This window comes from Carassius carassius, chromosome 36, assembly GCF_963082965.1.
Source record: "Carassius carassius chromosome 36, fCarCar2.1, whole genome shotgun sequence".
NCBI lineage: Eukaryota > Metazoa > Chordata > Actinopteri > Cypriniformes > Cyprinidae > Carassius > Carassius carassius.
In genome coordinates this window covers 17260801-17332889 of record NC_081790.1, presented here as the reverse complement: position 1 = coordinate 17332889, position 72089 = coordinate 17260801, and the positions used below count along the sequence as shown (strand labels likewise).

Below are 72089 nucleotides of genomic sequence, written 5' to 3'. Positions count from 1 at the left end.
CTCTCGTAAGAGAACGTACTCGGTTACTAAACGTAACCTCGGTTCTCTCTAGAAGAACTACTGCTACTGCTACTGCTGCAAATGCGCTTTACAAAAATACAAAATTAAGGATAATTTTTTGCTTCAGTATTTCGTGAAAAGAGACTTTTCCCGTAGCGTCTTAGCTAAGACGCAGTACTCGTTCGCTCTTCTAGAGAGAACCGAGGTTACGTTTAGTAACCGAGTACGTTTTTCTGTTTTACATAAATTTTTCATAGTATTGATTTTTAAGAAACAATAACTGAAAATAAAAACAAAACGAACATTTTGGCCAATAAGTAAGCTGAATATTATAGGGGTGTTTACAGTACAGTGACTGAAATATACTGCAGTTTTAAACAGGGTTGCAATGGCCACATCAGAAAAGTTTGTTTATAGATTTCTGTGTGCAAACATACAAAGCAAGTCCATTAAATGCAGTTTGTCCTGCAGGACATGGTGCATTATAACTTACTAAAGCACTTCTCTGATCTATGTCAATTAGCCTTATGGATGCTTAAATGTGAGCTGACCTCATCTCCATTTCTTTTGTTGATTAAACAATGCTTAAGCAAGCTCTGCATTAACAGCCCAATGGGTTTTATACATTAGTGGGGCACACAAAACTGTATTAGTATTAATGTTGCCAGTAATGAGCTCTATATTATGCAGCTAATCTGCTGACAGACCAACAAGACTTCATTTAAACTTTATTAATATCAAAGTGTTCGATAATGTTGATCTAGATTTGCATACTTTCACCTTGTTCATCAGATGAGAATATAAGGGGCATTAGTGTAAAGCTTAAAGCGATCTGTGCACATGGATGTCCATATTTAACAACACAGATTGGTTTAATATTAACTTAAACTGTGCCATGGACATATTTAACCACAGGAGACATTTGTGTTTCTCATTTAACAGACCCATTTCTGATTCTCACAGAAAAAAAAAGAAGAAGCTCAATGTGAGTAATTATTTTGGTTGAAACGGACCTGTTGTTGTACACTTGTGTCTCACCAAACAGAATCCTTAATGAAACGTTGAACTCAATTTAACAGGCTGTTCTTGTGGTTAATCTTGAACATTGTGTATTCCTAAATGCTGCCACGCTCTTGAATTAATTATGTTGTTCCTGGGAATTAACTCTCGGTGTGTTTTGCTAGAGGAGCAGTGCCATGCAGTGCTGAGGTAGTTTATCCATTGATTTGTATCAAAAAGCCCCGTTAGAGACACATTTAGGGGCAAAAAGACATCTGACACAGCAACATATTTTGAACTCTGCATCATCGGTTTCACTTCCTACTTGCGTAACTTTGTGTATTTTTTTGTGTATTGCTTGCAACAAATTTTGACCTTTTGTGACACCAGACTATTGTTTATTTTCTTATAGTCTTTGTTAAGACTTGTAGGAGAAAGCTTTTTGCTGCTATTGAACTGAATGCATATGTGACAAATAAAACATTGTTGATTTATCATATAACATGTTCTAGTAATCTGTATGGGACTATTGCTCTGAATATTTCTGATTTCTTAACATGACCTCCTAATTTAATTTACTATACAAAGCCTGGAGGGAAGATATGGCCTAGTGCAGTGGTTCATGTTTGGTTTTGTTTCGGGACCCCAGTTTTGTATTGGATTTATGAGACTCAACACAAGAAAAAATAAAATAAATCAATCTCATAGCAATCTCATAAAGTGATTTTACTTACCTTTTTTATTTTTACTCTAATGTGGATACAGTATTTTGTATGTAACATTTAATTTATTATAAATAACTATGTATATAATAATGTTGCACCACAAACACACATCGTTCTTGGCACAAATCATGTTAATCCTTGTTCCAAGTGAAACTGTCTGCTTCTTGAAGTATGAATAGCTTCTACCAAGTGGAAGATAAATTTGTGCCAAAATACTGTGGATTTTGCTAAGCAAAGCAGCATTTGACGAAATAATTTATTCTTCACTCTTCCAAAACTGTATAGGCCTACTTATTTTACCATTCTATACACCAGGGTTCCCAAAACCGGGGTCAGTGAGTTGATGAAAAGCCAACAATTAATTATGCTGAACATAAAATACAAATAAATAAATGGGGATGCATGATAATCATGAGAGTGAAGCATGCAACACGTAATTACCAAATATTCCTTTTGTGATTTTTATAATACAATTATAATTTAAAACAGAAATATATTTATTTCTTAATTAAAACTACTGCTACTATTAAAAAAATATTTAATGCATAATGCATAATTATTATTATTATCTACATCAGGTAATCTTGATCATGCAAAATGTATAGGTGGAAGTACATTTGCAAATTGATAATACTGAAAATTTTCATTCATTCATTCTAAGGGCTTTTTGTTATTTTTGACCCTATGACTCACCATCCACTGGTCTCGTGATATAATTAGTCTTCTGTTGCGTTCAGCGGCTGATTTGACTGGATTGGGTAGGAAGTAAATACAGTGCAGATTTTATGCTAAAATACTTTTAAATCAGCGGTATGCTTTTAATGCTGCCATTTCTTTTTACATTCTGGAGCCTAGATTTATGCGCTTGAATTGTAACTAGCATTCACATTAAAAAAAGAGCCTGCACGTTTTGTAATATTTCTATGGACAACTGGCTGTGGCTGAACACATGAACAAGCTGGACCAGCCTGATAACAGACTCACAGCTGCTGCAGAAAACCTGCTTTGACAGTTATTGAGAGATTATGAATCTAGCCAAAAATCTGTTTACTTGTTGGACGTGTTCAAAAAAGATACATTCTGTTGTCATTTTTGTACAAAGCCATTGAGAGATCACAGGAAAAAGAATAGGACAAAACACAAAAGAGCATCTCTAAATCAGTAGGTTGTCTCAAATGACATAAGATACTCCATATTTCAATCCTAGATGACGGTTTAATCTCAGCCAAAGAGACTTTAAAAGGAGAATAAGAGGAGAATTTAAGACAGAACTTAAGAATAAATTAGAGAATGTTCTACCGCTAAGAACACTTCTAATAGCTTCATTGACGTGGCACAATCAGATCGCCCAGCAAGGGCTTCTAGCCACCTCTTTTATCAGCCCAGCATGATGGGAAAGTGGAGAGAGGTTCTGTCTGCAGGCCCTCGCTGGAGATATGACCACATGCCAAAGACTTGTCCCCACACACAGAGGAAATAGATTACTGAGGGACAAACACATAAACCATTGAGAGATGGGTGCTCGGAAGGGAACAGGATGCAGTAGTAAAAAGGAGAGACAGATAAAAAATGTGCCGCTGCTGGTGTGTTGTCTGTCTCAGGGTGGGCTGTAGTTTGCACCAACAAAATGGATCTGAAAACATATATAAATGTACCACTTTTTTTACATGTACATGTCACTTGTGATACAAGTTTTTTGGGCATATATCTTGCAAATACTGTACCAATATTGTACAGTGTTATTATCTAAAATGATCTTATACTTTCATAAAAGATAAAGCCATTGATACTTCAGTAAAGGACCTGGACCTTTTCCTTTGCACAAAAGGTTCTTTATAGTGGAAACAATTATGTTAATTTAATCAAATGTTCCTCACAAAGACATTTGTTTTAAGAACTTTTCTTTTATTGGGATCGCTGAAAAAAACTTTAGTTTAAGAATGTATGATAATAAATATATTGGTGTTAGGGATTCAGATTGTATTATGAATTTATATATAACTGGCTAGATTTCTTTCAAATTGAAGTCCATTGCTGATTTCAAATGACATGACAAAAATTGTAGTTTGTAACATAATTCATTACACACATTTACACACACTTTCATACCATATTGATATAAAAATATAAAGAGAAAGGAAATATATTATATTCGTTGTTATTAACAACATGAAGTTCAATAAAAGCATGGAAGTTTGGGAATGCCTGCATTACATGTAAATCAAAAATTACATGAACTTGAGCATGTGCTGTGTTTGAAAGACAAAAGCCTTTTAAAGACATAAAAAGGCTTACGTGACTGAAGTGAAAATCCAAATAAAAATGAATGTGTTAATGAGTAGTGCATACAGTATTAAAACACTTCTGAAACCTGAAATTTTAAATCCAGTGGACAAATGGTGTATCTGTGTGAACGTCCACAAAATACTTTCTCAGTGTATAATAGCGGTGGCTATTTTAGAAAGGAACATTTAAAAGGAATTAGGGAGAATTAATGAATTATGAAGAATTTATTGCTATTGTGTGATTAATATACTATCATGTAATCAATAAAAAAATAACTAGTTTGATTGCAATTTTAGTTTGGAGTCCAGTTGTAACTGTGAGTCAGTCTGTTTAAGGATATATTCTTAGAAGACAGTCTGACATCTATATGGCAGAAATACGTGAACGTCATGCCAAAATTATTTCAATAGTTTTCTTCAAAGCCTCCTATATGGTGGAAATCAATAAGCGGTCATTCCAGAGATTACAGATTGGGCTCCATCTTCAGACTCAGGCATATTTATAGTATGTATTTGACGGCCCGCAGTGATTTGTTGCTGATTGCTGAGTTGTTTTTTTACAGTCTTTGTATGCTCAACAAGCCTCTGCCAGACTCGCAAAAAGTCATTCATCATGAGTCAGTGGCTAGAGGTCTCCATCGGAGCGGAACACGTGACTCATTTTCATCACACACAGGAGATGACTTTCCATCTACACTTTATGGATTTATCTCCCTTTGGCTGAGAGAGATCCTTAGGAGATGAACCACAATACTTTAATCACAGGGGCTTTATAAATGTAAATCTAAATTAATGTAGTATTAAGCTTATTTACTTACCTAATACACGTTCATGGCTGATTCATCTGTGCATGTTTTGTCCTTGGTGGTCTTTTTTTTTTTTTGTAGCTTGGATCTCAATCTGTGAAATTAATTCATCCTAAGAACTCCTTATTAATTTGAGCCATGTACCATTCATCTTCTGTCTCCTTCATTTGCAGGCTAATATTTTAGGTCTGAAACAAGGATTGGAAATGGCCTTCACTTTAAACAGTTCCTTTCAATAAATTATACAGCACTTATTTTTTGGGTGCTAAGTATTGTTTTGAAATGTATTACTCTTTTCATTAATTAGATTTGGAATTTTAAGCAATGTTGCGACACAAAATGGCATTCTGAAGTACCATTACATTCAGTCTCAACATTGTGAGCTCTGTAGGAAATTAATAACATGCACTGGTTGTATAAATTTCAAAACATAGACTGAAATAATTCTTGCATAACAGGACATCATCTGATATAACATCATGAATTCATAATAACTGAGGTAAAACCCAAGAGTTACCACAGTCATTTCAAACTGTTTGGTTTGATGGAACTAAATAGGGACCAGCTGTCAAGAAATGAATGTTTTACAGGGTCATATTGTGAGAAATCAAATTTTCCTTTTCAGCTTTGATTGTTTTACTAATCTGTCACAATGTGATACAAGCTTTGCAAAGAGGCTGTTACTGAAGGATGGGGCAGTTAAACGCTTTAGGACAGCAACCCTGTGCTGTGTGTCTTAGCTGTTGCTTATTTCACATGTAAAGGGGTCGTTTCTTAAAAGGGCACAGCTGAAAAAAAAGAAGAAGAAGAAAAAAAGAGCCCTTTTACTTTTTAAAGGTCAGAGAAAATGTGGTAAATGGTCATTAAAAATTGTTATTAAAAATAATGTAACAAACAAGTCAGCTTCAAAGGAAAAAGTTGTACAAATAAAAGTAAAATAAGATTGAATAATATTAACAATGATAATAATAATTATAAAGCATTTAAAAATATATTTTAAAAAATATCACAGTAAAGTAAATTGCATTTTATATTGCATTCCTGCCATTTTGTCCTCTTTTATATACAATATATTTTTCAAATCCCTGTATTATTAAAATCTATGTTTTGACTTCAGTTCATGTATCAGCAGTTCATGTGTCACGCTGACTTTTAATGATTTTTACGTTTCTCTTTTCTGCCACTGCGCAATATTTTGGCCCTGAACAAAGTTACTATACAAAACTTTTCGGTTCTGCTGTCTCCGAGCTATTTTAGCCAGCAAAATATTTAGCTTTTTACTCTATTTGATAATTGGCTTGAAATCATGAAATAAATAAATAAATAAATCGAAATATTTCCACACTTCTGTTGATTATATAAAAGTCTGTTCATGTGTGAATGCTGACAGAAAGATACTGAGCCAGCAGGCAAACCCAGAACAACTTGGGGGTGGCATAACCCTGCTGTCTATAAAACCAATCTTCAGCGATTAGGATTTTTACACCTCTTATGTAAAGTAAATCATCCCGAGTGGGAAGAAAAAAGGGCGGATGGAGCCAAGCTGGCAGCGGGGAGAGCTGATTCAGTACATTGCAGGATCATGGCATTTCTCGAAGAAAATCACCACGTTTGATGAAGAGCTTCATTGCTCTTGGGGCCATGGCTCCAAACCCCATAACACAAGCCTACATATCATTGCTGATATTCAAACAAGGTTATAACAGTCCTATAAGATCTGATCTAGCCTAATGTTTACACAGGAGACTCCGAGGCTTATTGAGATTAGAGTGGAGATTCGTCTTTGTGTATGTCGAAACATTGTTTTTTTTTAAACACCACTGTTATACCTAAGCTCTCTTATTCAAATAAAACATTTTAAAAATAGCATTCTATGTAGGTGATGGGTAAAGTGTAAGTGCATGACAATTAAACTGGCCATGATATTTAAAAAAGTTCTTTTGAAGATTTCTTTTCATGACCGCCGAAGAGAAAATGCCATGGCTATCGTGTTACACAACGGCTCCATCTGTTGAATTGAGCTGAACTCAAGTCCGTTTCAGTGAGTCGTGCTTCAGAGGTGGATGTAGATAACGCAGTGGGCAGAGGGTTTAGTGTCCTCGCTCTAATTGGTTTACTGGGCTTAAAAGTAAAGCTGAGCAAACAGAAACATGAACAGTCTGGTCTAAAATGTTCTATATGCTTCTAACCAAGGATTACATAAAAAATAACTAAAAACTAAAAGAGCAAAGCTACTGTATGTCAGTATGTTTATATCCACTCATGATGCCGTATACTGTATGTGTGTGTATATATAAGACATTTGTGACATTGTTACAAAACGTCTCAGGTTACAAATGTAACCTTTGTTCCCTTAGAACAGGGTACGAGACAATACATCATCGACGTTATGGGGAACGCCTCAGGCGTGACAGGTGTCTGAAATCAAATATCAACTCACAGCAATCATGCTGACCGGCAACAGCCGTGAATCATCAGCTTGAATGATGAGCGTGCAACCTGGATATAAAAAGGGCGCCTTGAAACCATGACAATATCCTTTCGTCTGAAGACCCCGAGGCATGACTGGGAGACGTATTGTCTCGTTCCCTGTTCTCAGGTAACAAAGGTTACATTTGTAACCTGAGACGTTCCCTTTCGAAGGGAACTTCAACAATACGTCATCGACGTTATGGGGAACGAAATACCCATGCCGCCATGCTAAAGGGAGTGCATGCCCAATGGCAGTGACAACTGTCAGAACCAGCAATTCAATGAACGCTAGAACCACTCACCCTCAGGACACACTGGGCTGTCAGTGACAGCACTCCCTACGGTCATAGCCCAAGCTATATGATACCACAGAAAACCTCCATAAACATAGTTTAGTGAAAGGTCTACCTGGGCCTGCTCAAGGGCCTAGGACCACAACTTCAACTTCTTAGAAGGGGTCCTTTCTAGGGAATGTGGCTAGGGAAACCGAGGGAACCCCAGCCAGTCACTATTCAGGGGAACGTGCCACCTGAAATGCCACCAGGCAGGCCTGACCTGGTGTCACTACATAAGACACTACAGTCTGGCCACTTCCTGTCTGTCCGAAGACAGAGCCTCTGGACACTTGCCTTTAGGAAGGCATCCAACCCGAGGAACTGCGGAGCAGGCAGTGAACCACTCGGCCCGGATCTCAGAGACGGGATATCCTGGAGAGTATGACTCAGCATAGTGCTTTACAACCCTTGCCAGCGAGGGGAGTTTCTCTACTCGATCCACGGATCTACCCAGTGTTTGTGTTTCAAAACACTGAGGAGGCCTGTGAGGGCCTAAGGAATGATCTAACTGGGAGGCCTCATGAGAGGCCTACGACTGACTGACCAGACTCAGGAGACCACATACTCATATTGACCCTCAGTGAGGGGAGCATAAGATCTACCTGGTAGGCAACCAGGCTGTAGCAGGATAAAGAGGGTCCAGAAGGGAACCCGTAGCAGAGAATAAAAACTTGAGTCGAGCCAGGGCGCAAGCTCACCTTCGGTAGCTGCCTGATAAGGACTGCTAAACTGAAAGTAAGCGGCCACTAGCTTACAAAACCCAGCACCACTGTGAAACTACTCTCAGGGAGACCTGGAGAGGCCTACTACCTGACAACCACAGTATGTGGGAGCTTACCTTCAGAGAGGCCTGGTGAAGCCTACTACCTGATAACCACAATATGTGGGAGTTCACCTACAGAGAGGCCTAGAGAGGCCTACTACATGTTACCAGATAACCACCTTAAGTGGAAACTCAAAGTAATTTGGAACTCAACTCCAGGGAGGCCTGGTGAGGCCTACTACCTGACAACCACAAAACATGGAAGCTCACTTACAGAGAGGCCTGGAGGGGCCTACTACCTGAAAAATCATGCTATTTAGTGGAAACGCACAGTATGTGGGAGCTAAACCTCCAGGGAGGCCTGGTGAGGCCTACTAGCTGACAACCACAGTATGTGGGAGCTCAACTTCAGGGAGGCCTAGTGAGGCCTACTACCTGATAAACACAGTGCATGGGAGTTCACTTACAGAGAGGCCTAGAGAGGCCTACTACCTGTTACCAGATAACCACCTTAAGTGGAAACTCAAAGTAATTTGGAACTCAACTCCAGGGAGGCCTGGTGAGGCCTACTACCTGACAACCACAAAACATGGAAGCTCACTTACAGAGAGGCCTGGAGGGGCCTACTACCTGAAAAACCATGCTATTTAGTGGAAACACACAGTATGTGGGAGCTAAACCTCCAGGGAGGCCTGGTGAGGCCTACTAGCTGACAACCACAGTATGTGGGAGCTCAACTTCAGGGAGGCCTAGTGGGGCCTACTACCTGACTACCACAAAACATGGGAGCTCACTTACAGAGAGGCCTAGAGAGGCCTACTACCTGTTACCAGATAACCACCTTAAGTGGAAACTCAAAGTAATTTGGAACTCAACTCCAGGGAGGCCTGGTGAGGCCTACTACCTGACAACCACAAAACATGGAAGCTCACTTACAGAGAGGCCTGGAGGGGCCTACTACCTGAAAAACCATGCTATTTAGTGGAAACGCACAGTATGTGGGAGCTAAACCTCCAGGGAGGCCTGGTGAGGCCTACTAGCTGACAACCACAGTATGTGGGAGCTCAACTTCAGGGAGGCCTAATGAGGCCTACTACCTGATAAACACAGTGCATGGGAGTTCACTTACAGAGAGGCCTAAAGAGGCCTACTACCTGTTACCAGAAAACCACCCTAAGTGGAAACTCAAAGTATGAAAACCATGACATAAAGGAGCTTACTTTCAGGGAGGCCTGGAGAGGCCTACTACCTAAAAACCATAGCTGATAGTGAGCCAGACTGGCAGTCCAGTTGACTGTCTTTGGGGCTTTGCCTTCAGGGAGGCCTTATGAGGCCTACTACCTGATAGTTCAAAAAAAGCGGGAATTCAACTCCAGGGAGGCCTGTGGGGCCTGCCACCTAGTAACCACAGTGTGTGGGATTTAACCCTCAGGGAGGCCCAGTAAAGCCTACTACCTGACCATCACAAAATGTAGGAGCCCACCTTCAGGGAGGCCTGAAGAGGCCTACAACCTTAAACAGTCTAATCAGCTGGATGTGACTGTTGCTGGGGACTCGCCTAACAGGAAGGCCTGGTCAAGCCTACTAGCTGGTAGCGAGTCTATTCTGCTACTTTAACGAACACTGCTGGAACCATACTATTAAAAAACTTTTCCTATAGTTTTGTCCTAGTGTATGTCCCACCTCCGAGGAGGCCTGTTAAGGCCTTCTACTCGGCAGTGAGCCTTCTGCCCGAACTACCAGGGCCAACCACCGAAGGTGAGCTGGCCTAGGAGCCCTATTTGTGGGCCATCTGGTCAAGGAGGCCTGCTGGGGCCTACTTCCTAACTGTGCAGCCTTCGCGGCAGAAAGCTGTTACTGGAGCATCCTGGTACCTAATCACATTGCCAAAGGCAGTGTGTTGTGAATTCTTTATGGTTTTTCTCTTATTGTCCGTAATTTATTCTGCTAATGTGTTAAGTTACGGAAGATGCGCTATACGTAGTTTGAAGCAGATACAATTCTAACGTAAGTGAGGTATTCTCTGCTACGCAAGCGCAGCAGCCGGAGTTTTTGTAGCTGGAGTTTCATAGCGTGTGCAGACTTTCCACTCGTGTGCAACATCCTTGAGTGCAAGTTAAAGTTACTGACAAAGTAAGTTCATAATACGATTCTATGTTTAATGCGGAATGTTTGTGTGCGCGGCAACTATTTCTGGCACTAAGCCAATATTGCCGCTTTTTTGTGATCTGTATAATTATCAGCGCACTCGCGCTAGCACGGACGCTAATACCACTAATATTTGCAATATGAATATGTTTAATTCTTCCCCTTATGTGTATAATCCTATATTTTACAGTTTGTTATCTGTTGTTATAATAATGCAGCATAATGTGATTTATGTTATTATATTTATTTCCATAGTTTATATCCTTTCTTTCTTAGTATTGTAAGTGGATATATGAGAGTTGTTGATAATGTTTCATTAGTAATTTACTGTTGAATCATAACAGTATGTAGACAAGTCATTTATTTGTTTATTTGTTTATTACAGAAACTACCTCAGTTGTATACTGTCATGTGTACAAGGTTGAAACTTGCACAAAATAAAAGTGGAAACGAAATCTGATGACTCCTCCCTGATCAGAGTACTGAAGTGGTTAACACCATTAAAAACTAGCAATCAGTGGGGCAATCCCCAACACAGTGTACTCAGCAAAAAGCAATACCCTTATAGCAGGGGAGTACAACATATGTCATTCTGCCTTGTGGAGGCCCCATTAGGGGCCTACCTACTAAATGCATAGGCGTCAGCCCATGGCAATGCTCTGTCTTCAAGGGAGAGGAGTTCAAAAACCGGAATGAAATGTAGTTTAGAACTCCCTGCTCAACCGGAGCCATCGTGGTGTGAGGTAGATAAATACAGAGCTGAGAATGGACTACTCAAAACTACCCTGAGTTAGCGGGGGAGTAACAACCATATGCCCCTGCAATGTTAGACAGGGAGCGGGCCTGCAAGTGGCTCTAAAAGGTGACAGGGATTTGTCCTGCGCCCAGCCTAGGGGAGCGGGGGGCTAAATTTCAAGCCAACCCACTTCAACCCATCAGTCGAGCGATTAGATCAATGGGCTGAGTGGAGCCAGCTCTAGAGGCCCAAACATCTCTGTTCGGCAGGGTCTCACAAACTGTCACTTTGCAGAGCGAAAGATGGCCTAACCCTGCCAGACTGATCCTACCTCAGCTACCACCCTGCATTACTCTATCACCCCTGTATTTAGAGAAAGGGGCGGGCCTTGGCCAACAACTCCCATTTAAGGGAGGATGAAATCTAGGGGAGGAAGCCTAACACATAATGAATGCGGCAGCTATACTTAGCAAAACGCCTCCAATATCCCTAGCATAGCCTAGGCCAGCTACAGAGGTGGCCCGGGTGAGGGCTGACCTACAAGCATAGATCTACCTGAGGGCTCGGAGGAGCCACAGCCTACTTGATTGAGAGGCTGTGAAACACTCAACCTACTGAAACCTTACAGAGCTCAGGGGAGCGAGTATATAAAATGTTATGACAGGAAGGCCATCACATACTCAGCACGGAAGCCAAATCTTCTTTGAGCTTTTCCCTAATTCGTTCTAGCCACCAACTGGGGGAGGCTTCAGGGCCCTAAAGTCCAATACTTTAATTGCTCCTCTAAGAATGACCCCCTAGGTCTATACAGAGAACAAGGTCTGCGGCGTGCGGAGTGAAGACTCGCCACAGAGTTCTCAATGAACCTGGGGTCCACCACTTTTACATGCCTAAAAGAGGCGCTCACATCAACCAGTTGCTACGGCGGGCCATCAGAACATAGTTCTCATCATAAGGCTCATCCCCAGGGCTGGTTTAACGTAAACGCCTGGGGAGTCAAGAAGCGGGAGAGGGCTGGTAGAAAAGGCCCTCCAGGGAGATAAAACCCTACTCCCACTGAGCGTTGCTGCGCTTGTGCTGAATGACCTCCCTTAAGTCCCTCTTCTTGCGGGAGGATCGCCTCCTCTGCGTCCTACTCCTCCATGGAGGGGGCGCACGAGAGGCGACACTAGACCTCTGGTCCTGTTTACGGTCCTCAGACCAAGACGGACCAGGTCCTCCCGCCTGCCTGGGGTGGGGCCCGGATCTCAGCGGTATACAGGTCTTAAATGCGGCTGAGCGCCTTCACCTTCCTAAACTTTCCAACCACCGCCTCAACGGAGATGCCAAAAAGTTTAGCAGGCAAAACTGGTGAATCAAGGAGAAGGGATTTTTCTTTCTCCCCGATATCAGCCAAGTTGAGCCACAGATGCCTCTCCGTGGCCACCATCGCCGCCATCGATCGCGCCGCAAACAATCTCTCCCTGAGCGCGCCGCCATGGCAACTGAAGTTTGTCAGTGGCGCGCTCCATAACTTCCACCAACTCTGTGTACACGGGGCAGGATGGCAGACGAGGTTGAGGATCTAAATCATCCTCCTCAGCCATCTCTTGCCCAGCCCGAAGAGTACTCGCTGCAGTATCAGTAAGAGAATCATCTCCGTCATCCACCTGCAGCTCACTCTCGTCAGCCGATGACGGGTCGGAGAGGTTAACGCCCCTCTCGAGACTGTCAGCGAGCTCCATCTGGGAGCCCCATGAAGAGCGTCGCCCGATCCGCGAGGACCAGATGCTGAACTCTCTTCCCTCGAGAAGAGAGCCCGACGAGAGCGGAGCGTTCTCATAGGAAAACGCTCACAATTTGCACAGGACGCTCCCTCAAGAGCATCCTGTGCGTGCTCTTCACCCAAACAGTACACACACATCTCGTGAGTGTCACCCGGCGACAAATATCTTGGGCACAGGTCAACACATTTCACAAAATTTTAAGGACTTGCCTTAGATGTGCGTTTCATTTTCGCTGTAAGCAGACGTTTAAATCAGACAAAACAGTCCCTGAAGATGAAAAGGATATTGTCATTGTTTCAAGGCGCCCTTTTTATATCCAGGTCGCACGCTCATCATTCAAGCTGATGATTCACGGCTGTCGACGGTCAGCATGATTGCTGTGAGCTGATATTTGATTTCAGACACCTGTCACGCCTGAGGCGTTCCCCATAATGTCAATGACGTATTGTCGAAGTTCCCTTCGAAAGGGAACCAACACTGAAGACATTTATAATGTTACAGAACATTTCCAGTAGCGCTTTACAAACATTGCTCCGCATGTACGTACATACTATGTACTTCAGAATCAGAAACAGAATAGCCCATGTATGTAATATATCAAGTACATACTATGAATTACCTTATATTTTCCAGTACTTTTTTAGATGAGTACAATGTATATATATATATAAATATATATATATATATATATATATATATATACAGTACAGACGAAAAATGTGGACACACCTTCTCATTCAAAGAGTGTTCTTTATTTTCATGACTATGAAAATTGTAGATTCACACTGAAGGCATCAAAACTATGAATTAACACATGTGGAATTATATATGGAATTATATAAATAACAAAAAAGTGTGAAACAACTGAAAATATGTCATATTCTAGGTTCTTCAAAGTAGCCACCTTTTGCTTTGATTTGAGTAGCCACCTTTTGCTTTGATTACTGCTTTGCACACTCTTGGCATTCTCTTGATGAGCTTCAAGAGGTAGTCACCTGAAATGGTCTTCCAACAGTCTTGAAGGAGTTCCCCGAGAGATGCTTAGCACTTGTTGGCCCTTTTGCCTTCTGTCTGCGGTCCAGCTCACCCCTAAACCATCTCGATTGGGTTCAGGTCCGGTGACTGTGGAGGCCAGGTCATCTAGCGCAGCACCCCATCACTCTCCTTCTTGGTCAAATAGCCCCTTGATGCCTTCAGTGTGACTCTACAATTTTCATAGTCATGAAAATAAAGAAAACTCTTTGAATGAGAAGGTGTGTCCAAACTTTTGGTCTGTACTATATATATATATATATATATATATATATATATATATACATGTATATATATATATATAAAACACCGGTTCTATTCACAAAGAATCCTGAAAAAATCTGCATATTAAAATGATTTGTGAAGGAAGACTGGAGTAATGATGCTTTTGATATAATGATATATTTTTTGAATATATTAAATGGAAAACAGTCATTTTAAATTGTAATATCATTTGAAAAATATGTTTTGCTATATTTGGTCCATTAGTAAATGCATTAGTTAAAATCAATAAGTACTACTGTATGTTACAGTTAATAAAAATACATAAATTCACAATTAATGTCAGCTCAGGTCCATTAAATTATATTTAAACAAAACAGACATGACTTTTTTGCTTTTAATAATGAATTAGCAAATTCTGGAATTATCTTAGAAGTATTTTTCATTGTTTGTTCATGTTAACTAATGTTAACAAAAACAGTCCAAACGTTAGAAAAAAATAATAATACCCTTTTGGAATGAGTTATCTTTTAGTTTGAGGTATTGTTACATGAATACACCAGACTTGCTGATCTTCCACATTGATGAAATCCCCTCCTAACGTAATCCGTCAGGCTCAGACTCTTCATTTGAGACCACTTATTTATTTTAAAAGGACTTAATCATCATGATTCCCAAAGATTTCCCATGAAAGCGCTGTCTGAATTTGAATGAGGATGTTCCGTCTTCAAAATAAATTAACCCAAACAGCACACTACACTCTTATCTGTCCTTAGCAACAGTAATGGAAAGTGTATTTATGGGTTGGACAAAGCTAAAAAGCTTATTGAGAATATAAACAAAGTAATTAGGAATTGTGTTTTCCATACAGTCGGCCGTGGTTCCTCCTGGCCGCGAGCCATGATGTGGTTTGTCTCATGCTGCTTCTGCTTGCTGCAGCTCAGAGGGGAGATGTTTCGGTGGGAAGCCGTGGTCTTGCTGGCGCAGTGTATACAGATCTGTCAGCACTTAGGAAACATTCAGTTTTTTCCTCAGCTTGAGGACTAAGCCTCTGTTTTATTTATTGTTCAGCCTTTATATTTCTCTAAATGTTATTTTTGGGAGTGTAAAAAAAAACAAGCACACTATATCTATATATTACTTGTGTGTCCCATATGGGGGAGATGTTGTATATTTTTGAAAATATATTTAAAAAATATAAACATATATTAAAAGCATTTAAAGATTTATTTAAAATGTAAAAAAAAAAATACATTCACATTTCACATCTGAAGAATACATATAACACATGTGAACAACACATCTGAAAAATTATTTTGAAAGAATTGATGATCATTATAAATCTAGTTTTGATCTCTAGGCTATTCCATCCTCATTTGCATTTAGACTAAATCTATGCTTCTGTAGTGGGATTTTTTGCCATTTTTTCCCCCGTATATAAATATTATATATAAATATAAATATTATCCATTATAAAAAAAGAAAGAAAAAAAAACATGAATTAACACAAAATTAATTTTTATTAACATCAATATTATTTCATGGATTTGAGCTAGTATGAGCTAATAAAGTAAAAATTTCATAACATCTTGTTAAAGATGTGTATTGATTTCCAAATAATATATCTGAATAAGTTCATTATTAATTATTATTATTTAATTGTTAATAATTATAAGATTTTAATTTTTTTTTATAGTTTTTGGACATTTGGACACTTGTACTTTATTATAATAATGATGATGATAAAGATCAGGACAATATTTCAAACATAAACTCTATATATTATTGTTGTTATTATTAAACTTTGCTATATATATTTAATATATACGGTATATTGAATAATTTTAATTAAATCCTGATATTTATAAATACAGAAGGCTATGTAAGTAGTGATGTCATGTAGAGCTTTGAGAGCTCGTAAAAACACTTCAGACTTCACTGTTCAGCATCCAGGACTAATTAAGGGATAATTCTTATTCTCCATGCATATTCATTAGCCCTCATGTTTCATTCATTCAATTAGTCATCTTACATGCATTTTGAATGCAACCATTGATAAGCGTTGTTAATCCTCCCCAGCACACTGTGTGCATCCGATCTTCCCAATTATCTTTAGATTTTTACTCAGTTAAGTACATGAATCAGTTAATTTTTTATAAAAGCAACCAACGTGTTAAAGCTGCAGCCTGAACAAATCACACTATTGTCGTCACCAGTTCTTCCAGGTAATAGCGTGGACGAATTAAGCTTCTTAATCCAACTAAAACCCAGCACTTATCGTTTTCCAGTGAGTCCATTTTGGATTATCAATGGACCCGGATGAATCAGACGTGGTTTAGTCTGACCTTGTTTACTCGCCCATAGCAGTCACTATTGATTTTCTGATGATAACACCGGTACCACAATTCAGCGCTGTAGGAACAGGTGATGTTGGCAAAGAGAGAGTTCACAGAGTTTAAAGGAAAGTGAGAGAAGAATGGTGTGATCAGTCTAACATCCTCAGGAGCTTAACCCTTAATTGTCTCGGCTTGATCTCTGTCCCTGTTCCAAAGTCACTTCTAAACCCCTTCAGCTACACAGCTACAAGCCGTGCCTGTCTGGTAATGCAGACGGTTAGAATCAATGGATTTCTGTCATTTGTTTCACCGTAAATTAGTCATGCCAGACACAGTACCATTATGGTGTTTGGACCAAGCTGTGCTGAGTGAATTTAGCAGAGACGTAATGAAATATTTTTAGACAGTTTAATTTACAAAGATGGATTATTTTTTTCTAAGAATCTTTGAGCTTATTTTGAAGTAGGAAAGTCATATACATCTGGAATGCCATGAGAGGGGATAAACATTAATCCCCATTATGCTGAATAATACCGGTTTTTCAGAGAAAACAATCCTCATATAAAACTCTGAAAGCTTTAAAAACTGCATTGATTTTTCTCTCCACAACAATAATGACATGTTTTTATTCCTCAGATCATGAGGTGTTCAATGTACAGATGAACAGCTGCTATTCCGCTCAAACAAACAGAAAACAATGGTTTGTTTGGGGGATGAATCAGAATGCAGCCACACAGAACTGTTCAATCACAAGCTGGTCTCATGATCTCCAGACTTCACTGCATTCATCTTCTAGTGATATAACAAGATAATATTTGAGCAAAATAAACAGGGCCATTAAAACAGTGGTTGAAGTATGTCCAGCTAATCTCCTGTTTTGGAGAGAACACGTGGATGCGAGATGGCACAAAGTTAGCCTGTCTATTTTTGTAACGTCTGATTTATTTACAAAAGCCCAAATTTAATTTTATCTTATTCCTGGAATGTGATTTGGTTGTTTTTCATTGTATAGCTCCAGCATTCCTTACTTTATCATTGCAGGAAAATTACAAAAAGAATGTCCTCCCAGATAGCGTAGTAGATTAGTAAAGTACAACCGTTAGTAGCAAAGTATTAAAACTGTTTTTTATGAGCTGAACTATGCAATCTCTAGTAAAAAATAAATACAATTTGAAATACATTTCATGCTAAGTATACTGCAAATACATTTACATATTTATGTACTTAATAAAAATACTCTGCAATTTTACTTTTAGTATACTAAACTACTTTAGTCTGCTAAATTGGAACAAATAGTTTTGTACTTACTGCACTTTAACTGTGTTGAAGTAGTGCTGATGTCTAAAAAAGGATACACTGAAGTATATTTGATTGTGCTGAAGTGGAACTATTGCAAGTATATTTCAGCTACACTTTAAATAGCTTACTTTTAAAGACAGATATTATGCAAAAATCATACAGTCCTCATCAACAGGGATATAAAAGAAATGTGCACAAGTAGTACTCCAAATAAAGTTTAATTATAATTGTGATAGCAGTAAAAATGTATGTCAGTAAATATGTTAATAGATTTGAAATATACTAAGTATGAAAAAAACATATTTTAAACAAATTACTCTTTTACTAGGGATAACATTGGACTTTTCTGAGCTTTGCATGGAGAATTTAGAAATCTATTCCAAAAATATTTTGCACTAAACTGCATTTTTTTTTAAAAAGGTAGTATTTTATTATTCTATTCTATTCTATTGTATTGGACCTGAAAAATTTTACAAATATTTTTAAATGTATACTGTAAGCCATGGATGAGTAGAAGTGTGTTATTTTGGGTCATACGGTATTGACTGTAAAACAATAGAGTTTGGCCAAAAGCGATGTTAAATTATGCTTGACTGCTTTAGGCTGCCTTTATTTTAGGTATGAAAAATAGTGCGCTATGACTCTTTTGATTCCTGCGTGAGAGCTTTAAGGTCCATTATTTTAACTATTTTCCATGTCTTTTGGCCAGATCTATCCATTCAGGGAGAGGTTATTTTTCATTTTAAATGATTGTGCTGTTAGCAGCTTTCATGCAACCCAGTTCAGATATTGACAGATTACTGTCTTTTTTGGACATCAGGCTGTGACGAAACTCAACTATGCATTTACTGGAGAAGCTCAAGCTCCAACATACATCCAGTGTCATTCATTCCAGTCTAGTGACAACAGAGACCTGCTGAGCACTACAAACTGAGAACGCTAAATCACTGTAAAATCACATCTTTTCAGGGCCTCAGACTGGGAAATGTTGCTGTTTTTCCAGAAAGTCTCACAGGAGCTGAGAAAATGTGCAAAACTCATTTAAACTTGGAAGCATGGCGAATCTTCTACGGTCCCTGCGGGTCATATTTTGATGTTGCTTCTATTTCGGCAACAAGTCTCATTTCGGGACACGTTTATCAAAATTACCTGGGAATTTGAGGATTAAATATGAATGACGTGCATGAATAATGTGGATTCCTTCGCTGTACTTTAAAATGTAACTTGAGAATTTAACAAAGTCTTTAACAAAATTCAGCCATGGCAAGCTGCAAAATAAAATATTTTTAGCTAATGAAATTGAATGCACTTCACAATAATAACCAAAAGGCTACATAGTAAACAATAATAAACAGCAGCCAGAGTCTGACTGCCATCCGGATTTTTGTGGCTCTGTTTTTGAGCACAAGGGAGGACAGCACTACAAATGCGGGCTAAGGGTTAGGTCAGATGTTAACAAAAAGTAAATAGTAGTTATTATTATTTATGAGGGAGATGGTTATTTAAAATGGATCGAGTGTTTGGACGTCATTAATGCAGCACAAATTTCCAGCTATTATAGCATGAGGAAAAACACAACAGATGCAACCAATATAAAACGATGTCTTATTAGTTTCCTTATTGCTAAACACAAAGAAGAAAATGGCACACCTTGATGAACAATCAACTACAAATCATGCACAAGCATCAGTAACATGGCACTGAATCAAAAAAACTGCACATAGAATGTCAATGAGCATCTTACAAGTTTAATTTGCATGGACGAATATAAATCTAATATGAAATAAAAGCATGTCTTTCTTTACTTTCTTTTTTTTCTCACCTTTCTCAGTCATGCTCCTGCTTACTCTGGATTACATCAAACTGAATGTGATTTCTTGTGATTTTCAAGGTAAGTTGCTTGGGATAAAAGTGTCTGCTAATTATGTATAATGCAATGCATATCTGAGTAAATGGATCCTATTGACTCGTCTGTGTTAATTTTATCTTTAGAGGACCTTTTTCTCTACTGCGGATGATCAGTACTGAGTGTAAAGATTTAGTATTCATGTCTGTGATAGTTTTCCCTTTAATCAAGGCAATATGACCCTCGTGTAATTTCTTGCATCTACATCTATCCCATTTTGTTCCACATTATAATGGAGTACATTTCCCAAAGCAGGCAGAGGAAACTGAAATGCAGGGAAAAGCAAAAAACATTAACACCAGTATGTAACCTATGAATATTTTCCCACAGAAATCAAATTTTGCAGTTTATAATAATTTACTTATTTTTATGCATTACTTTTAGATAAAGCTTATTACATAACCCACAAAGGGTCCAGTTATATGATAGTCATTTGATTGTATTTTCACTAAGTATCTAATATCAATGTAATACAAAAGTAGCCGCTTCCTGCAATGGGTGAATCATGCAGATGTCTGTTACTTTGTGTTTCAGCGCATATGGAGCACAAAAGCAAAGGTAGAAGATGCTATCATCATAACATCCCGGATATTAATATTAAGATAAGTCTCATGCACTGATGGCTCGTGTCCCATGATAACTCCTGGCATAATTCGATATTTCCAAACCGATATCTTAAAATAAGTATTCCACAGGCGTCAAGAGCAATAACATACAATTTAATAACATTATGAAGGTATTCTCATTAACTGCTAACTCAAGTGAAAATGTTAAGAAAGCCTATAGACAGATCATACTGGAAAAAAAAGATTTGGTAAATTAAAGATTTAATATTAAATCTACACTACCATTCAAAAGTTTGAAATCAGTATAAGAACTTTTAATATTTATGGAAAAAGTTCACAAGGGAGAAATTATCTGATACAAAAAATACAATGAAAATAGTGAAATATTATTACAATTTAAAATGAACTCTTTTCTATTTGAATATAATTCAAATATAATTTATTATTGTGATGATAAAGTTGAATTTTCAGCAGTCTTAAGTGCCACATGATCCTTCAGAAATTATTCTAATATTTTGATTTTATGCAATTTAATGCATCCTTGCTGTTTTTTTTTTTTTTTTTTTTTTTAATGTACAGACCCTAAACATTTAAACTGCAGTGAATATCTACTGAATTACAGATTTTAAAACTTTCAATAGCCACTTCTAAAAAAGACATGGGAATAAGAGATGAGGACAAACAATAGCATCTTGCAGTAAAATACCATAGAGGCATATGCACTGTAGATCCTCTAGTAAATGAATGATTCTCTAGGGAATCATTAATATACATCTGAATGTATTTTATATTTATACAATAATTTTACAATTGCTTTATATTAGGGAGGATTTTGAAATAGCAAGGCAGCAAAATTTCAATGTTCCCACACGTGTAAGCAAATACATTTTTATATACAGAGTTATATAACTGTCTAGCTTCATTATCTCCATCACAGCTTTTTAAGTAGTGTTAAAAAGAAATTCAGTGTGAAGGATTAAAATTTGCTTTTTTTGTGTTAAATATTATAACAATATTTGTCATTTAATTTGAGCATACATTTTAACCTATAACCAGAAAGTTAAGCATTCATAAGAAAACTTTTATAGTTTTTTTTTTGCTTTATTAAACAAACCTTTGTATTTATCTATATACCTAACCACAGAATTTGAGCATACTATTATTTAATTGTCCCACTAAAACCCTCACAGCTCTGCCTTGCAGCTAAATGTCTGGCCACGATCCAGACAGATGAATTACGATGACTTTTTCTTGCTTCCATAACAGGAGTCGCTCAGAAAATCTTGGATTCCATAATGGTCTGTGCCCTTCATACAAGACTAGAGGATTAATGTTTTTTGAAATACTAATGGATACCATAATATTGTAACCATCGTTCTCAGCTGTCTCATTCGTACATGATTAAATAACCCTTAAGAACATACTAATTATTTCAGCACTTTGTCCTAAGTAAACCTGTATGACAGGGATGTGTAGATGAAAACTGGTGATAAAAACTTTAAGGTTTAAGTAATTTGTAGGAGGAGTCCTAATCATAAAATACCCATGAATACTTTTGTAACATCATCATATGAAAAAACGTGCCTCACGAAAAAGGGGCATTAACCTTCTAGAGCCACTCACCAGACCTTTAATTTCCAAACTGCCACAAAACAAAACAACTAAATATAACATTGCCTGATTCACTTTTGTTTAAGATTAAATTGAATGCACTCTTAGCACCACTCACTAAACTTGCATGTGTCACAATCTCCCTCTAATAAGTCTTTAATATTACAAATTAGAGACTGGAAACCAGGGAGACATCCAACAAGTGGAGCCGACAGAGGAGAGACGCAAAGACAGGAAATTAAATATTAGAGATGATTACTAAACACAGGTGCATAGATTGAGACAATTTACATGAGACATTTATGGCTCCAGGGGGCCGACCAACGGGGGTGGAGCAGGTTATGGAGGAGTTTTTCGGTTTGCGAGGATTGGGTACTGGAGGGCACATTCTAGGAGCAGGCACTGAAGGACACATTCTAGGAACAGGCACTGGAGAATCGGAAGCCAGTCAATAAGGTCCTCCTCCTCATTTTGGCCCATTTGGCATGCCTTACTCAGCTCACTCTCAGCTGCGGTGCAGGGGGCGGAGCTCCTCCATGCTTACACCATCCGTGGCTTTCTCCCTCGTAGCAGGCATTGTTGCCGGCCCACACACCTGGACTGATGTCACAGCCTCTGGCTACACGATGCTCCTCTGCTCTGTCGCTCACTCTAATGAGGGCTCGTCGGTCGTGGTGGGCTCTAGCTCTCGCGCATCGGAGAGATTATGGGCTGGGCTCTGGGTCGGGAGTGGTACTGGCGACTAGCTCTTGGGAACCGGCGGGGCACGGAGATCCATTTCTCACCAGTGTCCACTCCACAAAGTCGGTGAAATTCACTCAGGGACCACCATCAGACAACGTTGATGGTCAAACTGGCATCGTAGAATGTACAGAATGGGTCATCATCTGGGTAGCTGGTGAGGCTTGCGTGATTTTTCCCCCTGCTCCAGCAGGAGGAGGAGGTATTCCGGGCAAAGTAGGGGATCCATGGGACACACTATGGAAACAAAAAACGGAGAGAAAAAAAACATAGAAACAAAACGGGGGGGAGACACACGATAACCTGTATTAGGGTTGGGTCTTCTTTTCACAGCCTCCCTCTAGGAGGGAACGGGGAATGAGGAAATGCTGAAGATAACATGAATAAGTCTTTAATAATCCAAAGTAGAGACTGGAAACCAGGAAGACATCCAATAAATGGACCTGACAGAGGAGAGATGCAGAGAAATGAACTTAAATACTAGAGATAATTACTAAACACAGGTGCATAGAATGAGACAATCAACATGGGACACGGAACACATGGAGTGAAAACACAACATAATGAGTCCAGGGGCATGACAGCCACAGCCACAGCCACAATCAATGAGTCTAGGTTTGAACTTTTAGTTTACAAAAATACAAATAAATAGTCAGCTGGTATTACTTCATTTCTCTAGAAATGTAACACTGAGTTTAAATTAGTATTTGCATCATGACAACTCTTGGAGTGATTTGCATGGTAATGTACATAATGTTTATCTGTTTGATCTTGGCGGAATAGATCTGCTATGCTACTGCGACATACCAAATACGAGACTTGCAACTGCAAATACATCCAAAACTTGCTGCTGTGAGCATGTAATGAAAATTGCTGCTGCCCATATAACAATACAACAAATAACCCGAAGAACATGCATCATCACTCCATAGCCTATCTATACAAGTGGAGCTGGGGAAGGTGGAGGGTTTCTGAAGTGCAATGCTTCTGCTACAGAAAACACTGTGTTACAATCGGAACCCAGAGAAACACAGGAGACGAGAGATCCAAACGCAGTGTGGTTTTAATGGGTAATCCCAATCAGAATCCAACAAGCAGGGGTCAAAACCAGAAATCAACCCAAAACAAACAACAGGGATAGGAACAGGAACAGGAAACTCGGAAGGCGAGGAAACTGGGTGACGGAATGAAAGGACTCCATAATGACAAACAGAAAAAGACTGGTTAATATAGGCATGGTAATGACTATCAAGTGAAGATACCTGAGTGCAATAAACAGAAGTGCAACTACTGTGATGAAGGGACAAGGCATTGTGGGAATTGTAGTGCCTACTGTGAGGTGCATATGGGGAAGTGAGACCACTAGTGGAAACAGAGACCAGACAGCGTGACATTACCCCCTCCTCCACGGAGCAGCTACCAGATGCTCCAACTGAACACAAGAAGAGACCAAGGAACAGAGAGACCAGGAGGGAGGTGGAGCGGCGGAGGAACAGGGGGAGGGACGGAGGGCCAGGTAAAATGGGGAAACAGAGACAAGAAGTGCAAAAAACAAAAACAAGGAGCCCAGGAGGGAGGTGGACCGGCGGAGGATCAAGGGGAGGGACGGAGGGCCAGGTCCATAGAGGGAAACAGAGAGAAAACCAAAAACAAGGAGTCCAGGAGGGAGGTGGACCGACAGAGGATCAGGGGGAGGGACGGAGGGCCAGGTCCATAGAGGGAAACAAAGAGAAGAAGAACAAAAAACAAAAACAAAACAACAACAAAACACAAGTCCAGGAAGGAACATAACGTTCAGTGGCCCAGGGCCGAACCGACAGGGCAGGAATCCAGAGAGGAGCAAGGTGGAATTGGAGCCATGCGGTCGAGACAGAAGCCCACTAGGGCGGCGCAGAAGACCACCGCATCCATGTGGTCGAGACAGAAGCCCACACGGGCGGCGCAGAAGACCACCACATCCGTGCGGTCAAGACAGAAGCCCACCAGGGCGGCGCAGAAGACAACCACAATCGTGCGGTCGAGACAGAAGCCCACCAGGGCGGCGCAGAAGACCACCACAGTGGGATTGATGACACAGGAGAGCAAGTCTGGTTAGGCAAGTCTGAAACAGAGAACATGTATTCGCGACCTAGGACGGTAACACAAAACAAAATGTTGCGCTTTTCTAAGCGTGTAAAATGGATAACTATATTGTGTGGCGGAATATCATGGCAAGTGCTTGTAAGCACTTCGACTTGGCGGAGTAATATCTTCACTCGTGAAAAATCCTCTCACCGGCCCCCGCTCCCTCTAGTGAAGATATTACTGGGCCAAGACGAAGTGCTTACAAGCACTTGCCATTGTATTCCGCCACACAACATAGTTATCCATTTTACACGCTTAGAAAAGCGCAACGTTTTGTTTTGTGTTACCTTCCTAGGTCGAGTTACACTACGCGAGTAACTGTATTTAAATAGGGAAAACGTGGAGGTGTTTGGTAGCTTCTCTGCTTGGCCCATATTGAATGAATGGGCTCAGCTAAGTGCTTTCAAAGTGTCACCACGCGCCAAAGCGATTGAGTGCACGCACTGAGACGAGAGAGGTATGTATCAACTCGTCTTAGGTAAGGGAAAAACATAGTTTAATATGAAAACACGGTGGAGTATCCCTTTAAGGGTGGTCTCCGTGGCCACGACAGGATCAGTGAAGTGCTCAGAGAGTTCAGCAGAGACGTGGAGAGGCTCTGGTATTTCAGCAGAGAAGTGGGGAGGCTCTGGTAGTTGCGCAGAGGTGTGGAGAGGCTCTAGTAATTCCGTGGTGTTTAGACTGGATTCAGGAAGATCGATGATGACTTGACTCTGCTCATGAAGATCATTGGTGACTTGACTCTGCTCATGAAGATCATTGGTGACCTGACTCTGCTCATGAAGATCAATGGTGACTTGCATTTGTTCATGAAGATCAATGGTGACTCTCCTTTGCCCATGAAGATAGTCGGTGACTTGACCTTGCCCATGAAGAACACTGGTGACTTGCTTTTGCCCATGAAGATCACCGGTGACTTGACTTGACTCTGGAGTGTCAACGGTGACTTGACCTGACTCTGGAGTGTCAACGGTGACTTGACCTGACTCTGGAGTGTCAACGGTGACTTGCCCTGACTCTGGAGTGTCAACGGTGACTTGCCCTGACTCTGGAGTGTCAACGGTGATTTGCCCTAACTCTGGAGTGTCAACGGTGACTTGACCTGACTCTGGAGTGTCAACGGTGACTTGACCTGACTCTGGGGTGTCAACGGTGACTTGACCTGACTCTGGAGTGTCAACGGTGACTTGACCTGACTCTGGAGTGTCAACGGTGACTTGACCTGACTCTGGAGTATCAACGGTGTCTGGACCTGACTCTGGAGTATCAACGGTGAGTTGACCTGACTCTGGAGGGTCAACGGGAACCTGACCCGACTCTGGAGGGTCAACGGAAACCTGACCCGACTCTGGAGGGTCAATGGGACTATTTCCTTAATAGTTGACACATTCCCACACATTATCATGGCAGTTCATAACTGCTTTATGTTTTCCAGCTCTGCTTGCTGCCGTCGAAGATGCCTAAGCAGTGAGGAATCCCTGCAGCCATCTGGCATGTGAAGAGCAAGACAGAGAGTGAATTTGCTAAAGAGCAAATTTCAGTGACCGTTTTTGCAAATGTTGAACTGCGAGTGTGGCCCATGCAAGGATGAGTCTTTCCTGTCTCCGCTTGCAGATTGACTTCTTTCACAAAGGCATTCCCCCTTGCTCAGCTCTCCTATTTCCTTTCTCTCCTAAGAGAAAGAAACAACAGAGCAGCGGGTCCCTCTCAGGGGATACGAGCGGTGTCACGTCAACTCAGCGCCCACAGTCAGTGAAGCTGAAAAGATGGCTTTCCAAACTCACCAGTCTCGCTGAAGGGCCTGTTCTTTTTGGGAACAATTACTCCGCCCCAAATGCGGGTATCAAACGATCCCTGGAAAGATCCCTGAGTATTCAGTCAATTGGTGGTGTCTCTCAAGCTGTGGATGTCACACCCCCTAAAGGTTTTTTAGTGGTTGATCGGCCTTATAATGACAGCCGCCTCTATAATTCTTATGGGCCTGCTTCACATGCGGCCCCCTTCAGTTTTGGCTCAAAGCCCGCGTTCCAACCCACCCCTGGCACCTGAGGCAGCTTCCTGTCAGGGTAGACCACCGCTGTATCAAGGCTGTGGCCACCCGGATGACCTCTTCCCTGTTCCAAACAGGAACAAGTTTAGGCCTGACCTCCAGAAGGAAGGCAGTCAAAAAGGATTCATCCAACTCAGGCTCATTGCCTCCTTTTTTGGGCACAGAAAGAACTCATCTTGTTAAGGGCATTCATGTGCCGGGCAGATTGAACCTTGGTGCAGACATGCTGCCCTGAGGCAAGGTAGCCCCAGGTGAATGGGCGCTATACTCTCAAACAGTTCAAGAGATCTGGTCAGTCTTTGGGAGGACAGAGGTCGACCTCTTTGCCTCAGAAGACAACTCTCACTGCCCAACATAACTGGTGTCCTGCATGAAGTTTAGTCACAATATCATGTGACATGTCCCATGTGCTAACTTTCTTGCAAGAGCTGCTTGATAAGGCCATGCCCACTCCACGCTCAAAGTATATGTGGCAGGTATCGCAGCGACCCATTCTCTTGAAGCTAGCCAATTGAACAGCAGAAACAACCTAATCGTTAAGTTCTTGAAGGGTGACACAGAGGCTGAATCCTCCTCGCCCTCAGACTGTGCCATCTTGGGACTTGTCTATTAGTCCTGCAGGCCCTGACAGGGGCCCTGTTCAAGCCGCTTATTTTGGCCTATTTGCCACCCTTATCTCTTAAAACAGCCCTCCTCCTTGCCTTGGCGTCGGTTATTTGAGTGGGTGACTTGCAAGCACTGTCAATCAGTGCCTCATGTCTTGAGTTTGGGCCTAATGACTGTAAAGTGATTCTAAATCCAAGACATGGTTATGCTCCTAAAGTCTCTTCAGTAAGGGCTCTTAGTGTATACCTAGAGCGCTCTAGCCTGTTTAGACAGGCTTTGGATACTGTTATAAAGGACTGCAGGCCACAAAGCAGTGACTTTCTTGCTGGATTGTTGATGCAATAGCCTTGGTTACACCTCAGAAGGCTTGCAGTGCCCTATAGGTGTGAGGGCCCATTCAACAAGAGGGATGACCTCCTCCTGGGCATGGTCCATCAGAATTTCTATTGGCGAGATCTGTTCAGCCACCGGCTGGTCGTCTCCGTCCACTTTTACCATGACATCCCTGCTTTAAAGGCGAGAGTTCTTTCAGTTTAATGTACCTCTCTTCTCCAGTGGGAGAGACAATTCGTAAGGGAATCATCCAGCTACTGATGTAACCTCGTTCCCTGAGATAAGGGGGCATTGCGTCACTTGCCGCACTATAAGCTGCACGCAAATCGATGACTGTCACTTCAGTCGAATGATCTGATGAATGGTGCTCTGAGCCAACTTATAGAAGGGTCGTCTCCCCTCCTTCTGGCAGGCCATTAGTTTGTGCAGCTACATAAAGATGAACAAATCAGGCTTCAGTACAGAGTAAAACAGGAGTTTTCCCCTTAGCGTCTCACGCAGCACTCATTCCCTTATCACAGGGAACCAGGAAACATCAGTAACCGGAGTGTTAAAAAAAAAGACACAATTTAGTTTGAAGCAAATCATATGAATTCATACAAAACTTATAAAACAGTTACAAGACCATCAATATTCCAGAATTTAAGAAACATTCAGAAACCAACATATTAAGAATATTCAAGATGTAATATTTATACATGTATGTTTTTGATTTCTAATGATGTTTTTGTTTATATCTGTACAATAAACAAATCAAACTACCATTTGATGTCCAATTCAAAATTTGGGCCTGAAACTAAATCAATTCCACTGGTATAGACTATTCAACATGAATTTTAATAAGCCCATTTTATAGACAAAAGTGTTTTTTGTCCTTATGGAAGATGAACAAAACAATTAGACATCTGTGATATTACAGCTTTACTGGATGCCTAATAATAACACTTCCTTCCCATGCATTATTATGCCTACTTAATTATGTGCACTGCATAGAGAACACCTCTAGGCTCTTATGTTCTTTTTTTATTTTTTTAAAACAATTATTTTTTTAATCATTATTTTAAAAGCAATTTATTATTCAAGACATATACTTATGCTGCTATAATGTAAATGTAAATCCTTCAAGATAATTATTCCTATAAAGAAATGCTTTCTGTCCAGTATGGAATATACATACTGTCACTGCCATTTGACAGACACTTGCCACTGCCCTGGGAGTAGAAGCCGCAGTTTAGTGTGGTGTGGCTGACAGCTCAGCATTTTCTTACCTTTAAATTTCACCTTTCACTTCACATTACTTTCTGCAATTCCTCATCCAAAGCAGCGACGGTATTAAATGTAATAACCTTAATTCACTTGGAGTGTGTTTGGGTTAATAGCTGGATGGTTTTCAAGAGCTATACAGTGCCAGGGGGTATGTGTGCATGTGTGTGTATTTATTGCACTGGTCACACAGCGGTCTGGCTACTGTTTCTACTGAGCTCAGCACTGGCGTCTGGGTTGAAATGCATCAGCCATACTGTACATTCGGTGCCATCATCTACCAACTTCTCCACAAAGCATATAACTTTCCCCTTCATGTCACATGCTCTGCTGTTTCCCTTTAGCTTCTGGTGGGAGTGCAGTTTAAGACTGTTTAATCTTTTTGCTGTGCCTGTATCACTTTGTAATGAACAATCCTTAAGGTGTGGGTTCAATTTTATGAATCTCTAAGCTCTCTCAGAGCCTATTCTCTGAGTTTTTTTTTTATCAAGGCTTATTTAATTTCAGCACAGTGAGGATATTCCTGCATGACAGAAGGCTTGTTTCCTCTTTCACAACTCTAGCTAACTGTAATGTACTTTTATTTCTGTATAAATTAGTTGACTTATGGGGGTTTTCATCCATCTGTTTGAGTTATGTTTTCTCTCTCTTTTTTTCTCTTCTCTTTTTCTCTTTTCTTTTTTTTTGGCACAAGCCATTACGTACTTCATCACTGTCAAAGTATATTCCTGTTTGGCTGGCATTTGCAAAGAGATTGTGTTAGTGGCTAGTTTATAAAATTACAGATGATTTGCATGAATATTTGGACACTCATGGCAGTCTTTAAAGATGGCACAGTGTGGAGACTTTTGCCAGCGAATGACTTTGTGATTTATGCGGTTCATTTGTGCTCTACATTAGGACCAGACACAAGAAAATGTGTTTTTTGAACTAAAAGCGGTACTTAAGGGCTAAAAATAAATGTTTTTAGAAACTAGAAACTGTGGACATATGGCATGTGTGACTGATTTTGTATAACTACGCAGTCCTTGTGAGACTGAAATGGGCACCTAGATACCACCGTGCATCAACAACCTTGATATTGTTTGCAAGTTTTCCATATTTTAAATTGCAAATGATCCTAAGAATAGCGCAGTTGGTATGTCCATTGGCATGCTTTCCAGTTGACATTGTATTGCATTACCTGACAGCAGGCTGTGAAGCTCAAGTGACCGATTTATTAAAATTTATATCAGTCAGTGTGATGGCTAAATACTTGTACATGACAAGCAACATTTTATTAATTAAAATAAACTACAGTACCATCTATTTTTATGTTAGTAGTACTACATTTATATTACTAGTGAATAGCTAATATCTTTTACATTTCTCTAATAACTATTAATTTAGTATGACTTTTTTTTTTTTTTTATAGTCATTGTTCTAAAAGTGACAACAACATTTTCATAGCTTTTGGTAACAAATCACATGTTTATGCCATTGAATATCATCAAATAAATAGTGGCTCAGATATCAATTTTTAATTTCCAACTAGAATCTATGTGAATTATTGCTGGCACTGATTAATATTTCTATCATTAATATACCAGTATGCATTTATTTGATTGTAGTGCATGTTTCTGGAACTAGTAACATATTGGCAGTGTTGGGAAGGTTACTTTGGAAATGTAATAGGTTACAGATTACAAGTTACCTTGTTTAAAATGTAATAGTAGTGTAACTTTTTCAATTACTTTATTAAAGTAAAGTAACTAATTCCTTTGGAGTACTTTTTGATTACTTTTATAAATTTGTGAAAATTAAAGAATAATAAATAAAATCATATACATCAACTTAAATACAGTTATCTAATAAGCATGTGACGTATTCTGTGTAATAAACTCCTGAAACATTGGTGTTTTTTTGAAACTGCTGTCTCTGTATATGATGATAGTTTTCTCAAAATAAGTAAAATGCACATGAAGTGACACAGAGCAGTTCTAGAAATTATGTTTATGTGCTCGTGTACTCCTATATTGAGGCGGCAGAGGTTGAAAACACTGCGAGCTTCAGTAGGCCTATATATGTGTAGTAAATAAAACCATGTCTTTGCCATTAATTTACAGGAGGGGCGGACTGGGAAAAAAACTTAGACTGGAAAATTCAAACTCATACAAACAAATTCATGGACAAAACTATTTTTTGTATGGACCTGACAAAAAAGGTTTAAATCTTTAATTTGGGGACATGCAAAATAATTAAAAGTTCTCTCCTGAACTGCACCTTCACTTCCATTTTTCTCTTCAGTCTCTTTATTTTGCCCTGTTATCCATCTCTCTCATGACTTTAATACTCAAGATTGAACAAAACTATACTTTACAATACAATACTCTACAATACTACAATATCTTTATAGAAAAATCCTAATACTGTACACGAGTCATGTTTTTCCCTTACAAAAGTTAAACATGCTTTTATTAGCCTATATAAAAGTAAAATAACATTTTTTTTTGCAAATGGATTTGTATTTATTTTTAAATAAATACATTTGTAAAATAATTTTACATTTTTGGTTACCACAGTTAACCAATAGTAACCATTTTCTCTGGATTTATAGTTAAATATTAAAATGTTAATTTTCGTAAGGGTTGTGTTGTTGTCTGTCGTAGCTCCCCCTAAACCTATTAAAAAATCTGATTTTTTTTCAGCTAAATTCCTACTGTAACATTACAAAAGATAATAATGATGTCATTTATATAGTATTTTGAGTGATGACTGATGAGCAACGTGCTGCTGCTTGATTAAATAAATAAAAAAACAAAGACAAAAAAGCATCTTTACAGATGAAACTGACCTGAAACCCTGAACAGGAGTTCTGCTTCTCTGCTCCAGCTGTCCACTGCTCCAGTCTCTCTCTCTCTCTCTCTCTCTCTCTCTCTCTCTCTCTCTCTCTCTCTCTCTCTCTCATTGATTACTCTGAGTCTGATCCAAACCGTTTGGCGGAGGCGCGGAGAGCGCGCGAGTCACAACTAACACTTCATGACTTATTAGAGATTTAATTGTCAAATGGCGGATTCGCAAATGATCGCTTTAGTACATTCGGCAGGCGCTTATACAATAATGATATTTATTTCTACCGGTGTCCAGTCCGCGCCTGATTTCCACAGACACGCAGAATGTGCAAGTCATATATTGCATTTTTGGGGCTTTATATTCACAGACACTAGTCAATGACATGTTTTGATTCAAGTGTACCTACTTTTGATTTAGTCATCCAAAATGTGGCATATTCCGTCCGCGTTAGGCATTCCGTTTTTATGACTGGATTCTACGAACCAGACTGTATTTCCGCATCCGGGAAATTATTAGGGCGGTATGTCTCAGAATAGTCAGTGCAATTTGGGAAATAAATCAGTTAAATCTGTATGTGGATGTGTGTAAATATTCAAATGTAATCCCCTTTGTAATCGTTAAAAATTTCATAAGTAACTGTAATTTAATTACTCATTTTTTCTTAGTAACTGTAACTAATTACAGTTACAATAATTTTGTAATTAAATTACGTAACGCCGTTACATGTAACTAGTTACTCCCCAACACTGCATATTGGTAACACTTCACTTTATTTTAAGGTGTCCTTGTTACAGTGTAATTATACATTTAAGTACGCATGATATGCATAATATAGTGTTATTATAATACTAAGTATATTTAAAATGTGTTACAAGGGCACCTTAAATAAAGTGTTACCCTTGTTACACGCAACAGGTATTACAAGTAATTATGCATTATTACATGAAAGTAACATGAAGCCAAACCCTAGAATAACCAAATAGCAAGTACATGTAGTTAAGTAATATTACTCAGTACTTATATGTATAATTACACTTTAACAAAGACACCTTAAAATAAAGTGTAACCAACATTTCTTATCTCAGTAGTTAGACTAGTATTTGCAATTTATAAATGGCTAAATTATAGTTCAGTTGAAAATGTGTTACACTTTATTTTAATGTGTTTTTGTTACACTGTTATTATACATGAAGTACTGAGTAATAATAATAAGCAGCATGTGCTTACTATAGAGTTAGGATTAGTGTTTGCTGCATGTAATTAAACATATTGTATTGTTATTATAGACCTATAGTAAATATTTGTAACTTACAACTGAGATATACAAGGATTGTGTTACAGTAAGTTATTATTATATTACTCGTTATCGAAAAACACGCAGATACAGGTAAATTTTGGGAATTAAAGGTTACCACGGCTTGCCATAAATATGGAGGTTTAGAGGCCGTGAAAATAGCCTGTTTGCGAGGTCTCTCCGTTGTTGCCTGTATAGTCTCCGTCGGGGAGGGGGTTTGGTGAATGCAGGAGTGGTCAGAGGCAGATCAGCCGGGAACACCGGGAGAGACACTGCGGAGAACTCGGACAACCACATCTTCAACTGTACTTTATGCAACGTTTACAATTATGCACTTTTCCTATTTAGCACTTGTTGCGCAACAGAGCTTACGGGTCCTTTGAATTTGTCATTTTATATGGCCTACTTTTTATTTTTCTTTGGCATCCAGAAATAACAATTTGCGCTTTTGGCGGTGAATCCTCATCTTACTTTGGTATGGAGGTACTGCAGAGGCAAGATGAGTTCTGATACAGATCATGCCGTGAACTTCTTGAGTAATGCTTCCTCCGAACTGTCCGACGTCTCCAATTCGAGCTCCGCGGGCAACGGGACCGAACCGAGCTCGTTCAGTCTCCGCCGTGCGATACCACTGGGCATGGTTCTGGGCGCTTTTATTGTGTTTGCTATCGTGGGCAACATTCTCGTTATTCTCTCCGTGGTGTGCAACAGGCACCTGCGCATCCCTACCAACTACTTCATCATCAATTTAGCCATGGCAGACCTGTTGCTGAGCACCACTGTCCTGCCGGTGTCCGCCACGCGTGAAATTCTCAACTACTGGGTGTTCGGGAGGATTTTCTGTGACATCTGGGCTGCGGTGGATGTGCTGTGCTGCACCGCGTCCATCATGAGCCTGTGCGTCATCTCCATAGACCGCTACATCGGGGTGCGTTACCCGCTGCAGTACCCAAGCATTGTGACAGAGAAAAGGGCGCTCTTGGCCATGCTGGGTGTTTGGGTTCTTGCCTTTGTCATCTCCATAGGACCTCTGCTCGGGTGGAAAGAGCCTCCTTCGGAGGACGAGACTGTGTGCCTCATCACGGAGGAGCCGTTTTACGCGCTCTTCTCCTCGCTGGGCTCCTTCTACATCCCTTTGGCGGTGATTCTGGCCATGTACTGCCGAGTGTATATAGTAGCCAAGAGAACCACTAAAAACCTCGAGGCTGGAGTGATGAAGGAGCACATGGACTCTAACGAGCTGACGCTCCGGATTCATTATAAAGGCTCTCAGACGCAGGATGACTGCAGCAAAGGCCACATGAGGAGCTCGCTGACAGTCAAACTGCTCAAGTTTTCTAGAGAAAAGAAAGCTGCTAAAACACTTGGTGTTGTTGTGGGCATGTTTATCCTCTGCTGGTTACCATTTTTCCTCGCATTACCCATCGGTACGTATGATGGTTTATTAATTATAACCCACGAAAGACAAACTTGTATGTTCCATATTGTCAACATATAATTTTATTCTATATTATATTCAACATTTTTAAATGTTTTATGTTTCATTTATTTGAGATATCTTGTAAACTGAATTTTACTTGTTGGATAAATTTCGTGATGGATAAATAGCCATAAAAGCTTTATTTTCAGCCTATGAGTGTCCGTGGTGCTAATTGTAAAAGTATTAAATAGCTAACATTTAAATTTGAACACGACAGGTACTACTTTAAACTTTTTTACCCCTAAACTTTGAACAGTTTTTTTCCTTCCAGTTCAGATAATAAACACATAATAATAATCAGATAATGATATGTTAACAATGATAATGATATGTCAGTGTTTTAAAGTTTATAGCAAATATGTTTGCTGGACTTTATATGTGAAAAGTGACATATTTTTCACAGTTTTTGGAAAAACATGGCTTTTAGTCGTCCATTATGGTCTACCAGCCTGACCAAGATCCCCTGGCAGTCCATTTGACCCATCAATAAACCAGCTAGAAATCAGATTTACAGTTCAACATAGCTATAAACTTACTAAGCCTATGATCTGTCCCGCTCTAAAGAACATCAGAAGTGTCCTTGTTGTGGCATAAACGAGTCCCAGGGCATACAGTTTGAGACAGTCTGTGCAGCTGCCCCATTATTTCAGTAGTCTATCATAAGAAATAAAGTTTAACCTCGTTGAATAAATGAAAGACAAACCCATGTGACATGACCACAATAATTCGATTTTTATTAATATTTATTGTAGCATGTAATTACAGCCATTCCTGAGGTGGACGATTAACAGCAGAATTCATGCGAATGATTCTGTCATTAGTTAATATCATAGTTTTAGCAGGGAACCAGGAGGATGTAGTACAAGCCGAGATATTTTGGAGCAAAACGTATACATGCATTACAAGAGACCGCGTCTTAAAATATTATATTTATTATAAAATAGTAAATAATCATGCAATATAATTTTTTAAATAATAGTATCTTTGTATTTTGTTTTTTGTTCAGTAGTTACTACTAAAACATGCAAGGCTGTTACAGTTGAATGAATAGTTGCACAGTCACATTGATAGTGATATTGTTTACAATAATCATGGCAGTGATTTTACAGATTGAATATCAAGATAGTGCCATTTCTGACACTTTAGAATGTGATCCTGTTGCCAGGAAAAACTACACATCTCCAGCTTGAATGCTCCGTTGGTAAATTCATGTTCTGTTTTTGGTAATACTCAAACCTTATTTAAAAACCTCTTAAACTGTTAAAGTTCAATACATTTGTTTCAAATTCTGTCAGGGACAAGAGCCAATGGAACAGACGAAGAAGGTTAATTACAAAGACATAAATCATGACAACACTTTAGATTTTATTTTGCTATATAATCTAACATATGAAGCCTTTACTCATGTGTCATTTTGAATTGCAAAGCAACGTCTGTCATGTTAACCTGACGTGTGGTCATTTAATTCAGCAATAGATGAGACACTACAGAGCCAGTCTCCAATGCTTGCTGGTGAAATCTCCTGGTGGAATGCACTGGAGATGCCAATGTCTTCAGAGCTCTCTCATTCCCAGGCTCACTCCCTGTCTGAACCCAGAGGTTTCTGATGAGGTGTGGGAATATAGGAGAGGTACTTTTCCCACTACAGAAAAATCTGGTCAAAATTTTATCACCCTCCTATATTCACTTTATGACTGAGAAGTTCAGCTCCCAGTGACCTTCTAAAGGGCCATATTAGCAGATGGGCTGATATGTTTATCCTGCAAATGAGTGAAGAAATATTTTGAAGGAAAATATATACCATGTGTTTGACCTTGAGGAGTTAACTTCCCTTCTTTGAGTAGCCTTTGTTTTCATATGCCATGTTATGAATACTGGAATGAACTGGTGTATGAGAAGATTGTCATTTCTGGTTGCATTGCATCAGATCTGGACTTGCTTGAACTTTCAAATTTTTAATCACGATGTGTTTTATTTCCACAGTTGGTTTGTTGAGTGTTGATTAAGCTCAAAAAGCTGCAAATGTTAATTTACTTGCTTAATGTTATAATTAATTTCTTTTCTAAACGGTAGACTCAATGCAGAATTAATACAGATAAAATCAATGACCACTTTGCCACCAGGCCAGATGAGAGTTTATCCGACAAGTGATGTGTTTTCTCAGGGCAGTTCAAACTATTTTTGGCAATTATTTCAACAGACTTTATTTAATCACAGATGAACTAAACAACTAAATAACAAAGCAGCGAGGTTTCTCTAAATGTCAGTCAGATAACAGAACAGAAACCACTTGCTTAAAGTACAAGGTTGCTGCAAGACTGTTTGTTGACTTCTCTTAGTGCAGATTGTCTTAATTTATAGCTGCTCTGGCTGAGAGATGTCCGAGTGACGTGATTTAGTGAAGGAAGAGGCGAGAACATCTTAACGTAATGGAAAAATTCACTTACTAGCAGAGACAGGAGCTGACCGGAGGCCTCACACCTGTGTCTCTTCTTGAAGTGTGATAATGAACCCAAGTCTCATCCGGCTCTGTACTGATACGTACCATAGCGAATTAGACCAAATCACTCTCTTCAGTCATCCATCACGTTCCTGTTAGAGGAATTATTGAAGTACAACATATATAAACTTTTAAACTTTAAGATTAAAAAAAGGAAAAGATTTTGCCTTATTAGTAAGGTCAGAACCAAAAAAGGGTATGTGCTGCACATCATGCATTTGCAAGCAAGTAAAAAAGCTGAATTCCTCAGGGAAGAGTGAGTTAGTAAACTCATGAGTGAAGATAAGCTACAGTCAGAGTCTGGAAAAGCATGAAGGATCTGTGTGAACTTTTTATAATATTTTGGAAACCGGGGGAGTACAGAAACCTGAGAAAGACTTCCAGTTAGAAATTGGGACGTCTAGAAGAGACAAATTTTCTGGCTTTTTTTTCAATAAATAGACAATTGATTTGAGTACAATTGTAAAAGCACTATAAATCTTCCTCATAAAAGATAGATTTTGGAATGTAAAAACTTAAGATAACCATTTTATTAAAAACTTACAGAGTGCTCAGCAAAGAATGAGATATTCAAATGATGCTCTTTATGACAGGATGAGTGTGTTCAAAAAAGAGACTTACTTTTTAAGAACAGGACGGACTTAATGTTGAATTAGAGGCTTATAAATATGACAGATAAAACTTAATTTCTTAATTTGAAACTTAATTTTAACCTTTCAAGTACATATACAGAGCATATTCCATCCAAATAGCAAAACACAGAAATAAGGAATTATATTTCTGCTAAAATTCGATTGTCGAGAACATTTTATCATTATCTAAATTTTATTTAAAACTATTGATATAGATTTATACCAGTTTTTATATAGAGATATGTTTGCCTTCGTGGCACATTTATATGACAAGTAATCATATCGTCCCACTTGCATTGTAAAAATGCATGTAACATCCAATTATAATTAGTTTAAAGCAGAAAAAAAATTCTGACATATTTTAATGATAGTTAATGTTATCCCATATCATTTGCATTATCAAACTGCAAAAAAAATTACATATAAATGAAAATGTATTTTGTACCATTAGTTATGACTAGTTATGACTAATGAGACACACTCAGGTAAATTATCTGTTCACATAGCATTAGATAATTTGGGAGGCATATGTTTATTGTCATTAAGATCAAAAAGATTTACAAAAATCTTAATTGTTTTGATTCTTTATTTCTGTAGTTTACATGTGCGTTGATAAAGGCTGCCATCTATTGGTGAAAGATGAAAAAGCATTGTGCATGCAGATTTATTTTACAAATATTCCCTTTTATGTCTCATGTTTTTAGGGTCGTTTAACACCAGTTTACGTCCTCCTGAAACATTCTTCAAAGTGATCTTCTGGCTGGGCTACTTCAACAGCTGCCTGAACCCCATTATTTACCCCTGTTACAGCCGTGAGTTCAAGCAGGCCTTCATTCGGATCTTACAGTGCCAGTGTCAGCAGAGGAAACAACAGGGATGGAGGGCATACAACTACCGCGTCCAGACGGCCTCGGCCAACCAGGTCTACACAGACACCAGCTCTATTTGCATGAATGGCAGTCAGCAGACCCTGGCACCAATGCAACCCAGCCCAATGTTATTCAGCAGAGTTGGTGGCTCTCGTCCGGCATCAGGCCTTCTTCCAGGCTGGGGCCCCTGTACCTCCTCTTCCTCTTCCTCCTTATCTGGGAGCCCTTCTCCTGGTAAAATGAGAGCCAGCTCTAGGGCGACGAGTCCTTGCAAAAGTAACAGGATGGCTTTGCTGTTATCCAGTGGGTCCCAGCATGCCAGTGGACAGAATGGGAAGCGAGAGACAGAGCATGGGCTGATATCTAGACACACGCCTGAGACTACAATCTAGATTGATGGTGATATTGACTTTCATGCCAGTGATTTCTCTGTCTCACAGATCTTTCTGGATGGATCTGATGCAGTATTGTAGAAATGAAATACATTGAGAATCGTCTCATGCATGTCAGCATTGTTTAATTTGAGTCGCAGTTTGCTATGTAACAAATAATGAACAGTCAGCCGGTAATTACCACAAAATAAACCCCGCCCAGGTGATTAGGATACAGATGCAAACAAGTAAATAAATGGGCATGAAATATTGGTTTGAGTTGATATTATTTTATCTGCATATTCTTAAAGCATCACTAAGAAAAAAAATTGTCCATACAAATCAACTGACATAGCAAAAAGTTAAACACTGCAACAACAGAGTAATATTTTTAACACTATTTTTAATCTGAAAGCTTGCAGTTGACAACTAAGATGCATGACGGAGGCAGTTGCGTATGTGTAAAACGAGAGAGAATGAGTCTGGGTTTTATATTAAGAAGATTGACTGGGTTGTCATGCGTGACTGAGTGAATAAGTGCAACTGTTCCCACTGCCTTGGTTCCAGAAGTATTTTTACTTCTATTTTCCCATAGAGAGTTTTATAAGCATAAACCAAACAAACCAGCTACGAGATGAATCACAACATTACAAACTTTGATTTAAAGCAAAAACATATTTGTAAATTTGTACAAGACTCTGTACTTTAATGGCTTCAGTGAGGAAAACAGTCATATGAAGTATTGGAAAATTTTATTCATTTAAAGGGATAGTTCACCCAAAAATAAAAATTCTGTCATTACTCACCCTCATTTTGTTCCAGACCCATAAGACCTTTTTTCATCTTCAGAACACAAATTAAGTTTTCTTTTGTTGAAATCTGAGCGCTTTCTGACCCTCCATAGACAGCAATGAAACTGAAACATTCCCAGCCACAGAAGGGTGGTAAGGACATTGTTAAAATAATAAGTGACATCAGTGGTAAAATTGTAATATTATGAAGCTACGGAATTCTTTTTGTGCACAAAGAAAACAAAAATAATAACTTTATTTAACAATTCTCTTCTTCCGCATCAGCGTCCGCCCCCATTCATGAGAGAACCGTGACACAACAGGGTCAGAAAGCTCTTAGATTTCATTAAAAATATCTTAATTTTTTTTCTGAAGATGAACAAAGTCTTATGGGTTTGGAACGACATGAGGGTGATATGACAACATTTTCAAAATGGGGAAGTTGTGGCCCAATTGTCAGAGAGTCTGACTCATAACCCAAAGGTTATGGGTTTGAGTCTGGGGGGTGAATGTAAAGTGCTCTCTCCCACCTTCAATGCCATGATTGAAGTGCCCTTCAGTTCCCTTGAGCAAGGCACTGAACCCCCAACTGCTCCCTGAGAGCTGCAGCAAAAATGTCTGCCCACTGCTGTGTGTGTGTGTACACTTTGGATGGGATAAATGCAGAGCACTAATTCCAAGCATGTGTCACCATACTTTGCCACTCTTCACTTTCAAAAGTTTTGGCAGTGACATAAATGTTGTGTTTCGCAAAGCTTGCTGCTTAAAATATTGTGGTGTTCATTCACATTGTTTCTAGATTATTGTGAAGATAATTTTGAATTATTATTTTAAATACAGATTATTGTTTGCATTTTAAATAATTTATTAAAACTTAATTGGCCAAAACATTTACTTTTCAAAAAAAAAGGAGAAAAAAAATCACTGTTTTTTGATCCTGACACAAAATAACCAGCTAACATTAATTGACTAATCATATCAGCAGCAGCACATGTGAAAGTGTGTCAGGTGAAATCACTATCATACTAAATAGATTGTAAGAGCAAATTAAATGCTATAAAAGAAGGGGAGAAGCACTTCCAATTACTGTGTTCTTGTTAGCAAAGGTTACCTCCAATCATCATTTGTCCAGTCATCATTTATTTGCATCAAAATGGCATCACATGCAAGGAAATTGCTACAAATAATATTGCACCTAAAAGAACCATTTACTAGATCATTAAGAACTGCAAGGAAAGAGGTTTGACTGCAGTGTAGAAGTCTTCAGGACGTCCTCAGGACCATCTCCTCCTGAGGAGTCAGCTACAGAATCATGTTTCCAGCCGTGCAGAGCTTGCTCAGGAACGGCAACAGGTTGGTGTAAGAACATCTGCAAGAACAGGGAGGCCAAGACTTTTTGGGACATATGGAAAATTGATTCTTTAGAGAAAAGGTGAACGCTACCTTGAGTAGGACAATTTGGATTCGTCTCCTCCTTGTCATCCTATAGTGCCATTTTGGAGAGTAGCCTACATAATAAGTAAACAACATATGCTGTTCTATGACAGCTGCACCACAAGGATATGTTTTCATTCAGATTACAGATGACGCAGAATAGCATACGTTGTTCAAGTTCAGTGAATACCCTCCAAAATGGATGTCCTTACTACATTTCTGGACCTTGATCTTGGTGATTAAACTGCTGTCAATGGGAGGGTCAGAGAACTCTCAGAATTAATAAAAAATATCTTAATTTGTATTCTGAAGATGAACAAAGGTATTATAGGTTTGGAACGACATGAGGGTGAGTAATTAATGACAGAATTAAAATTTTTGGGTGAACTAACCCTTTAATGAAATGAACATAAAAAATAACTTTACAGATTTACAATGTTAATTATTGCATAAATGCATCATCGCAGTCTGTGAAATAGATGGGTTGGAAATTTGAGGTTATTTGAAGTCAGTTATTTTGAAAATCACTACTTTTTCACCTTTAACAACATCAGTAAATATGTAATAGTGTGTAAATACTGTTTCAATTTGTAGATCGTGAAGAGTCTATATTTGGCCTGTTTGACTATAAGTGGCTTTGATTGTAAGTTTTGCATGAATAAAGGGACCAGCTCTGCACCTGGACTTCTGTGCAAAGCTGTAAGCAGCACTGATAAAACTCAGTATGACTTGCTCACTGGTCTGTTCACTTTATTTATTTAGTTCCCTTTTTAATCTTCATGTTATTGTTCAGGTTGTGTCAGTTTTATAATAATGCTTATTGGACTGGTCAAGATTATCCAGGTAGATTCACAGTCAGAGGTAAATCCGTGACACCTAATAATTTCCAGATCAAAATGTGAGGGGCTTGAAGATGTCAGATGTCTAAACTGATTTGGGTTTTGGGTCATTACAGCACACTTGTAACAAATTAATGGATGGCATGAAAACTAAGGTTTGACAATTTAAGGAACAAACCAACATTGTGTGAGCTCTGAACCAGCAAACTGGTGTAAATCTATTGTACAACAAGACTTCGTACTGTGGTCATTGGTTCTACATTTACTGTTTGATTCAGTGGATGTAAAAGTAAAATATGTTTCACTTTCAATTTAACTCAGCCTTGATTTGTTTGTTTTGTGCAGCCAAAATGATTTCAAGGAAAACATCAGTGCTTTATTAGCAAAATAATGCGTGCATTTCTCCCAATATGTTTTTCTCCTTCACACTTGTACATCTTTTTTACTAAGTGGACCATATCAAATTTATCTCTATATATTTAGTGTTATATCGTGCTGTATTATATAAAGACTTGTTTTCCTTTCTCTCAAGATAAGTGCATAATGAAGAAATAAATTTCATTTATTTTCAAGGCCCCTGTTAACTGTGTTCCTTTTATATCCCTGTTATATGTAAGTGCCCACCTGGCATATTTAAGCTGATACCTTTGGAAAATATATTCAGGGATGTGTATTAGGATTTTTTATATACTACAAGTCCTTTTGCATCTGTGATGTTTAGAATATGGACAAAATATTTACATGTAAACAGAATTCAATATCCAAGCTGATCATATTTCAAACTGTTTCATAATTAGACATTCATGCTTGTGCAGAACTCACTATATCTCCTATTATTCAGATAGTTAGAGTTAGTTAGTTAGAGAGTTCCTCTTTTTTGTTTTTGTATAGTTAACTTCAAAAATGTATATATATATATATATATATATATATATATATATATATATATATATATATATATATATTTATATTTATATTTCAATAATTTTTTTTTTAGAAACATTACATTTTCTTCATTCTATCATATACATGTGAATTACTTGTGGATGTTTTTATCATCTGTTTGGACTCTCATTCTGATGGCACCCATTTACTGCAAAGGATCCATTGGTGAGAAAGTGATATAATGCTAAATGTATTAAAATCCGTTCGGATGAAGAAAAAAACTCATGTATATTTTGGATGGTCTGAGAATGAAGAACATCTTTGTTTTTTTTTTGTTTTTTTTGTGTGAACTATTGAAGGTATAGCTCATGCAAAAAAGAAAATTCTGTCATTAATAACTCACCGTCAAGCCGTTCCAAACTCGTAAGACCTTCTTTCATCTTCGGAACACAAATTAAGACATTCAAGGTCCAGAAAGGTAGTAAGAACATCATTAAAATGGTCCATGTGGCATAAGTGGTTGAACTGTAATGTTATGAAGCTATAAGAACACTTTTTGTGCACGAAGAAAAGAAAAATAATGACTGTTCAACGATTCTTCTCTTCCGTGTCAGAATTCGACGTGTTCACAACAGAAAGACGCATGCATTCTGATGTAGAACCCAAATGCGATGCGGCTTGTTTGCAAAGAGAGGAATGCACACACACATAGATATGTGAATATATATATATATATATATATATATATATATATATATATATATATATATATATATATATATATATATATATATATATATATATGTATTATTTTATTTGTGTGTTATTAAAGTTTCTGTGATTTGCTTCCATTGGATAAACATTGCAAGTATTTCTGGCAGCTGCCCTATTTAAGCTAGCAGTGTTTGTAATGCTTTGTTTGTTGGTGCATGTAAAGTTTTTGTGTTGCTTATTTTCCCTGGATGTCACGTTTGCCTCTATATTTAAATACCACATGTATCACAAGACCTTGCATGAGCATAGCAGGATGTCACACAGACTTTAGGGAAGTCGTGGCCTAATGGTTAGAGAGTCGGACTCCCAATCGAAAGGTTGTGAGTTCGAGTCCTGGGCCGGCAGGAATTGTGGGTGGGGGGAGTGCATGTACAGTTCTCTCTCCACCTTCAATACCACGACTTAGGTGCCCTTGAGCAAGGCATTGAACCCCCAACTGCTCCCCGGGCGCCGCAGCATAAATGGCTGCCCACTGCTCTGGGTGTGTGTTCACAGTGTGTGTGTGTGTTCACTGCTCTGTGTGTGTGCACTTCGGATGGGTTAAATGCAGAGCACAAATTCTGAGTATGGGTCACCATACTTGGCTGAATGTGACTTCACTTTCACTTTTTCACTTCAGACTTCTGTTACTATCTTGGCCCTCCTCTCACCTTTTATTTTCACTGTTGTCAGTGGAAAGGTGAAGTCATACACTGAAAATATATGTGCTTGTTATATGGGTTTTAAGAGTGTTTTTTTTTATCAGTGGGTTTTAAAATCTTTTGCTATGCCAGGATTTACCAGGTGTCCCAATGGCGAGCCAGACACAAAACATAGCTGGACACATTATGAGCCAGAACTGTGTATCATGACATTCTTTTAGTTCCTCAACACATCAAGCTGCCCAAGTGAGAGCTCAGAAGTGTGAGAGAGAGGAAGACTGCCAAAACTCAGACTGGCTTCATATTACTATTCCTGTTCTGCTGGCCTCATTTAAGCCCTATTGCACATGCGCTCTGGGTCAAAAACAAAGCCCTGCATACTAACTGCACAAACAATGAACAATGTGGCCCATACAAAACACTTCCATTGCATCCAAAATACTGAAGGGGTGTGGAAGTGTTTGTTATACTGATATTGGAGCACTGATGAAAGTTTATATTACCAATGTTAAATGCAAACATATTGCTTTTTACTGTCACAGCTTGATCAAGAAGAAGTATGGTATATATAATGTACTAGATCATTCAATAAAATAATTAATGTGCTAATTGAGATCATTTAGATCATTTATTACAACTAAACTTTTAACAAGCTAATTACTTTTAATTGTTTCCTGTTATGTTAAAAAAAACAATCAATCAGTAATTGTAGTAATTTTCTCACTTTACCTGCTGTCCCTTTTTGGCTTATATGATGATTATTTTTTCATTAATAAAATACAAAAATATAAATCATAACATTTTATTCACTTACTTATTAGTTTATTTACATTTAATTCTATCCCGATATTTAAAAGGCATTCAGTAGTAAATAGTAATTGACTGACTTTACCTGCTTTCCGATTTTTGTTTATGTACAGTAGCCTATATTAGCAATTTATTAAAAAAAAAAATCGTAAATCTCAAACATTCTGTCATTTTATTAATTTCCTTATTTATTTACCTACATTTAATTAACTCTTGATAACCAATAATTTGTTGCACATAATCTGATATCCCAATTTTTTTTGTTGTTGTTCATAATAATTAATATTCGTAATGATGAAGACAATCCAGATATATTTTTAGGTTTATCTTCTGGTGATTTGTTACACTTAGATAAGCATTAATGTATTATGATATGTAAAATGAAATGTTTAACCACTCTACAAAACACAAATAACTATTCTAGTAAGCAAATACGAACTCCTACTACATATCCCAGAATCCTTTTCTACCCATGCATCACCCAGTGAGTGATTAACCGGAAGAGACGTGATGGCACATTTCTAGAAGGTGAGGAAGAGGTACTGAGTTATTGTTTTCATCTAATATGTAGCGTCTAAAATATCATTTTCATACTGCTTGTAAATATCAATGCAAATGAAAATTAAGCTTTTAAAATAATTGGAAACGTGCTTGCCAAGTGCACAGCTTATGACGTTAAATCAGTCTTTTTAACACATGTGCTAATAGTATGTGTTTACTGATGTTAATTGTTAATGCAATCTACAACATTCCATAGTCGAATATTGTTATGATTTCTGTTTTTTATTTAATACCTGAATGCAGAAACATTTAGTATACATTAAGTATGTTACGAGATACATTAAATCTAAAATAAGAAGGACATGTTGATGACAATAGGACGAGTCAAAACCAGTTTATTTTAGACTTATTTCATACTTACTTTATATGACAGTCATAAATGAAACGGGCATAGTGTCATTTTATTCAAATAGCCTAAAAATGTATGATCATGCTAAATAGTTTTGCAGTGTCGGAGGTGAATATGACTTGAGATCATTTACATCTACATTACTTAAATACTGTTTAGGTTGTGGTGACAGCACAGCTCCAGATGGAGACGGAGTCTGAGACGCTCTCAGCCGCCATGGCTGACACCTTAAAAGTGTCAGAGAGCAGAGAAACCAGCACAGACCCTGAGGAAGACTGTTTTTATGACTGTGAGGACACGTTACCTGGAGAAGTTAAATGCACAGAGAGGGAGCACATAGACAAAATGGAGTCAGATGACAGGACAGAAAATGAGAGAGTAGAAAACATGGATGATGCTGACAGGTTGTGTTTGGATAACACGTCAGAAGAGGATTCTGAAGGGCACGAGGACAGTTCGGATGAAAAGAGACATGACTCATTAACAACAGACCTGGATCCTGAGAAAGACAGTGAAGGGGAACAGGAGAAATGGGACAGTTTTGTGGAGAGCGATGAGCAGAGAGACGCCGACTCTGATTCAGAATTTAAAGAGGAGACAGTCAAGGTGAAGGAGTATGATGAGGAATACCTGCGTGAGCTGGAGAAAGACCTGACGGAGGAAGAAAAAGAGGTGAGCAGAGGTGATCAGCCAATTATTAGTTTGTCATGTTCTTCAAAATCTACAGTTCTGAAAATATATTTCACACCATATGATATTCTTCCTTTTTTTTTTTTTTAATTACAGAGCAGAAGAAAGGAGAGTTTAGAGCTGAAGGAGAAGGGCAACACACAATTTAAGAGTGGAGGTAAGATCCCACAGTCAGGGATAAACGGGATTCCTGCTCTTTATCCATTCAGAATAGTTTATAAAATATTACATCATATATATTCAATATTTATCAACCCTCACGTTGTTTACCTGAATTATTTTTTGAAGAATCTTTACGCAGCTCTTTTTAGACACTGACACTTCATAATCTGTCAAGCTCCATAAAAGATGAAAAAAAAACGACAACAATATTAAAACTTAGTGTAGGTTGTCTGTACAACTTGTGCGCTATAAAATACTGTTCAAACATTTGGGATCAGTAAATTTTTTAGGTATTAAATTTATCAAACGTGACAGTAAAGACATTGATAGAATAAAAAAAAACGAATTTTTATTTCAAATAAATGCAGTTCTTTTAAACTACATCATCATGGTTTCCATAAAAAAAGGTTTTGCTGGGTTTTTTTTAACATTAATAATTAGCTGTGCACCACATGAATAAATTACATTTTAAAATATATTAAAGTAGAAAAATGTATTTTAAATTTTAATAAAATTTCACAATTTGTACTGTACAATAAATGCAGCCATTGTGAGCATAAGAGGCACTAGTCAAATCAGGGGTCTTATGATGGCACGCCAAAATGTAAATAATTGTCAATACACAATACCGTGAAAATCTGTGAATAACAACTTGATTTTAGCCTGTTCCTTCCCAATTATATCATATAACTTGGTATGTAGTTGACATTTATAATTTTTCTGGTGTTTTGATGTGATCAAAATGAAAAGACCTGCTTGAAGATTCTTCACAAAGTTTATGTGCAACATCAAATACACATATATACTTGTTTGGAACAAAAAGAGAGTGAATAAATAATGACATGTCATTCATTTTAAGCTTAACTATCCCTAATGTTTACCGCACTGAGGCGCTATCATAGATTTGAAAGGTTGTGTTTGTGAATGAGCTTCTGACCTGTCGTTGTTTCGTTGTTTTCAGAGCATGTAGAGGCTGAGGAGTCTTACACTGCTGCTCTGAAAGTGTGTCCTGTGTGCTACAGTAAAGAGAGATCCATACTCTTCTCTAATCGAGCTGCTGCACGCATGCATCAGGTGAACTTTTGGGTGTTTTGTGCAGATACAGAATGTATCTTTTTTTTCAACACATTTTGTCACCGTGAACTATTGTTTGTTTAAATGTGCTCTGAATACATATAGTGTTTGCTTACTTTACCACACCATATAAATATTGCATTATGTATGTATATAATTATACAATGTTTTTTTTTTTTTTTTGCATAAGCAAGAATCGATGACTTGATGATTTAGCATTTTAGAATATGTTGGAAGTAGTCCAAAGTAATAACATTTGATACAATCATTACTTTGAGTGCTCAAATTAGATTTTTTCTTCTAGTGTTTTTGTACATGATTATCCAACTATTCCATTATTTAGTCATAGTTTTGCATAATAACTTTACTCATCATTTTATCTGCCAGGATAAAAAAGACAGCGCTATCAGTGACTGCTCGAAAGGTGAGAGAATATCCTGCACACATTGTGTTCTGTATCTAGACAATGTACACGACTCACAACACACTATTTTTATGTTCTGTCTCTGGTGTATATCTTAATTTCCTTTTCCTGTAGAAATGTATTTTGACATTTGAACTGCCATGACACAAAGGCTTTTGAGACAATGTGTATTGTCTTGCCTTCCACAGCCATAGAACTAAATCCAAATTATGTCCGTGCCATTCTGCGCAGAGCAGAACTCTACGAGAAGACGGACAAACTTGATGAAGCTCTAGAGGACTATAAAACTGTCTTGGAGAAAGAGCCGGGCATCCCTGCAGCTAGAGAGGCCTGTATGGTGAGTGTTTCTACATCAGCATTTCGCCTTCAAGGCCTCCACTAGCCACAACAACACTGCTAGTTACTGTTAACTAAATATTAGGGTTCCCAAAGTGATTTTACATCACTTTCTATTTATTAATGATTTATCAGGTTATTAAAAATATCGGATAAATAATTTTTATAACTTGGCATAACTAGTAGTAAACATTAGGGATGTCAAAATGGCTGAAAAACTCAATTCGAATTTTGTACTAAAATATTATCAAAATTCTAATTAAAAGGCATAATTTCTGCTAGGGAGAGAAAAAGCTTTTGGCTTCTCTCCTGAGGCAACAAGAGGGCGCATCGAGCAACATGTTACTAATGCACGTTTCTTCAAAGCAATAAAATAACACAACTATTTTTGAAAAAAAAAGAAGTGCATAATGTTTAAAATAATGTTTATAAACCATTTAAAATTAATTATGTTGCTTAAACAATTAGAAACAAAACAGCATCATGTATGTACAGTTCCTTCTCAAAAAATTAGCATATTGTGATAAAGTTCATTATTTTCCATAATGTTATGATAAAAATTAAACTTTCAAATATTTTAGAATAATTGCACACCAACTGAAATATTTCAGGTCTTTTATTGTTTTATACTGATGATTTTGGCATTCAGCTCATGAAAACCCAAAATGCCTGTCTCAAAAAATTAGCATATTTCATCCGACCAATAAAAGAAAAGTGTTTTTAATACAAAAAAAAGTCAACCTTCAAATAATTATGTTCAGTTATGCACTCAATACTTGGTTGGGAATCCTTTTGCAGAAATGACTGCTTCAGTGTGGCGTGGCATGGAGGCAATCAGCCTGTGGCACTGCTGAGGTGTTATGGAGGCCCAGGATGCTTCGATAGCGGCCTTAAGCTCATCCAGAGTGTTGGGTCTTGCGTCTCTCAACTTTCTCTTCACAATATCCCACAGATTCTCTATGGGGTTCAGGTCAGGAGAGTTGGCAGGCCAATTGAGCACAGTAATACCATGGTCAGTAAACCATTTACCAGTGGTTTTGGCATTGTGAGCAGGTGCCAGGTCGTGCTGAAAAATGAAATCTTCATCTCCATAAAGCTTTTCAGCAGATGGAAGCATGAAGTGCTCCAAAATCTCCTGATAGCCAGCTGCATTGACCCTGCCCTTGATAAAACACAGTGGACCAACACCAGCAGCTGACATGGCACCCCAAACCATCACTGACTGTGGGTACTTGACACTGGACTTCAGGCATTTTGGCATTTCCTTCTCCCCAGTCTTCCTCCAGACTCTGGCACCTTGATTTCAGAATGACATGCAAAATTTGTCCAAAAGTCCAGTGCTGCTTCTCTGTAGCCCAGGTCAGGCGCTTCTGCCGCTGTTTCTGGTTCAAAAGCGGCTTGACCTGGGGAATGCGGCACCTGTAGCCCATTTTCTGCACACGCCTGTTTCTACTCCAGACTCAGTCCACTGCTTCCGCAGGTCCCCCAAGGCCTGGAATCGGTCCTTCTCCACAATCTTCCTCAGGGTCCGGTCACCTCTTCTCATTGTGCAGCGTTTTTTGCCACACTTTTTCCTTCCCACAGACTTCCCACTGAGGTGCCTTGATACAGCACTCTGGGAACAGCCTATTCGTTCAGAAATTTCTTTCTGTATCTTACCGTCTTGCTTGAGGGTGTCAATGATGGCCTTCTGGTCAGCAGTCTTACCCATGATTGCGGTTTTGAGTAATGAACCAGGCTGGGAGTTTTTAAAAGCCTCAGGAATCTTTTGCAGGTGTTTAGAGTTAATTAGTTGATTCAGATGATTAGGTTAATAGCTTGTTTAGAGAACCTTTTCATGATATGCTAATTTTTATAAAGATAGGAATTTTGGGTTTTCATGAGCTGTATGCCAAAATCATCAGTATTAAAACAATAAAAGACCTGAAATATTTGTAGTTGGTGTGCAATGAATCTAAAATATATGAAAGTTAAATTTTTATCATTACATTATGGAAAAGAATGAACTTTATCACAATAATTTTTTTAGAAGGACCTGTATGTATGTATGTGTAGTTTAATACAAAGCAGCAAAAAACAATCACAAAGAGAAATTCTTTTCATTTAAAAACATGAGATGCAGCGGGGTGCAGAAAAACGCTTGTGCACGCCGGGAGGATTATCGTGTGTGATTATCGCCAACATTTAATGCCTTATGACTAAACAAAGGGTGCCAATGTGAGTGTGCACACCAGCACAAAAAAAACGCGAGGCGTAAAAGCATCATTTAAAAAAAAAACAACACTTCAGTCTCGTTTTTTTTGGTTTGATGTGCCGTGTTAAAAACTGTCCGGCCAGTGAGATTGCTGCTTTTGTTCACGTGCCTGGAGCTGCTGAAGTTACAGTAAAACATGACTTGGTGGCGCTCAAGCACAAAACGGTCTTGCCGAACACACATTGATACTTAATGACGAAGAGGAAGCAAGTAGACGAAGAAGAAGCATCGAGGCAAGATGAATGTAGAGCTGCTGTTCTCGTTGGTGTCTGAACACAAAGAGCTTTACGACAAATGTGACAACGACTACACAAAACTTGATAAGAGGGAGTTGTTATGGAGGGGAATTTCGGAACAAAAACGATTCGATGTGTACCGGGGTATTTTTCATTAAGTGCCATCTAATGTCAGGGAGTGAACTTGCATGTTCATTCGGCTCATCTAAAGTCTAAAGTCTCGAGACATGTTTTTTAAAAGTTGAACTTACATAAATTTTCCATGGCTTCCTAAACATGCTGAAAGTCTGGGATTCATGGCACCTTTTACTGGCCAAGGCCCACCCATGAGGCCGTTTGAAAGAAATGTCAAACAACCAATCACAGTTAATTTCATTCAGTCACATTTCGGTGCATGCAAATGTCGCCACAATAACATACCTGTGTGTAAAAATTTAGGATGTATTTTAAAGATTCTATGCCACAAACTTTAAATATTTCACATACTTTTGAATATCCAGCGTTTAGTTGATTCTGATAAGTACTCGTCTTCACAGTTGTAAACACTTCAGTTTTCTTCTTTCGTGAGGGGGTTTTGCGCCACGACATTTTTGTTTCCAGGCGGAACGTTAAAGAACACGACACACACGTCTCCCGGAAATCCTGTAGAATTCAACCAATCCAATGACGACTTCGACACTCCTGAAGTGTTTCCACTTTTGTGTCCCATATGCATTAGACGTTTAGCCAACGGTCCGTGGGCATGACGACTGAGGCTGAGTCTAGCTGAGGCCCCCTAGTGGGCCTAGGCCCTTTCTTGAGAGCCACTGCTCTACATGATTATCATTAAAGCGATTGTTCACCCAAAAATGAACACAAGTTAGGAAATTTTTAATGAAATCCGAGAGCTTTCTGACCCTCCATAGACAGCAATGCAATTTCAACGTTCAAGGCCCAGAAAGGTTCAAGCCCATTAAGGCTTGAATATGTCCATAATCTAATGCATGTGTTGCATTGTCATTTTAAAATTGTCTGATAAATTTTTATATTTCACGATCTCAAATCGACAGCCTCAAATATGGTGTTTTGTGCACAATGAATGAATGAAAATGTATACTGGTTTGAAGTAACATAAGAATGAGCAATTGAACCTGATTGAAACTTGAGAAATGAAATTGAAACTTTTTTTTTTCTCCATTTGAGACTTCATTGTCAAGACACCACGGTAGAGTCTAGAAATTTCTCTTTCTATTCCTTTTTCACAGCGATTGCCACGGCAAATTGAGGAGCGAAACGAGAAGCTGAAAGAAGAGATGATGAGTATGATTATTCTTATAAAAAGTGTATTGTGATTATTTTGTCTTATATTACAATTGTGATATAACATTTCATGTCATATAAAAACATCTTCTATTGCTACCTCTGAGACCTCCAGACTAAAAACAGTTTTTACTGCTAAGGAAAATATGATAATTTTGAAGCAGTTCAAACTTGGGTTCACTCTTTATAAGAATCAACTAACACTACAAGTTACAATACAAATATTGACATCTTAAATTCAGCTTTCAGTGTTCACACCCCCAAGCTTTTAACATATCAAACAAATCCTCAAGCTTTTATTTTGGTGATATCTGTAATATTAGTGAAATGCAATAAACTTATGCATGTGTGAATAAAGTGAACCTAGAACACATTGTGTTCCCAAATGCACATTAAACTCACACCGCTTACAGAGATGAAGTTTGTGAGAAGAAAGCTGCTTTAAGAACACAATTCATTCTCACTACTATTATAAGCTGCATGCAAACAAAATTAATACAGTGTTGTGCAGCAGACGTAATATAATTGCAGCGTTTGATAATCACAATATTCTGAATACTTCACCACATAAAAGTACATGTAAAATCCCCCTAAAATATGAGTAAATATGACTACACTGTAATTTAGCAACACTCATGAGGCTACAGAAAGGGTGAGTGCTTCAGTGCAACAGTCCTGTTCATTTTGAAGGTTGTCTGGATAATATATGTAGACACAGTTGCTATTATGCATATTGCTCTTAGAAAGTTCTAGTCTGATCCATTAATTAGTATGTTTCAAAGAGTCCTTTCAAACTGAAGAACCTTGGATTAAAAAAGCCCTTGTTGCATAAATCATATCTAATGCAGTCTTCCTGAATTTTAAATTTCCACTAGACCATAAATTGCACTGCATTTAGACAAAGGCTTGTAGCTGTCTGACTGTCTGATTGACTTTTTTTTTTTTTTTTAGTAAAAAAATGCTTCATAATAAAAATATTTATTATTAGAACATGCATCTACTTTTCTGTTATTTTAATTCTTATGTCTTATTTTATTGGGTCAAAAAGCTGAATTATAATAAGCAAAAATAACATTAATAATAAAAGTGATATAATAATAATAAATTAAATATTTATAAACTTAATCCTAATGTCTAAGGATTATTTTAATAATTCAAAGCAACAATGGTTTATATATCAATTGTCAGACAATGAAGCATAAATACATTGGTATTAATATTGATCATAAAGATCATCTGATCTCTAATTAAATAGAGAATTCACATCTGTTTGTTTCTGTAGTAGACATTTAAAGCAATAACTAAGTAGTGTAACATTGATTTGTACGCTTTTCTGGTTTTCCATTACTGGTTAGATGTTGCTGCACTATCTCAGAGCACATGCTGGTATTGTCTGTTTCAAGGTATCATTAATAAATGTTGCAGCCACTGTATGTTTCCTCTAAGGATCAGATTTCCAGTTTGAGGTAAAGACTGTTGCTGTCAGGCTGATTTCCTGCAGTTCACAGTGAGGGTGTGGCTGCTCAACACTTCATATTGATCTCGCTGCAGTCCAGTCACAGAGACAAAGCTCTCCAACTCTTCAACATTTTTTCAGACCAAGGACCCCTTAGTGGTAGTGAATTTGAAGCAGGGAGACTCCTCTTACATATTGCATAAAATTGAGTGTTGCATTTAAAGCCTAGCCTATGAAACAGCACCATTTAGTACCATATTCAAGCATTCCCACACTTTGTTATAAGGCTTAAATTGATTGCAGTTCTAATAACATGTTCATTATTGATGTATTATTTATTTGCCATCTCTTCTTCTTATCAGGTAAGCTGAAGGACTTGGGCAACATGATTTTACGACCCTTTGGTCTCTCCACCTCTAACTTCCAGGTCAACCAAGACACCAACACAGGATCCTACTCCATTAACTTTGTTCAGAATCCCAATAACAACAACAGATAGCTGTTCTGTTTCATTTTATAGAATGGCACAACTGAACGGCCCTATTCAAACGTCTGCTCACTCTCTTGACTGTTCAATCATATGCCCAGTCTACACTAATTCATTGATACAAGTAATGTAAAGCTGTTTTTCCATTGACCAGTTAGCTCATGTCAAGTGGGTTTTGGTCAAGCCTGTATTATATAGATATTCCGTTTTTTGGCATGCCAGAATGTTACATTGGCTGTGAAGCTGGTGTCAGTGATCCAGACGGTCAGTCATGAGGAACGAAATAATGGGCCTTCATCACTGTGTTCACATTAAACCAGCAGATAAGATCTGTCTGCATTGTCCATTGTGTCGTTTCTTGGATGTAATTAATACAGCATGATTTATTACTAAAGAAAACACAGAACACACAGCTTGGTACAAGGCAAAAAAACAGGTTTAATTTCATCGAGCTATACATTTAATACAGTAATAAAACAAATTTACACCCACAACCACCATCTTCATATGTATACCCGGGATTGTACTGAAACGCATGTATGTACAACAGCGAGACAAAGTCAAGCAGCTGTTTCTCGCTCACTCTAAATTCTCTTTTTACAGGCCTCAGGTTGAGCGTGTGCAATGAATGATGCTAACAGGAAAACCTTGAAGCAAAGACTGAGAGATAGAAAAGATGCGTTCTTACTGTCATGTTCGACTTGTATAAGAAAATCATTTATAAATGGAGAGGAGCACAAAAAAGGTCAAAATCGACTAACTAGTGGGTTGGAGTGATTTGTAAATCTGTACAGATTGCATTGATCATTGAATGTGTGACGTACCACAGAGTGGAAAACTTCAAGCTCTCTTCAAGAACAGTCTAGACTGTATTAAGGCTCAGAATTTCGCATTATAAAGGAGCACAGATGTTGGGAAAGAACACTGGGATTTTATCCAAGACTAGAAGCACAAGATCCAATCCTCTGTAATTGTACTGTGAAGCATAGCACATGCAATACTTATTGCATTTTTACATCAAATATTTTAATAAGTTATATCTTTCAAACACTTAAAACCCTGCTTTAACGTGTGCTGGATTGCTACCTACAATTCACAATGGCCGTAACTCCCCTGTGCTGTTCAGTATTTGCAAGTGTCCTTTCACATGCTTTAAACTAAAGCCTGCGTAAAGAAAAATCTGGTTTGAAAAATTCATTTCAGCATGACGGATTAGGAAATAGATGGAGAGTCTGTTATTCATTGTTATAAATATATAATTCTTTTCTTAAATAAAAATAATTTCTCCAGTACACCTGCTTCTCCGCATGTGGATGGCTCCTCTCATATGACTGGCTCTTGACCAATGACAGTGCTTTGGGCAACGGAATAATCAGCAGCCCTTCAGAGTTGCAGCACTGGAAAAACAAACAAACAGATGGTCAGAATTGATCTCAGGCAGGATTATTACATTTTTTATATTAAAAAGAAAACTATATACCCTTTGAGAGTTAATGTAAGATTCTAAGATCTAAAAAAAAAAAAAGATCCCGTGTAACATATTTTGCCATCATCCACTGGCTAATAATAGAAATTAATTCACTTTTCAGGAATTGCTTAATTTCAATCATCTAATGTTTAAAGAACAAAGAAAATCAGCTTCTTACTATGTTGGTACAGTGGGCAATTGCACTTAAATAACCAAGAGAATAATAACACTGAACTTCAGGCATATTCTGACAATCATCTATGAAAAATTATTGACTTGCTCCCTAGTCCTTTACTGAAATTACTTGAAAGAAGATTTGGTTCACAGAATTTTACAGTCTAGAAATAAATGAGCTTTAAAAAGTGGGAGTTATTTTTTGACATTTTCAACTAGCATTGAATATTTCCTCATACGAAGCCAGGTAGGGAAACACATCCAATTTTCTTTCAACATTTGATGTTTCTTCCATGTATATTCGAAGCAAATCAAACTTATTGAATTAAGGTCTCTTTACATTAAAGTTTCATGTCATGCACCGCTGTTTTTCCATTGTAATGTCAGATCTTATAAAGCCAAGAAAATGTGGACGCTGACAACAAATACAAACTCGCAAAACAGAGATCCACTGAAATGTCAAATCACTAAAACTATTTATGACAACCCTGTGTATCTTAATTTACTTTATGACGTGTAATTACAGTCTGGCACATTTTGGTTTAGTTTGCCCTACAGTTTTCTCATCTGTTTGCAGGTATGAAAATCTGTTCCATTGTAGTTCATTGCGAACTGACAGACAACAGTCACTAGTTTGGTTGGGCTGTCATGATTTGTCAATTGATTTTTTTGTTTTGTTTTAGAGAAACACATGGAAAAACAGCTTTTCCCAAAACAGGGTTGTGAACTAGGCCACACCTGAGACAAATATGGTTTGAAGTGAAATTGTAGTTTAAGAAGATAAAATATGAAATGGTATTAAGAAGATAAAATATGAAAATAATGACGACTAGATAAAATTCTTGAAGTTCACAGTTTATTTATATACTCTTAAAACATCAGAAAACATGTACACAATATCTTCAACTGTTACTTTTTTTCAATGGTTTTACAGCATTCTCTGACCTGCAAACAGATAAAAGTAAAAAATAAGCTGCTGAAATAAAACAAAGCCAACCACCAAAATAAATACAGTTTTTACTCCTTTACACAAACCTCCGTAAGTCAGTCAGTGTGGTCTACCAAGCATTGTTTTTTTCCCTCAAGTCATCAATCTCTACCTGCTAAAGTCAAAAGACCAAGATATATCTTACAGTATGTCCCTTTTCAGATGTGTAAATATAACTGGACAGTTAAAGATGCTAATGGACATAACCATGATTACAGACAAGAAATCAAATCAGAGATAATGCTCTTCCACACAAATAAAATCACTGGTTCTCAACACTGAAATAGGATCCAGGCCATTCACCTTCAATTCAGTCAGGCAAAATACATTTGGAACTCTTTACATACAAGACCTTCAGCCCTATTTTGCAAATAGTGAAAAGACAAAAAATAAAGTTCAGGCACAACAAATAAATTGAAAACACAATTATCCTTAGCAAAACATGAGACGATGAATACTGGAATCTGAACAAATCAATGAACAACTAAACCAGCCAGAGGCCCATAATTATGAGGAACATATTCAAACATATGAAAACTGCTGCCTTGTGCTCCAATACCCTACTTTGCAGTGGGACACCAGGTGTTTTCATGAAGTTACTTAATGGAACTCATTTTAAAAGAGCTTCGCATTCCACTGCAGCTACATCAAAACTTAGGTTTACCTTTTGATGTGATATGCCTAAATTGGACAAACATATGGAGCCATACAAAAGATGCTCAGTAATCCATTTAACATGTATGCACTCCCAAATTACTGCAAAAACTAAGTTGGAATGGCCAGCGGGTTGGCTGAGTAACAGGAACAATTTCGCCATAATCAGACATACAAAAAGCAGTCTAAGATGCAAACATATGACAATGGCAGGAGCGAGCAAACAAGTGGAGGAGATAAAAGAAGCTGTGAACAGGGCAAGTAGATTTGGGAGGAATGAGCTTGGGAAGCAGATGTTGTAGCTGCGAGAGGTGGGGAAAGAGGATGCACAGATAGACTGGCAGGTTTCTCCGTGTCTGAGGTGGTACACACTGCCTTTACAGAGTCGCTGTGCTCTCCTCACAGTGGCACTTGAGGTGGCTTCGGCTTACAGGCACCCCCCCCCCCCATAACAGCAGCACGACTGGCTGCAAAGCCAAGGCTGGCCAAGAGCCACACCCAGATCAACAGCCATATGCTTAGATCACTGCACTTGGATTAGTCGTCTCAGAACATCTGAGAAAGATCAGCACCAAAGCCCCTTTTTCTACCTGAGTGAGGCACTACCCAGTAGTGTCAACTCTGTTACACAACTTCCATGATAAAAGAAAACAATTCAAGGATGGCCTAAGTGAAATCCAAGACTTGAGTTCATGTAAAGGAGATTGGAAACATTAGGAATCCGACGTCTAGAAATATTGTAGTGATAGAAAATCCAGCAGGAATCTGAACTTATAACACTTTCTCTGATCATCCAAAAGGAAGCATTAACTGTGCTAAATTAGGGATCTAGACTAAATAGCAGTTGAACGGCCACCGTTTAGTTGGTCTTAGAATGGGTTCAAGCAGACATTTTCACAAGTCTAATTCTTCAGGTGAAAGCTAATCAAGCTCAAAAAACCCACTCTTTTAATGTTTACATGGACCTTCGACAACAGACATTGACCAAGAACAACGAGGTTCAAGGCAAACAAAAATTCCACTCAAGAACCCATAAAATATTTTCCTAGAAATAACCATCATCTGATTTCAGTATAATAAATTTATGATGATATGATAAGATCATAAGACTGGTTACATAGGGGCTAGATACATGACAAGTGAACCTTTTGCTTTCATTTACTCAATTCAACCCCCTTCTCTTGCTATCTCAACGAAAATAAATTAGTCCTGGTTGCCTTTTCTTGATTTCACTCTGGAAGCTGACTGGGTACAGCAAAGTTTGAGAGGTGTCAAAAGGGGGACAGGGCCAACTCGATTGCCTGTTTTGCCTACCTTACTAAGGTACACCACCTCACGTCTCAAACTGAGTTAGCAAGGCTCGGACCTCGGGTGTGAGCTGCTTGGCAGCCTTGGCGGCCTCAGTGATGGCTTTACGATACAGGCCTTTTCTCTTCTTGTCAAAGCGAGACTGAAAGTTTTCTAGAAATGGGGCAAGTTGAGTAATGGCCAGGAAGGAAGTAGTGGGTGACCCAAACCAAGAGACCCGGGCCTCCTGTCTGACTAAGAGCCCATTATCTTTGCGACTCACTGTGATGGCTAGGATGCGGGCAGGCCACCAAGGGAAGCCAAGGATTTTGGCCCAAACAATGTCCCCTACACAAATTGTCCTGCCATCCAGGGCAATGTACTTCGTAACGTTTTTGGAAAAGACAGCAGCTTTGAGGGATTTACTGCACTTTTTGTTGTCCTTAGGAGCAGAAGGAGATGCAGAGGCAAAAGCGGAGGACGTGCCAGGGGCAGGGGCCGATCGCAAATCACCAGGAGGGGGGAATTCAAACGTTTCGATAGAGCTACACTCAGAATTTGATGACTTTAAGTCATCTGCACTATCAATGCTGCACATGGAGGTACTAGAGGAGTCGTGATGGCTGGGGTTAAGGGTCATGTAGACCACTAGGTTACCAGCCTTGCCCCCACGCGTCTCCCGCTTTTCCACCCGCCCCTCCTGTTCCTCTGGCTCAGCTTGGGGTTCACTGTATTCTGGGGCTGGGAGGGGCTCGGGTTGGGCCTGGCTGAGCAGGGACTCGATTGCTTTTTCTGGCCTCTGGGGCTCTACAGCTGTGGTAACTTGGCTTGCAGAGCAGGAGGAGGAGGAGGAGCGTGTGGAGGTGCAGTGGGGCATGGCTGGTTTAGGCAGCGTTAAACGGCCCCCTCCCGGCACTTTCTCCAAGCAAGGCAGCTTACATGAGGAAGAATTGTTCTCTTCATTACGGTACCTTTGGGGCTTGATGCGCATCCTGGGTGGCAAGGGGTTGGAACCTGGACCTCCTCCACTGATCTGCTGCAGTCGCCTGGTGAAGTGGACCTTTTGGTGGGCTTCCTGGAGGGCAGCAGCCCTGGTTATGGCCTTAGTGTTCCCACTACTGCCTGTGACTGTCTCTCCATGTCTTCTCTGAGCCTTGGCCATCTTCAGCACCTCTCGTGCTTTGGAGTGATCAACATTTTTGCTCTGAAGCACTTTTTTGGCATTGAGTTGCACTCGAGAGTTAGCCGAGGACGTGGTTGTAGTAGAAACCCCCTTCATCATTTTGTTCCCAACAGCTGCACCTTTGACCTGACTATGGCCCAGAGAAGAGGCGGTGGCCGACGACACCCGTACAGCCGAACCCTGCCGTTTGGGCCCATCAGTACCACGGCTCTTCTCGTCAGAACGTGGATCACTACGGGGCCGCTTACCAGCAGCTGCCGCTGCGCTATCATTACGCCGTCTTTTGGCATCGTCACTTCGGCAGTCCGAAATGGGGCCTCTGCGTGTTTCACGCTTGTCCCCTTGCACCACAGCCCCTTTACATTTATCACACAGAACTTGTCTTGGTCGGAGCTTGATGGCATTCATTATAGAAGTGGGCTCCTCTCTATACAGCCTACGCTTGGGCCGCCTGATTTTGCGTGGTAGAGGCTGAGGTAATGACTGGTTGTAGGTGTCCCTAATGAACAGTGGAGGTGGATAAGGGGCCCCCTCCTGAAACAAAGGAGGTGGTTTTGAGGTCCATGGGTTAGGTTGAGGGTTGGGACAGTGATGGGGCACTGCGGCAGTCTCAGCAGGATCCTTCAGAGGGGCATCCGAAGCATCCGCAGGGTCCTTAATGGGGACATCACTAGGTCCTTGAGTGACATCCTTATCGGTCTCTGACTGGAATGATTCCATCTTTAGCTGCATAGATTCTGGTTTGTCCTTATACTCTCTTTTGGGGAACACGGTTATAGGAATCCCATAAGGTCCAAACCTGAGGTACAGAAGAAGAGAAAAGACAAAGACGCTAAGATTAAACTCAATGTGGATAGGGTCTAATCCCTGTTTTCTCAAATCTAAAAAAAAAATTATAGCATGCACTACTAGGCTATATTTGATTGTTTTATCATACAACTGAAGAATTACTGTGAGGTCTTAAAGCAGGCATTATTTTGCATCGGTCACATTATTGCTCTGTTTTTATTTAAATGTATTTTCATCTTGTCATGTTTGTATTCATGAGATGGGAAGAATGATTAACTGACAAAGCAGGGGTACAGATTATTTTCTGCAACAATAATACAGCAAAGAAAATGCATGATAGGATAAAATGCCTCCAACTGTAGTGGCTTTAGTTTTCAAAATTACAGTACCCTTTCCTAGTGTAGTATATTTTATTACATTAAAATAGGATATATACACCTCTACAAAAGGAGGAAGAACAGGCAAGTCTAAAAAATGAACTGAAACCATTCTAACTTTGTCTGTAAGCTGATCTTGTTTGGCCCAAAGCGTGATATTAGAAGTTAAGCGCACTGAACAAAATATTATACTAAAACATCGTTGGATGTCAAAAACAGACACTTGGGCCTGAAAGAACCATTATCTGTGGAAATCACCCTGTTCACAGTTTTCACTTTATATCCAATATGGGTCAAGAAGAACTTACTCCACAATCATTTATATTCTGCAGAGTAAAGTACTAACCAACATCTTATTTCAGAAGTTAACTGACACCTTCACACACTGGTCCAGCTTTAGCTTTAATAGGCACACACACACACAAAAATTCTATCTAATACACTGATACTTATGTGTATCAAAATCAGATGATATATATTTTTAATCTATGTTGCATATTGTCCTGTAGAATAAGAGTGTAACAAATGTGCCCTGGAAATACTGCCCCATAAAAAAAGGTTGAGTTTGTGATCTGTTAACTGGCAGACGAATATACATTGTACCAAACTTGCAATAGCTAACACTTAAAAGAGGGAGTGATCTGACAATCCTGAGATATGTTTCTCCCATTAGACATTTCATCCAGAAACTGGGAATGATCTAATGTTGAAAAATGCAAATGAAGATAGCCTTTAGAGCAGAAGATAAAAATAAACTGGACAGTATGTCTGGCAAACCACTTCAATGCCATGACACAAACTTTGTCAGTCTTTGACAGTTTCAAGTTTACTCCGTGTACTGTGGCTTTTACATCACAAAGGAACAGTGGGACCTTCAAAAGGAAATTATTCCACACCCAAGACATTAGCTGCTTTTAACTAATTATAGAATGTATATTCATCTATCCATCCGTCACCATGTCCATCTTGTGTCACCACTTCAAAACATCAGCAATTACACTAACCCATTAAAGACCAAATGGAAAATGAGGAAAGGAAGTTTGAGTTTTTTCCCACACCCTCACAGGTGCCTTACTCACAGGAAACATGAAATTAGCTGAGCTAGTTCCACTTTCTCAGTTAAGAGCATGTTTTTGCTTCTGTTTGAGATTCAGAGCTGTAACGCATTTCATCATTAACATTAACTCAAGACACTAATACTGAGGGCCTTCAAGGAGACTAACACTTAAGACTTAAAGAGTAACTAAACCCTAAACCAACTTTTTTTAGTTAATGATCTATAAGAATGGGGCTTTATTAGTGCTGTTCATTGTTTCAGGTAACTTTTTTGACATTTGAGTTTAAAGTGTTTTAATTCTATAATATATGGTGTAAAAACGTCTGAGTGTTGCCCTCTTCAGGTTGAACGGTGGCTACTGCAGTTGATTTTTCCTATTGGATGTTGCGGTGGCAAGTGATGTAAGCGGTGGCAGGTGACGTAAGCAGTTTCCAGCTCACCACGCCCCTTGGTACGAGCTACCACGCCCTTGGCAGTATAAAACCATCTTGTTCCGTCAAAATCACTGTAGTGAGTCAGGAGTTGGAATTGCGGGTATTAAAACGATCAGGATAGACTATTATAGCATCTATTTAGCATATCAATTATATAGTTATTTAGATCTTCAAGTTAGCGTAGATTTATCTGTATTTAGTACAGTGGTCCGGATGGTACGTAGGTGTGTTGCTGGTTGTGACAGCACTGCTGGACTGCATAGTTTTCCAGCAGACTTTAAAATTAGGCGCCAGTGGTTGCATGCACTTGGCCTGGAAGATCGCGACTTCCCGCCTAGAGCTGGAGTGTGCAAACTGCATTTTACACGGGGTTGCTTCTCCAACACAATGGAGGTGGAAATGGGCTTCTCCACACAGCTCGCGCTGAAAAGCGACGCGGTGCGGGAGTTAAGACCGCAGTTTGAGCCAGTTGCTCGAATTGATATGAACAGACACCCCGACATCCTCCACTTCAGGTGAAGGTAGGTGAGAAAAGTCCTCTACTTCAAATGATCGCTCTGTTGCAAAGCTACTTGCGTCACTACAGTCACTCTCCATTTTAGCTGTCAATCAATCCGTCACTGCGGGTCTCATGTTCACGCCGGTCTCGCTCAGCCCCGCCCTCGGTTTGTCCCCTCTATCTCCGCTGTGATCTGCCCACTTTTCAGCATTTTTCAAATATTGTCAGTGGGTGGAGTCAGGCTCTGACCAGGGGTTTAGTTACCCTTTAAGTTAAACTTAAGTGGCAGCATCTGTGACATGCTGTGAAGTACAGAACATGATTTCAACTCGTCCTACAGTTTATAGAAATGTAAAAAAAGAAAAGAAAAAGAGGCTTTTTCAACCTATAATAATTGTTTAAAATAGTACTCATGCCATCTATGTCAGGGTTTCCCAAACAGGGGATCGCGAATAACTAGCGGGTTTGTGAGGGAACTACATGGGGTTCCTGAGTTGAGCTAATAATTAATTATATTTAATGTAAAAATAAAGTATGGAGCTTCACGATCATTGCAATACATCTTAGTGTGATTATCAAATCAAATGCTGTATTTTAATTAAATATGCATAGTCTGATGTGTTGTGTTACAAAGTGAAGTGATTCAGTGTTTTTAGTTCACACTTCACAGCGAATGCAGCAAACTCCATCTCTGCATTTGATGTGAGTTTAAAGTGCAAATGGCAATGCAACGTACGTTAGATTTAATTTATTTACACATTCACATATTTTCCGACATTTTTGTGGACAGAAGTCTACAGCTTGCATTCCGCCAAAATAAAAGCTTGAGAAATTGAAATGTTCGTAGCTTCAGGGTTTTGGCATTTGAAAGTGAATTTAAGACATAAATATTAATATTGTAACTTGGTGTAAAATAAAGTTATTATTACAAGAATTACTAATGAAGATTCATTTTTTATTTTACATTAAAATTGTTATTCACAGCAGTAATATCTTTAAAAAAATTGAATTAAAAAAAGTTAATTATTATTATTTTTTTTTATGTTTGATTGGGTTCTTAAAACACGAATGTGAATATAATGTGGACTTAGACACTATCACAACTAAAAAGAAAGTTTAAATTATGTATCTATTTACTTGCATGTCATGTGACCATCACTGACCTCCGAAAACTGTAAACATGCAAATTTGTCATTGAATTATTAAAATATTAACTTGAAATCTCAGAGCATTCTTCAAGTAAATATTTATCGCTTGAGGGGTTCGGCTGTCAAAAAAAGTTTGAGAATCCCTGGTCTTTGTCATTGGGGGTGAGGCTAAAGATGATGGGCATCTTTGGAATATGCCCACAGCATCATTTTAATCCTGAAATGACTGATTACTTTTGATTTTATGGTTTATCAGCATTGAGAAATCTCTCTAAAGGTGTCCAGGTGATGTAATCACTTCCTAACAATGTTACGACACAGGTTCTTCAGGACACATTCCCTACACAGCAACTACACAAGAATGTTTCATGTTGACTTCTCTCAAGTGAGAATTGAACAGAGACTGGAGATCCCACTATAAACTGGGCTATGCTATGATTCATCCCTGACACCCAGAGAAAATGTGTGAACGAGGGTGTTGAGACAGACAAACTGTAGGAGCAATTTGTAGGGTGTTAATCACCAGCATAACACCGTTTTCTCCCCGGTTTTAATGTAATGTAATGACAGACTTCAACAATTTTGATTATTCTTGTGTGGTTATTTTTATGACCTGGATTACTTTGTAAATTTAACTGGTTGCATGTCACTATTTAAACGATTAAGTAAAATGTGATAAAAAAAATAAAAAAAAGATGGAGGTCGGTCACACCAACCAAAATAAGGATTTTCTCTTGTACAATATAATACAATGCAGCTTTTATATACATAATTTAGAAAAATTAAAAGCAGTAAAATAATAAAATAAAACAGACAAACAGATAAATAAAACAGTAACATTAATGGATTAATATTTATGAAGAATAAAGCTATAATCCAAATTATAGTGGTAGTTTATGAAATAAAAGATAATTTCCAAACCAATATTTAATGGTGAAGATGCCGTTTATCTTTATGACAGCTACAAAAGCTAACTTTGGGAAGTATGCTGGATGTATAACTGCAATTTCTTTGCAAAAATACCATGTTTACCTTTTCGAAAGGTCCATGAGGACCCCAGAGAAGATCTTCTCGCCCAAGCGAAACGACACCACGAGCGCATCGTCGATGATGTGATCTAGCGTGACTCGAACCTCGGAGCCGAGCATCAGGCGCTCCACGGCGCCGGGCTCCGCCGCACACAGAACCGGGGCTTTCGTCTCCTCCGACTCCCTGTCGGGCTCGCGGAGGTCCGTTGTGAAGCTCAGCTGATGAAGAGGATGCGAGCGCATGTCCTCCGCCTCAGCTGCGGAGAGGAGCGACTGATCCACCTCCGCTGGAAGTTTGGGAGAGTCCTTACTGGAAACAGTAGAAAAGTCACTCATGCAGCTCTGACCCACTGATTCTGCCAGCGAAGTGTCCTCCGCAGCGGACAGGGAGTCCAGGTGGTCTGAGGGGTGCGGGGTGTCATGGAAAGCATCCTCCTGAGTTTTGAGTTCTGACCCGAGAGCATCGGTTGCGGGTTCGGGATCCGGCTGCGAGAAGCCTATGAGTTCACACTCCAGATCGGTAGGATGGTTTGATGCGGGATTGGAGTCGTATTCGACAGCCAGAGACAGTCCGGTTTTGGGCTCCGACGGAACCTGAGCGGGAAGGGAATGCAAGAAGACCACAGAGGGCTGGGAGTCTGAGACGGGGCTGGGGGGCAAAAGGCAGGGGCTAGATTCGAGAGCACCGACCTCGTTTGCAGCCTCCACCTTCGGCAAGAAGGATTCCTCGTAATCTGTGCACCTGCAGTCCATAAGCACGGGCTGCTCGGCTGTGCCCAGGCGGACCCAGGACCCCCCCGTCTCGGTGCGCTCTCCGTCCGCGTGGGGAGCGAGGGCTTTTCCCGCGGCTTGAAGGTCCGGCCTTCTGATTTCCATTTGGACCTGGCTGCATTCCTGAACTGCATCCACATCCTCGGGTTGATGACAAAGCTCCCTTTCCGGGACGGAGTGGGCCTCTAGGTCGACCACATGCTCTCCCAGCTCGGGTTCGTAGTCCACCCCGTCCCTCGCTGTTGTTGATGCAGCAGCAGCTCCTGGCTCCGCAGCCACGGCCGCCATTTTCTTTCCGCTTTGCAACTACTACTTGGCCCTGTCCCCCTGAGAAGATAAGAGCCCGCCCACTTACAACTACTGACACTTCCTATTGGCTGCTTCAACGTTCGGTTTCACTGGTTGGCTCGTGTTCTTGCCGTTTACAGGAAATCTCTTGAAACACTATTGTGATTGGCTCCTATTATGTCAATATACTTTATTATGAAGATACTACTTTGGCGCCACAAGGGGCGACGTTGAGTCGTTTATTGACGTCAGGGTTGTTGGCGTGGTCCATTTGTTTTTAATCTTCTTAAAGGTTGTTATTGCCAACTAGTGTTGTCATTGTTAACTAAATCTTGAAATTAAAGTTGAAATTAAGTTCAGTTAAATATAGATATTAGACGAAAGATTTCAAAACAAACGAAAATGAGAAATGTTGATTTTGCAACTACGTGAATTCTTGTTTTTAAAGTTGAGTTACTACACATAATAAAAAACTAATACAAATGTACTAAAACGTCAACTAAAATTTGAATGAAATATATTTAAAATAAAAACGATTTCAAAATATGAATACTGTAGTAGTATTCCCTCAATGTCAAAATGTCATTTAAGTGAAACACTCTGAAAATTTGGGTTTTATTCACATTTTTATGTTTTATTCAGAATGGTTCATAGTGTAATGAACTATGAACCATTTGGTTAATGGATAATTTCACTTGTAAAATAGCTATTTAATGGTATTGATTCATACAATTTTAATACCAATGCCATCTAGCATTCAGAAGTCTTTTGCATATTTGATAAGCTCATCTTAATCAGCAGCTAAATGTCAAGGTATAGTCAATGACCTACTGATCATCAGTGCACTGACCTTTCACCTTTCCTCTTGTCTCATGATACTCCCTCTTCTATTCTGTGAAGAGAAAGCTCAGCTGTAATGAGTCGCTACAGTGAGTGAACTCTGAAGGGGGCTAAATTTGAATTTCTCTGAAAATGACTTGCACATTTTCAGAATGGTTTAAACTTTCAGGCCTGAAGAACAGTTAAACTAAATGGTAAATATTCAGATTTCATGAAGAAACTGCATGCATTCAGATTTCTTTGGAAAAGTAATTTGTCAGCATATAATGTTTCAACATGACACATTTATTGTCCAACCGAGAGACATTTGAAAAAGAATGGTGGTATTATAAAAGTTGATGTTTCACTATGTGGTTTTCATTCATTACACTTTTCTTTTGGAGACAATATTGTGAAGGACAGTTTAATGAGTGTTTTGCAATCATACCATATAATGTAAGTGAATATGCTCTTCAGGGAGCTATGACAAGTGCCTGCTTGTGTCATTTAGTCAGTCTGTTTGCTTATATAGCAGCTTTCCCAATCCATTCAGTAGGCTGCAATAATTATTTTTTTATAATTATTTTGAAACTGCAGTTAATGCAAAATCATTTGTATTATGCTGTTGTAGCTACATATTCATGACAAAAGTGAAGGAAAAAATCTTCCTTGCAGCACTATCCCATGATATGCCTTAAACTTCACTGTTAATAATCATCAAATGACCTTTTGATGCTTCAGAAGTGCCTGTTCCCCGTTCCCCAAGAATCAATGTGTGCTTTCAGAGGTGAGAGCTTGCAGCTAGCTGAGAGCTCATCCTGTTCCGATCCTGCTTTTATCTATCTTCAGCTCATCATTCTGCTAGATTTGTGTGTGGTTGAGATCTTTGAAACTGAAATTTATCTGTAAATCTCAACATAAGACTTGAGAAAAAAAATGAAAATGTAAGGCCAAGGGGAAGGGAGATGATGTAGAATAGCATATCCTGATTTTTTCACTCTCTTATTGAGTTTTTCTTTTTTTTTTCTTTTTTTTTTGATGTACGAAAGATTTGTGTGGGTATAAAATACTATCTACTACAACATAGTAGATAGTTCCGTCTGACATAAAGCAGTTTCTGTCCTTTCAAGAACAAGGTCAAGGCAGATGGCCTTCAGTACTACCAAGCTTCAGAAAACCTGTTTTGTAGCTGGTTCATTACAAGAGATAGTCTGCACAAATGGGAGACATTGCTATATTACTCCCATTAATCATCTGTTTGTCGTGAATATTGACCATATAAACGGCAAGTGCTATTTCCATTATATCCACTGTTGTGTCATTGTACACACTCTATTGGAAAAGATTTTAAGCATGAATGATTTTCTTTCATTGCTCATGTATGGTACATCATTGCTACCCAGGTGACCGGCCGTGCGGTCATGCACTTGATGACTTGTGCTTTTGTGAGGCCATCGTAAAAGTTTATGGCTTGGTTATGGTGAGTGTGGGCCCATAATATCATGAAAAAAGAGGCAGAGTTGAAGATCGGTAGGGTATATAAGAGCAGAAAACTTCATCCATCAGTACTTCAGCTCTCAACTCGCTCTTCCTCTCTGCTCAACAATCAACGCCCAAACCATGGCTTTCAACGGAAAGTGGCAAGTCGAATCTCAGGATGGATATGAAGAGTTCTGCAAACTGATCGGTAAGCTGCAACTTTACAAACAACTAATTTCTGCTCTGTTGATGGCGGAAAGCCACACTCTTAAAAATAAAAGTTCTTAATTTTACACTTATGCTTCCATGAAGAACATTTAACATCCACAGAACCTTTCCACTGCAAAAAAATAAAAAGGTTCTTTATAGAAGAAAAGGGTTCTTTAGAATACCAAAATGTTCTTCACACAAAGAAAAAAGATGATTTATGAAATGCTATAACTTGAGAATTTCTGGCTGCACTTCCATGCACTTAATCCCAGGCTGCTCTAATTTAGACAGTCCTTGTAATATAAATTGCTTTAAACAAGAACATGTTCTGGTGTGTTTGCATCTCATTTGCAAGCACGTCTTCATGAACCTAAAAATAAATTCTATAAATTATTGGGTTTTCTATGGCATGGCTGGAAAATTAAGATTTGGGATCCTTGTTTTTAGGAGGACAGACACATTTCAATTTCAACATCTACAGGAAAAATTATGGAATAAAGATTTTTTAATGTTTCTGAAACACTTCTCTCTTTATGCTCACCAAGGCAGCATGTGCAATGTGTAATGTGAAATATTACTTTTGAACAACATTTTAAAATGTAATTAACTCCTGTTTTGGTACAACCGAATTGTAAGCAGCCATCACTCTAGTCTTCAGTGTCACATGATCCTTTAGAAATCATTCTAATGTGCCGATTCGGTCCTGTACGCCTCAGGTATCCCCGATGATGTCATCTCAAAGGGCCGTGACTTCAAGCTTGTGACAGAGGTCGTCCAGAACGGAGATGATTTCACATGGATCCAGTTCTACCCAAATAACCATGTTGTGACCAACAAATTCATCGTTGGCAAAGAGAGTGACATGGAGACTGTTGGAGGGAAGAAATTTAAGGTAGGACATTGTATCTTTCATGAGAGATCAGACTGAAGCTATGATGACTTCAGTGAGAATCTAAAAGGCTATGCAAGTGATTAAAAAAAACTCACATTTGCATGTCATTACTAGGGCATAGTCTCCATGGAAGGGGGCAAGCTGGCCATAAGTTTCCCCAAGTACCACCACACATCTGAGATCAGCGGTGGAAAGCTGGTGGAGGTGAGATATCATGAGATTTGACTTTGTGAAATAGGTTTCAATGCTTGTACAATAGCTAAAGTGCTTTTGCTTTGCTTTACAGACCTCCACAGCCACTGCTGATAGTGGTCCAGTTGTTTTTGTACGTACAAGCAAGAAGATCTAACTGCATTATTGAGATAAATGACCCTGTTCTGCTCTGAACTCTCATTTACTTGAATAAAGTGTACGAGCTAAACTGTCTAATGTCTCCTGATCTTTCTACTTCATCCTGCTAGTGCATAAAGTGATTCAGTGATGAAATGAGAATCCAATAATATCACATTTTAAAGAGATAAAATATTTAATCAAATTAGAATGATTGCTGGCTGCCTGACCACCACAGGAGGGCAGTCCACACTTCAATCCTGCATGTACCCTGCAGGCCAGTCTCCAACACAGACAAACACATTCATTTTTTTTTCTCATAACAAAGGAAGCAGGTGGAGGCTTGATTCATCAAGGTACCTTTTTTAATATTAAGGTATTTTTAAGAAAAAACTAAAATGGACATTACAAGTAAATTAATATACTAATAACTAAATATCCATTTGAAGTTTCGGTATTAATTAAAAAAATAAGATAAAAGCAAAGCATTTCGAGTGCACGCTTCAGTTAAGAGGTTCCTCCTCCTGGTAATTAAGTAAAAAGGTGCCAGCCCCTCCCCCTGCCTTGCTTTGCAAACAAAGGTTGTGAAAATGATCCATTACCCAACTGCCCCTTTGCCAGCTTTCAACCCCCCCTCATCCGACTCCGTGTCTCTTCATCACACCAACTCAGACATGTGGCCCACCTCCCAGGGCCTGCCCATGCACCCCCCGCCAGGCTCCAGCACAAAGGGAGGTCCGCTCTCTCTGTCTGCTATCCACCCAGTCTCTTTAATTAAACCGATAAAAGCCCTAATCCACAATGGCGCATCAAGCTCCATCCTATTAAGAAGTCATGTCTTTACATTTTAAATAGATACTCCACCTAAAAAAAAGAATTTACTTAAGCCATACCAGACTTTTTTTTTTTTTTTTTTCAGATGAACACAAATCATCCCCTTGGAATTATAAGGTTCTATCTGCATTCCCAGTAGTTTTGGGATATTGAGCTTCAAAGTTTTTGCATTCCGTTCGACTGTTTAGATAGAACCTTATTGGTTTTTTAAATAAAAATCCCATATGTATACAACATAAAACAATTTTTTTTATCACATATATGTAAATAAATTGTCACAGAATAACAATATGGGAATAACTCAGTTTTGTCAAAAATGTCAGATAGAACCGTATAATTCCAAGGGGACGAAATGAAGATTTTAAGAAAAATAATGACTCCAAATAATATAGTGTCGATGCCTAAAAAGTTCACCAAAACATGAAAATTGTGTCATTTACTCACCCTCATGTAATTAAATACTTGTAAGACTTACTTTGTTCTTCTGAACAAAGACAGAAAATATTTTGAAGAACGCTGAAACCCAATAGCTATCGTTCTTTGACTTCATCTGTACTTTTTGTCCATACAATGGAAGTTAAAGGGAACTTGAAACTGTTAAAAATAAGTTAGTCTTCAAAGTATCTTCTTCTGTAAAGAAGACGGTTTTGGAACGATATGAGAACTACTAAAATATAATTTTCATTTTGGGGTGACTTACCATTAAAGTTCGAACACGTTAACCCAGCTAAATCATGGCTGTCTCTATTTGTTTTAAGGACTGCATGCAACTACCAACT

The 72089-nt window shown here is 38.7% G+C and overlaps 4 protein-coding genes across 6 annotated transcripts; 3 read left to right on the top strand and 1 right to left on the bottom strand.

The window, feature by feature from the left end:
• The first annotated feature begins 33742 nt into the window (after positions 1-33742).
• adra1ba (adrenoceptor alpha 1Ba) lies at positions 33743-40736 on the top strand. Its single transcript, XM_059526560.1, has 2 exons — positions 33743-34677; positions 38567-40736. Exons 1-2 carry the CDS (start codon positions 33750-33752, stop codon positions 39121-39123), a joined length of 1485 nt encoding a protein of 494 aa, XP_059382543.1. The 5' UTR covers positions 33743-33749; the 3' UTR covers positions 39124-40736.
• Positions 40737-45728: 4992 nt separating this feature from the next.
• On the top strand, positions 45729-54945 carry LOC132117331 (tetratricopeptide repeat protein 1-like). Of its 2 annotated transcripts, none has more exons than XM_059526561.1 (8): positions 45729-45801; positions 46343-46855; positions 46970-47030; positions 47997-48109; positions 48497-48533; positions 48722-48870; positions 52604-52658; positions 54477-54945. In XM_059526561.1, the coding sequence occupies exons 2-8, from the start codon at positions 46367-46369 to the stop codon at positions 54611-54613; spliced, it is 1041 nt and encodes a 346-aa protein (XP_059382544.1). In that variant the 5' UTR covers positions 45729-45801; positions 46343-46366; the 3' UTR covers positions 54614-54945. The 2 variants fall into 2 exon arrangements, with proteins under 2 accessions (XP_059382544.1, XP_059382545.1); XM_059526562.1 differs by having other exon boundaries at positions 45766-45812.
• An 89-nt stretch (positions 54946-55034) lies between these two features.
• Positions 55035-66786, bottom strand: LOC132117328 (PWWP domain-containing protein 2A-like). Of its 2 annotated transcripts, XM_059526559.1 has the most exons (3): positions 65692-66786; positions 59200-61154; positions 55035-55998 (listed from the first exon to the last, which is right to left on the bottom strand). In XM_059526559.1, the coding sequence occupies exons 1-2, from the start codon at positions 66744-66746 to the stop codon at positions 59219-59221; spliced, it is 2991 nt and encodes a 996-aa protein (XP_059382542.1). In that variant the 5' UTR covers positions 66747-66786; the 3' UTR covers positions 55035-55998; positions 59200-59218. The 2 variants fall into 2 exon arrangements, with proteins under 2 accessions (XP_059382542.1, XP_059382541.1); XM_059526558.1 differs by lacking the exon at positions 55035-55998 and having other exon boundaries at positions 58811-61154.
• Positions 66787-69114: 2328 nt separating this feature from the next.
• Positions 69115-70570, top strand: LOC132116748 (gastrotropin-like). The gene is made up of 4 exons (XM_059525619.1): positions 69115-69252; positions 69971-70146; positions 70261-70350; positions 70433-70570. The coding sequence occupies exons 1-4, from the start codon at positions 69186-69188 to the stop codon at positions 70493-70495; spliced, it is 396 nt and encodes a 131-aa protein (XP_059381602.1). The 5' UTR covers positions 69115-69185; the 3' UTR covers positions 70496-70570.
• Positions 70571-72089: the final 1519 nt, after the last annotated feature.

Excerpts from the sequence above, each read along its gene's own strand:
- LOC132116748 (XM_059525619.1), top strand. The coding sequence starts at position 69,186 with ATGGCTTTCAACGGAAAGTGGCAAGTCGAATCTCAGGATGGATATGAA. Across the intron at positions 69,253-69,970 it reads AGAGTTCTGCAAACTGATCG|GTATCCCCGATGATGTCATC; the intron begins GTAAGCTGCAAC and ends TGTACGCCTCAG. Across the intron at positions 70,351-70,432 it reads GCGGTGGAAAGCTGGTGGAG|ACCTCCACAGCCACTGCTGA; the intron begins GTGAGATATCAT and ends TTTGCTTTACAG.
- LOC132117328 (XM_059526559.1), bottom strand. The coding sequence starts at position 66,746 with ATGGCGGCCGTGGCTGCGGAGCCAGGAGCTGCTGCTGCATCAACAACA. Across the intron at positions 61,155-65,691 it reads CTCATGGACCTTTCGAAAAG|GTTTGGACCTTATGGGATTC; the intron begins GTAAACATGGTA and ends TCTGTACCTCAG.
- LOC132117331 (XM_059526561.1), top strand. The coding sequence starts at position 46,367 with ATGGAGACGGAGTCTGAGACGCTCTCAGCCGCCATGGCTGACACCTTA. Across the intron at positions 48,871-52,603 it reads CAGCTAGAGAGGCCTGTATG|CGATTGCCACGGCAAATTGA; the intron begins GTGAGTGTTTCT and ends CCTTTTTCACAG. Across the intron at positions 52,659-54,476 it reads GCTGAAAGAAGAGATGATGA|GTAAGCTGAAGGACTTGGGC; the intron begins GTATGATTATTC and ends TCTTCTTATCAG.
- adra1ba (XM_059526560.1), top strand. The coding sequence starts at position 33,750 with ATGAGTTCTGATACAGATCATGCCGTGAACTTCTTGAGTAATGCTTCC. Across the intron at positions 34,678-38,566 it reads TTTCCTCGCATTACCCATCG|GGTCGTTTAACACCAGTTTA; the intron begins GTACGTATGATG and ends TCATGTTTTTAG.